Consider the following 72,089-nt stretch of genomic DNA (forward strand, 5'->3'; position numbering starts at 1 on the left):
GTGGGTACTAGAATTAAACGGCAGGTGTGTGTTTACCACTGATGACATGTATCTGGCCCAGGGGTGATGAAATACTGCCTACCGGCTCAACAGGTGCACTGTTGGTGTTATAAATAATGTTCAGGTCCGGCGAGACAATCGAGTCTATCTATCCCGGACCTTTCAAAACATGTTAGCATTAATTAATTAGCGTCAGCGAGTACACATGGGTTTACTACTGATGGCCATGTTTACTACTGATGGTCTATATTTGTTCAGTGTCATATAAGCTCATAACTATATTCATCATAGTTATAACAAAATAGCAAAATACAGCAAATGTACGCACACTCCCTAGAGGTCAGGGAAAAATCTCTGCCCTGCATTTTCACATGGGCCTTTATAGCGCCACGAGGAGGCCTGTTTTTTGCGATTTTTGACACAATAAGGAACAGTGTATATTTGTATTTGTATATAAACCGTTATACTGAACCATACTTTTCCCCCTCCTCACGCCTCGTGACATCACTCCTCGTGACACTGCACGCCACCATATGGCCGTCTCCATATATGAAGATCACGACACTGACCTCATCAAAACCTGGATAGCCATACATGGAGAAGACTGGATCATCACCTAGATCTGCATATATAGAGCTGGCCAGCAACTCTACATCTGACCTCAAACCTCAAACCCTTAGATCTCCATATGGAGCTGACCTGTTCTGACATTCCATATGTTGATCCTACCCCACTCATCCTTCCTCTTCGATGTCTCCCTTTTGACTGATACCTGTCCATTTAAAATCTACAGACGGGCCTGCGGCCTGCCCCAAAGTTATTAGTGCATGCAGCCACGCCCGGCAGCCGGCGAAAACTAGAGTTCAAAACAGGCCCGAGAATTAAGGCCTGGCCCTACCTGAGCCCTCATCAAACCCTGTACACTCAAGACAATGCCTCCGATGCCACCCTTGGATCTCCATATATGGAGCTGACCTGTTTTGACATTCCATATGTTGATCTGACCTCATCAAACCCTGTACACTCAAGAAACGCTCCATATGGCCAGTACAGAATTAATTCCATACATATGTTGACCAAATAGCACTCTACTCCCATGTTCAAACAGGAGTTAGCATTTATAACCATCAGAATTTAAACTCTTACAACTGTGCTCACAGGAAAACTCAAAGATTAAAGAAAAACAAATCTAATGTCTTCTGAAAATGTATTGTATTAATTCTGTTTTCTACGTCATTTGATCAATTAAAGGTCAAATATAGTCTACCTGATACGGAAACGGAATGGTGGAAAAGTATACAGTTAAGACATTGTATTAAAACAGTGGTTTAAACAGAACCAGAATATCTGACAGGGATTCACAAATTATTTCACAAGGTGTGGAAATCTAATGTTGGGGCTACAATGTTTTATGACTACATGAGGGATAGGCTCAACGGTTTGAGGGTCTTAGGCCCTCATTTATCAACCGTGCGTACGCCAAAATATGGGTGTACGCCGAAATTACCGCAATTGTCGGCATTTACGATTTGCGCCAACGTCTGATTTTGAACTTGAGCCAAGACAAAAACCACGTCTGGTCGGGAGCTGTCGTACGCTTTGTCCTCACCTGTTTTTCTGTCGTAGAACAGCGGAGCAGCATTGTTTGACCAGCTGAGAGGCTGTCACAGGCATCGAAACATATGTATTCACTCCTAAAATGTTTATATAAAACTGTATGTATATGGGCTAAATGTAAAAAAGAAAAAAAAAGTAAAGGAATACATCAACATGTGTCTTTGTGTCATATGAAATTAGTAGGAGATTTCCAACTTTACAAGCAAGCAATTAAAATCGCGCATTTAAAAACAATGTTGCAAGTTAGATGCGTAAGCCATTTAAACAGTGTTTTGCATGATGAGCGCATACATGCGAGGATTTTGGCTGTCTGTGCTGAAATATTTCCATGACGGGACGTTGGAGAGTATAGTAGCCTACAGTGCTGCAGCGCGGAGAGTCCCAACATGGGTAGCCTACTGTAGCCTAATCTACAGCAGGCCGATGTCTTTCTGGAGTTACAGTATGTGCAATCTCCTCCTCGTTTAATAAACCCGGCGCGTCGCTCGAATGCCAAATGTGCCGTGCCAGCGCAAGTGGGAACGCATCGGAGATAGTATAGGCTAAGCCAGCCTGCAGCCCACCACCACCACCACCACCACACTGTCCAGTGCCACATGAGGCTACGGGTTTGGCTGTAATATTCATATATATGACAGTTGACAGCGAGGCAATTTACATACTGTCGAACGGTCAATTGGTCACGGTGTCACGGACGGACCACAGTGATAGAGAGAGACAGACAGGACAGGAGATGCACCTTGCAAAACAGCAGCGTGTGTGTGCGCCTATTTGTTATATAATTCATGGTTCACAGGTTCAGGTTTTCGTTCACTAATATATCTTGTTGTATATTAAATGAATAAAGACTTATTTAATATACAACTAACAACACAGTGACAGTTGCTTGCAAATTGCGATATGTGCGTGCGTGCGTGCGGGGGGTGAGGCGGGCATGCAGCAAGGGAAGCGAAGCGAGAGGAGAAACAGACAGGGTAGTCCTACAGCTTTATTTAATTCATGCAGGTTTATTTATTTAAGATACAACAAGTTGCGTGTGCGTGCGTGCGTCTGTGTGTGTGTGTGTGTGTGTGTGTGTGTATGGGAGGGGGCAGCAGAAACTTTTTTTCCCCTGTAACCATGGTTTCCAGGTCGTATTGCAGTTGTTCATGTCGCAAAACCGAGGGCGCGGCTAGATTTTATAGGGCGTGCCAGATTGATTTCAGCCGTCACATTTATCACTGCTAGGAATGAAATTAGGAAGGAACAGCTGTCTGCGATCACTTTGTAAATGCCGACCCGACGTGGGTGTACTACGAATCCTACACTCGAATTTGGGGCAGAATTTCCACTCGATTGATAAATGAGGGCCTTAATTACTACGCTGGGAGCAGGATTTAGGGGTACATATTACAGATAACATATGGCAAGACAATATTGCATCATGGCATACTTCCTCACAAGAAGCACAGTTATTTAGCTATAAGCTAATAAATATATGTTATTGTGCTACATGTAAGATGGCTAAACATAAGTTGAAGAACACTGACCTCTGCTGGCGTTGCGAGAAGCAACCTGGTACATTTAGCCATATACTATTGAGTGTGAGGTCCCTTCTTGGATGAAATTATCCTCTTTGAGTGGTGATATAGCCACTCCTATTCGCAGCTATGTATGTATGTATGTATGTATGTATGTATATGTATTGTCATGAACTGGCTCACATCATGACAAAAAGGGAGACAACACACAAGATTAAACTTATTATTTTATTTATAACTAAAAAAAAAGGCATGAACGGTGCAAAAGGTATGAGGTGTGAATGGTCAGTGACATCAGTAGTGTAAAGTGTGTATGGCTGTGTGAACATGGACTGTATGTGCGAGTGCAGAAAGCAACTGAACTGAAACTACTTCAAACAACCAAAACCAAACAGGCAGTGTAACTGTGCAGGAGAGAGAGAGAGAATGGCCTCGACCAGCCTGCTTTTATACCCAAGGGGATAATTGGGACCAGGTGTGTCAATCCCCAAGACACACCTCAGCAGGCTGGCCCTATCCTCCTACACAGGGACAGAGAACAACAATTAGTATCAAACCAAACCAACCCCACACACACCCATGGGACCCATTAAGCCTACTACGGTATGTGTTGAAATTCATCATTCTTCTGTTTCTCTTCTACACATTCAGGCTAAATTCAGCTGATTGGAATACCTACATATTTGAAGTGTTTTACAGGAGCTCAATCTGCTTATCTCCATTCTGTTGTTTATTGCTACCAACACAATTTACATTTTGCCCAATTAGGCCTGTGACCTACATTGAGTTTGACACCCTGCTATGATGTCAGTGCAGCACAGGCAGCACGTGTTAGTTTAAAACCGGCCACGCATGTCGGGAGCGACAGTGTTATCAACTAATGCCTGTCGGACTGTTAGTATGTCTAACTGTGACTGTAGAGCACTTCTACATTGCAGTATTGATACTTTTACTTAATGTGAGTACGTTTTCCACGTGGTTGGGGGACACATGTCTCCAGGTGGGGCACATATGTTGGTCCGACGTAACAGTCCGACAGGAATTAGTCCGACACATGCGTGGCTGGTTGAGACTCAACCGTGGCTCCCGACATGCGTTGCTGGTTAAGACACAGGTGTGGCCGGTTAAGACTAATTTGTGGCTCCGAGTCCCGACATGCGTTGCCGGTTAAAACTCACCCTTGGCTTCCCTGTGAGGTTAGGGTTTTGGGTAGGGTGTCGGACTAAGGCCTGTCGGACTCTTAGTACATCGGACCAAACACATGCACCCCTCCTGGGTGACGTAAACCTAAGAGGTGAAGAAGTCTTTGGAGATAGCCTCCACAAAGTTGGGCGCCGACATGAGGATTCCGATGGTGCAGAGGATGGTGAACAGAGAGAAAGCCATCAGACAGAGCCGGTCGATGACGGATGCAGCGAACTTCCACTCGTTGCACACACTCTCTGTCTCGTCCTGGTCACGGAAGCGCTTGGCGATGTAGCGCACCTCCTCCAGGATCTTGGCCACTTCTGTCTCCAAACTCCCCACGGCGGAACACTGACCCACGGGGAGCAGTACCTCCTCCTCAGCTGCAGTGGTGGAAAGTAACTAAATCATTTATGTACGTGCTCAAGTCCTGCACGTTTCTTACCTTAACCGGACGTTATTGTATCCAATAACGAGTGGTACTGTTGAAAAATGACACACAACATCCAAAGCGCAGCAACAGCTCCGACCGTGCAAGCTGGGTCGTAGGCTAAATCGCTTATTTTGAACACTCGGAAATTATATATTTTTTCTACTATCTGTCTTCCATAATGACCAAAGACGTGCAGATGTGTTTTGTTCCAAAGGGGCTTCTGTAACAAGGCAAACAAGCCTAAAACCCAGCACACATGGCGGGATGCAGATTTGGATTATTATCACAAAACAAAAACATTAACCATATATACATTTCGACCATTTGAAAATAGCAGATCTATAAGTTCACAATGCGTCACGATGCAACGAATTGTGAGCTCATAGATCTGCTATTTTCAAAAGATTTGTATGCATTTGAAAACTTGAAACGGGACATTCTGCATAATGACTACTTTTACTTGTGGTATACATTTAAGTGAAATGTTATTTACTAGATAGTAGATTATGAATTCCGTACTTTTACTTCTAACAGTAAGTCTACATTGCAGTATTGATACTTTCACTTAAGTACTTTTTCCACCTCTGCTCACCTCCCCGGCCGAGCAGCCGCCCCGCTGCGCTGAGGACTCCTGAGTCCGGGGAGGTGGAGGCGGTTGAGCAGGGCACGCTCTCCAGACTGCGGTAGTCGATGTACAGCATGTTGGTGCCGTTGGTGGAGTGGGGTGACACAGCAGGCGTGCTGCTAGCTGCAACGTTGAGCTCAGGGTTATTATAGTTAAAGGATCTAGTCTACACACCATGCATTTTAACCCATTTAGGACTGAGGCCGATTCTAAAAAAAATGTCATCTAAATCCTAAACGTTTTCTGAAAAACCTATGTTTCTATCTCAGTGATGCTCCACCTTTTTCATGTCAAGGACCCCTGAAATTATATATATGTGTTTGGCCGCCGACCCCAATCTGAAAATGTGTTGTTCCAGGGACCAAAGTCACAGCACGCAATCTTTAAACTAAACTATCCTAAAATCCAAAAGTATCCTAACCTTGGTTGAGGTCCATGCTGCTCAGACTGCTGTGTGGGCCGTCGCAGGCTGAGCGGACCCGGGCCTCTCCAGGGCGTTTCATCCGTAGGAACCAGGCGCACCAGTTGAGAAGAATGACCCGGGTCTATTGAGATTAAAAACACAACAGTAACATAACATTTCCTTTGACTAAAATTATGATGATAAAAACTTTCGTTGACTACCTTTTTTTTTTACCTTTTTTCACTGACGAAAAATAAATGAACTTAACACTTAGGCCGCTATCATTTATTGAAAAATTAGGATCTAATTCACGCCAGCATTTTTTTAATTTTAGCTCTTATTTTGAAAAGCCGCCATTTCCGGTCCATGAGCAGTATGTCTTAACCTAGGAAACTACATGGAGCGGACAGGCCTTGTTTACCATCTGAAGCCAGACCGGAGCTCTGCAGAGCTCCAGATCATCATATCTGTGCCGTCAAAGAAACGCTGTTTTGACCAAAATGCCATCTGGGACAAGGAATAGGAGATACAGGCGATTGAAAGAAATGGATAGAATGGATTATTATGGCGACGACGATTTAAGATGGGCGATCCAGTGCTGCGCTAACAACACAGCTAGCTAACCGGCTAACGTGAGTAGCATTATGGCTTGAGCAATCGAACGCGCCATAAAAGCGCAATTGCCGTAGGCCGTCGCCAATGGCGATAAGCGTCAGTATCAAAATTAGGCTTCAATTGACTTTAATCGTCGGCAATGGCGCGGAAACGGTTAAGTGATGATGACCAAAACTAAGACTAAATATATTGACAATTTTGTCAACAAATTAAAATTAGACTAAAGGGAGGGACTAGTGAAGAACTAAGTCATTTTATGTTTAGTTGCGATCGGGGTGTTGCGCTCTGAAAATAGCAGATCTACAAGCTCACAACGTGTAACGCTGTGGCGCGTTGTGACCTTGTAGATCTGCTATTTTCAGCATGTAAGCTTAGTCAGCTATTACGATGGCATCAAGTCGACTAAAATCATACAATATTTAGTCAACTAAAAGACTAAAACAAACATTTCAGATGACAAAAACATGACTAAAAGTACATACATTTTTACTCCAAAACTATATGATTAAAACTAAATTTGCAAAGTATTTTTTAATACATTGGTTCAATAGGTCTTATAACCAACACACAGACATAAAGGGTGTTCAATAGCATTAATTTATGTGAAGAAAAAACGAATACAAAACTGGACAGTGGCACAAAAAAACAATCTTTGTAAGTATAATTTGATTGATATACTGTAGGCTACTACTAGAAATTGATTTCTCAAAGGCAACATGCCAATGGTGTATTAAATTTGAATGCACTTACTCCAGTTCTTGGCCATTAAACTATAGAAATTGTGCATGGGGTTTGCTAATCTGAGATAATGGTTTACGATGGAATGACACTCACCCACTTTGGCATCTTGCTGCCATCAGGGTCATGGTGATGGAATTGCAGGACCAGGACAGTTGCTATCACTGAAAGACCAACGATGACCATCGTGGTGGCAAAGTATTCCGCTGAAAGAGAACATAATAAAACACAGGGAAGATGCAGTGAAAACAACATGTGTTACCATTATGAGCTATTTAAGTGATGCGTTTTCCCGTGTATATAATATATATACAGTGCAGGTATAGCCTATACACAACAGGCCCTCTAGTCTAGAGTGAGTATGTGGAAATGCAGTGACCCTATATCACTCTCTCCACCACCCCTTGTCTAGCCCATGAAATAAATGGTATAATATAGTTCAGAACTTCAGATCACAGCGATAGTCGAGATTTGAATGAGTAACACCCGGTCCAGAGGTACTTCTCATCACTGACCAAGCACTTGGACTCCTCTTGCAGGGCTAGGCAACCGTATACACGGGTGCCAACATTGGCACAGGGAAGGGTAATCACTGGCACACTGGTAAGTGTGAGGTTTTAAATTAAGTGAAGTCCCCACGCATCTATATATAAATTACATCCTGCACATAATTCTACATTCATTCAAACTCCTGGGGAAGGAGTCTGGGAGATAGGTGGGTTAAATAAAAAAAATACTTTTCAGGATTCCAATTTAAAAATAGCATAAAATATGAAAAAATAAAAAATATGAATTGCAATAAAAAAATAAAAAAAAAACTATCAGACCTATAAGCCCAAAATGGCAATGCAATGTGGCCCCTTGGAGTGAGTGTGGAAATATAGAGGCCCTCTGGAGTGAGTGTGGAAATATATTGGCCCTCTGGAGTGAGTGTGGAAATATATTGGCCCTCTATCATCGGCGGTGGCGGGCATGATCTTACCTATTAGAGGAACAGAGTCTGAGGTGGCGGGCATAATCTCTGCAACCAGCAGCATGAAGACAGTCAAAGACAGTAGGACAGTTATACCTAGGGGAGAAAACACATAATACTGAAATACCTATAGGCCAGTGTTTCTCAAACATCTTTGTCGGCACACCTGAATTACATTGTTACTTTATAGCAGCTTTTGTCATATTAACGGTACGTAAATATGTAAATCTTTCCTCCAAAGATACAAATATGTGTCACATGGAAAACTCGAGAGAATATCAGATTCCATTAGGACAGATTGAAAATACATTTTATACTTGGTGTTTAACTCTTTGAGAGTTTCATGGATTTCTATATAGTTTTTAGACTTCTCTATGGCAGAATGGCGTTTTTGAATGATTTATTGAAAATTCTCTGTTGTGAATGTGTGACAACGAAAGACCTTCAGAGAAAGCTTGGCTTGTCTGCTTCCAGGAAAAAAATGAACTGAGTTGATAAAATGTTTAGTTTTTGTGTTTGAAGCCATTTAAAAGAGCCTGCATTTACACTGGGTAGTGTTTCTAGGACAACAAAAAAAGTTATGCCCGGTTGAAGTTTTATTTTCTAAATAACTTTTTTTCTGCTGGGCGTACATAGCCATGCAATATCTCATTTTAAAGGGTGAGTTGTCTAGTTCAATTAAAATAAAATAAAAAGTTTCTCACATGTACCACTGTAGATATTTTGCCATCTATAAATAGCATGGTCAGTCATGATCAATCTGACCTATCCAGCTAAAAGTCCCCCTAGCTCTGAAATGGAACATCATATAAACTCAATTCTTTTTTGGGGTAAAATTAGACATTCTAACGCACATTTTGATATATACCATGTTTACATAGTCTTACCAGTACCTTGTCTATTCATGCATGTATCTCAAAAACCTGTTGTGAAGAAACAGTTTTGATAAAAAAACACATCCAAGGACATTGTTTTGATATGACTTTGTGCCCATGATATGTATCAAAATATAGACTTGAATGTATACTGTATTATAACAAAAAATTGGGTTCTTACCATCTACCGTTACAGAGTAAATCACAGTTGAAACTCGCTTAGTCAAACCATAAACCTCAGAATAGTGAACAAAATAGCCATGACAGGTCTAACTCATTGTAAAAGCGTCTTTTATTTTGTATGACTACTAACATAATACAATTATAATAAATATTACAGAAAATAAATAGGCCTACATACAAAACAGTTGTCCCCAAACTCCCCAGTGTCCCCAAACCACTGCATTCCAGTTGTTCTTGACGGTGTGTGTGTGTGTAGGCTAAATTTAAAAAAAACAACAACTGAAATGAATGAATGCATCCGGTTCAGTGTCGAAGAACTCCATCGCAGTCTTGACTCTTCGTCTTCATCATCATCATCATCATCCTCCTCCTCCTCCTCATCTGATGCCAGTTCTAAATATATAAAAATAAACATTTAGCTGTAGTCAGCCCGGCCAATAGCCAGTTGGGGGGGGGGGACGTAGGCTATCTGACATCATCGTCATCATCATCATCACACGGAGACACACTAAACAATGTACAATCATGATAGTATACAATATTCAATGAATGCGATTATCATGCAAGCTCAGACGTCAATGAAACGTCATACAGATCTTATATAATACGCTACTGTTAGCTTCACTCCCCGTCCCCCCTCCGATCCTTGTAGCAAGGTCATCAACAACCACGCGTTGCTTCAGTAAACGATGCATGTTTGTTCTCCGTCTTTGTAGACAGTAAATAAAAGGAGCGAACATTACTCTAAAGATCAGATCGCCTATAAGGCACGCTACAATATAAAATACTTGTACTGCCATGCGTGCATGCCTGCTACGATACATTTGTACTGCACCGACCAACCGATCGACACCATTAGCCAGCACCTTTGGTGCTGGCTAATGGCTGGGGGCCATCGTGGTGAGTCATTCTGGCGTCATGATCTGACTAGTAGTAGTAATTATCCAAGCATCTATTTGTAGCGATCATCTTATGATTTCTGATCACTATAGAAGGATCTACAATAAGATTACCTCAAAACATTCCGGGTTGATCGTCTTCTTCAATGGTTTCCCGGTATAGCTCATCGGACGACGATGGGGAGACAATGAAAAAAGGAGGGAGGGAGCAGCGAGTCTCGCTGTAAGCACTGGACCAGGGCTACTCCGCCTGGAGAAGGCGACTGGGACGCGTATGGATCAATACTACTACCACAAAACTCGCTCAAATAAATAGTACTGCTTTCAACTTTTTCTGCTAGAAAATCGCTCGGGCGAGACGGGTAAACAGGCAAAACAATGAAAACTATGAAGACTCCCTCTGCCCCCACTGTTTACAGGGGGTGGGACCAGCTTCCAATGGCAACACGTACACGTGTGTCACGTGACACGGGTTTTCTGGGTAATGTAGTTGGAATATAAGCTCAGGAATTTAAACAGCGCTTCGGAGCATATTAATATGTTTAGATTAATCAAAAACGGCGAAGACGCCAATTGGCGTCATTGATCATTTACGGAATTCTGATGAAGACGCTGTCGTTTCCGATCTGGATCAGCTATGCATTCAAGAGAACAAAAGGATGGACGCTCGATGGATCTGTAGTTTCAAAAGGTCAACTTCCGTCTTTATTTTCGCCAAGTACAAAGTCGAAACAGCCGTTATAAACTGCACAAGAAAAGTCTTATGCTGGTTTCGATAGCACATCAGTGAGCTGGATGCAATCCTACCTGGAGGGGAGAGAACAGATGGTGGAAGTGAACGGAACACTGTCCCCCCCCCTCCCAGTGAGCTGTGGCGTTCCACAAGGAAGCATACTAGGGCCTCTACTGTTCCTAATATATGTAAACGACATGACTTCAGCCTGTGACTGCAACTTGTTCCTGTTCGCAGATGACTCAGCACTGCTGGTCTCGGACAGGGACAAACTGCAGGTTGAAAATGCCCTCAGCTCTGAACTCGGTAGAATCTGCACCTGGCTCGCTGATAACAAACTATCTTTACACCTGGGAAAAACTGAATCCATTCTCTTTGGCTCTATTAGTAATCTCAGCAAGGCAAATGGCTTCTTGGTTAGAGTGGGTGACAATGTTATCACACGTAAAGATGAAATTACCTACCTAGGTTCCATCCTGGAGGCTAATCTTTCCGGTGATAAAATGGCCACCAACGTAATCAAAAAAGTCAACCATAGAACAAGATTCCTCTACAGGATCTCCTCACTGGTCAACAAAAACACCTTGAAGACCTTAACAGGAGCCCTTGTACAGGGTTTCTTTGACTATGCATGCACCTCCTGGTACCACAGCACCTCAAAGGCCCTTAAAACCAGGCTCCAGACTTCCCAAAACAAACTGGTCAGGCTCCTACTTGATCTAGCCCCCCGAACCCACCTCACCCCTGCCCACTTCGACAGGCTGGAATGGCTTAGGGTCGACGACAGAGTACAGCAACTTGCAATGGGTCTGGTCCACAAGATTCGATACACCACCAAGATACCCATGTACCTGTCTAGATACTTCCTTAATGTTAACGAAGTCCACACCCACAACACCAGAGGGAGTGCAACGAACCATGTACAACCCAGATTCGGCACAAACCAGGGACTAAATTCTTTTCGCTCCTATGCCACCAAAATGTGGAACGCCCTACCAACTGTCATTAAGACATGCGAATCCCTTGACTCCTTCAAAACCGCTCTCAAAGGGCACCTACGGATGGCTGCAATTCGAAACTGGCCCCCGTAAAATCTGAATCCCCCCCCCCCGCCCCCCCCTTTTTTCCCCTCACTGTATATATTTCTTTTCCCTTTTTACCTCCTTTTTGATGAATTCTTTTTTGATGAATTCCTGTTCTGTCTATAGAAGTGTCTATTTGTACGTCTCTAAATGTTTTGATGATTTGAACATGGTGGACCCTGTTGGAAACAAGTGTAATGCTTAATTGGGTCGTCCACTCACAGTTAACAGCCTTTGTATTGAGTTTGTGCTTGAAATGTACTGTAATTCTGCAAACTGTTAATAAATTCTTCAATCAATCAATCAATCAATGCCTGAGTCTTGAGAATTTCAACACACAGCGTTTCCGTGGTTCCAATTTCAACGCCGGTTCTGAGACTACCGATTGTGAGAAGCGTCCAGGCTTAAGACTCACAACCAACGCATGGTCCCGCCTACTCTGTCAGCGGCCTCGTCCAATAGGAAAGCCGCTAAACAGAGTACCCGGTTCCTGCGAAGGCGGGACCTATGCCAAACTACAACCTATTTTTACAACTTGAGATGACAACTGGCTAGTAATGAATTTAAGAATATGAAATTATAAACATAACAGAACTATATAAAACCTGACAGAACAGTATGAAACTAAACAAAATTACATTATACTGAACTGACTCTATTTAAGAAATGAATGAGCTGTTTTAACTTGGTACATAAAATTATATTCCTAAAATACCATGTGTTTAAAAGTACACTTTAGATTAGTACTGAGTGCTTCTAATAGTCTAGTAACCAGTATTAATTCCTAGCGTTTTATCTGCAATCTATAATGACAAATAGATATTAGGACCTATTTTATTTAAGAACAGTTCAACATTATGATATTTAAGTTAACCAGAGTATAAACTAAGCCATACTTCAAACAAATGCCATTTGGTCACAGCTGTAAAAACAGGATCTTAAGCTATTGATAACCCTTTACTATCCCAGCAGGTCCCTGCCTTTAGATAGTAAAATCCCTCCCGCTTCAAAAGACCCTTTAGACAAAAGATCTTTGCCTGAGGTGCCGGTCAGAACGGAATGTCTATTACCCCTCTAAAAACAACCGCCCTTTTGGTGAGAACATTTTAGATTGATTCAAACCAGCTGTTAACTCCGTCCGTACTGACCCTAGTTGAAAATAGACTTTAATTTTGGTTCATTCATTAGAAAATACACGACAACGCCAATTGGCGTCTTTCATCTTCTAAGGGTTAACTACTTGAACCTCTGTGGAGATTGGGAAACATTCACCAAAAATACCATACAAGCCCTTCTACAAGCAAACAATAGAAGTTCCATTAATGGACTGGCATGGTTTCACTAATGAATTGGCATAGCGAAAGGTTTCACTAATGAATTGGCATAGAGAAAGGTTTCACTAATGAACTGGCATAGCTAAAGGTTTCACTAATGAATTGGCATAGCGAAAGGTTTCACTAATGCAGGTTTCACTAATGCATAGCTAAAGGTTTCACTAATGAACTGGCATAGCTAAAGGTTTCACTAATGAACTGGCATAGCTAAAGGTTTCACTAATGAACTGGCATAGCTAAAGCCGCAGCGGCTCTTATGGAGATATTGGTAAAGATTAAAGAGGAGGCTTTGCGCATCTTCTCTTCTTACATCTTTCTTTCTGTTGTTATGGCAACTGCTACTGCTGCCTTTTACTATGCTTTCAAAGACACATAGGCTACCTTAACATTTAAAAAATGTTTTGATTGAGTGAAAGGTGGCATATCTCAAAAGTAAAAGTAAAAATAAAAAAAATCCAATCACAAGTTCAAGAGTTAATCACATCTGGACTCTTCTCCAGCACACCCACCCACACCCCCACACACACCCACACACACACACACACACACACACACACACACACACACACACTCCGATGGCAGAGGGAACCAACCATGCAAGGCACCTGTAGCCAGTCAGGAAATGTCCCTCCTGGGCTACTGTGGATACACAGGCCAGAGCTCCTCCCACTTCCTGCTTTCTGATTTTTTTTGGCCCACTATAAAAGCCACTACTGGTGCAGGCTTTTCCCCCTCTTCAATCTTTGTTGAATGCGACAGATTGCCCCTGACTAGGTGCATGCTGTGCAATGCCCCGGTTATGTGAATTTATCAATGTATCTATATAGAGATGATGGAGGAAAGTGGATATGAGGTTTTCAAGGCTAGTGGTAGGCTTAGCAAGGACACTGTGTTCCACGGCAGAAGAAGCGTAGGAATGACGTGACAGAGCGTGGAGGTGATATTTATCACCTTGGGGGGTGGATCAAAGACCACGCAACGTCACGTAAAAAAGGCACGACAAATCAAATTTGATCGTGAGGTTATGGATGTACTTCTGTGTTCACGCCACTAGATGGCGCTCCCCATCGCTCCATTCGATTAATAAACTGGGGTTACTAAAGTAACCCAGAGTTATTTGCCCTGCTTGAAACCTTTGTTTGTCACACTCATACTGACCCTGCCTTGAGTTGAGCCTCCCTGTTGTGTGTATGATAGTCATGCAGACAGAGGTAAATGTTGTTATTAATGTTGCAAATGTTGTTATTTTACATAATGGATGGTTGTATATAGTATTGATGTGTAATATTTGTTTGCTTTGTAGACCTGACAGCCACTGCTGTTTTGTTACGTTGAGTTTTGTTGATTTACATTTATTTGAGTTTGTTTTGTTTAGTTTAATTATTTGGTGGCCATTGTATTAGTCTCTACATTTTTGTACTTTTGTACTTCTCCCCCAAGAAAGTTCCTAATACTTAAACTGTGTAAGAGTCAATTGTGAACAAACTTTAATCTCCTTTCTCTTCTGCTGCAGGAGAGGTGCAGTGACCTGGGTGGATCAGTGGCGCTCCCCTCCTCCCCCTTACACTTTGGTATTGTGCACTCCATCCTCCTTGCATGCTCCCCCTTTCGCTCACTGTAGGTTGAGTATTTGATTACACTTTTAACTCCTCTGTTTTTATGACTTAAGTATTTCATACAATGAAGTGTTGCTTTTATTATTGATTTGTTTAATAAACCTTATTGCAATCTTGGGGGAAAATCCTTGTCGCTGTCCCATTCTTCACTACCACTTTGTATTTAAAACCTGTTGTGTTATGTTTATGTAAAGCTTTAATTGGTCTAATAATATACTACTACTATATACTTTAAGATACTATAACTCAAACTCCGGGCCACGGCCCGACCACACACCAACCTGCACATCGGGAGCAATTAGAGTCTTAAGGACACTTCGACACTAATTAGAGGGTGTTTACACTGAGACGATCTGCAGTCAAACCGCATAACTTTTGCATCGTTTTGCCCTTTCATCTACACACTGCCGACCAAAACGGTGAATGAATCCGTTCATTTTTGAAACCGGGTCCCAGAGTGGATAAATATGAAACCGCAACTTTTGCGCCACTGTGTGGACGTCCGAATCCGCATATTTCCTGAACCGATGGCAAGAGCCCACATGTGTTTTAAGACGCATGCGCCACCCCCGAACAATAATAAACAAAGATGGCAGCACCCAGCGTTGTATACATTGCATTTGTCCTGCAGAAAATAGTTAATAGTTAGGGCTTTTACAGCTAATGTACTGCTCCTACACACCACCACCATCGGCAACAAGTGGACATGGAGAATAGCTTTCTCCTGTCTGTTTTTGTTTACGTCGGAGCGTCTGCAGTGTTGCCAGATTGTGTGAGAGAAATGAGCAACCAGGTCTATGAAAACAACCCCAAAAGCGACCAGGTTATTTGAGAATAGCAGATCTACAAGTTTGCGTCGTGATGTGACACGTTGTGAGCTTGTAGATCTGATATTTAAAAATCATGGAAAACAAAGTGACAAATGTGGAATATTTTTGAAACGGAACAACACACATTCTGATTGACCAGATGACAAATGTTTTTTCTCTTACTGTAGATTAAGTGTTATATTTTTTAATTAGAATACTTATACTTTATTTTATGCTTTTTTTAAATATAGTCCAATCATGTATTTAGGAAAATCTATACAATCATGTCCTAAACCTAAATGTTTTATTGTAGTCTATCTTGTAGCCTCTACACGTAGCCCATTGGGCTACTTGCCTCAACCGGCACTTTCCCTTTTCTGTATTTTTGTATGTTTCATTATTTAGTTTGTATAATGTGCTAAATCAAATGAAATCATATCATAGGAAACAAGACCAAATAATAAACTATACACTTAACTTAACAAGCCAAAAAAGAAGCCCAAAGTCGCTTATAATAAACAGACATGGCAACACTGGCATCATGTCTTCTTCTCTCTTTTTGAGGCTTTGTGCCAGCTAGTGCTACAGCACCACCTACAGACTGGCCATATATACTACAGGCGCATTCAGGGCCGGTTGCCGTTTTGGTTGTTTTAGTGTAGACACATAGATTAATTGATTCGATTAAGTGTATACGGTCAACTTTTTGACACCGACTCCGTGATATCTTTTAAAACGTCTCTATGTGTCTAAATGGGGTCTAACTCTGGGGGAGCCCGGGATCCAACTGGGAACCTTCCGGTCCCCGCTTTAACTCCTGAGCCACTGCCGCCCCCAACGTATCAAAGTATAGATCTTTCAGACACTTTCAGTATAGCCATAACACAGGCTACAAAGTTAGAGACGTTATTGAACACAAGGTATGACACAAGTCCAAATGAAGCAGCATGGTAAAATAAAACATTTTGTCCCATGAATATGTAACATTCTATAATTGCAAGAACACTGTGCGTGCGTGCGTGCATATGTTCCAGCTCACCCAGTGAGATCTTCTCTCCAGAGTCGGCAGGCAGCAGGAACACCAGCAGAGCCAGGGTGGAGATGAGCACACAGGGCAGCAGAAGGTTCAGGCCGTAGTACAGAGTCCTCCTACACATCAGGGACGTGCAGACAATGTTATAGTTGACGAGAAGTAAAGACATAAGGAAAGCTAAAATTTGAAGAACAAAAAACAACCTACAAAACTAACTCGTTACCAACAGTATCTGAATATATATATATATATATATATATATTTTTACACAATAGGCCTACTTACTCTGACCTGCACCCAAAGTATGAAAAATAAAATAAACACTAAAACTAAAACTACTAAAAACTAAACTAAGCATTGTCACAAAACATTTAACTAATTAAAACTAGCAAACCTGCTCTAAAACTGAATTAGAAAAAAAGGCTAAACTAACTAAACTGAAAAATCCAAAACTATTATAACCTTGCTGTAGATGTGGCATACAACATGGATTTCTACACAGAGGATTATTCTTTCAACGCAAGATGCTGTTAAAGTTCAGGAGAGTTTGGAAAAAAGGCAGTTCTCCTGAATGCTGGTCTGGAGCATTGTTTCCCAAATAGTGGGTCGGAACCCATTTGTGGGTCACAGACCAATTTGTATGAGTCAAGACTCGAGTAAAAATCCCATTTTATTTTCCAACATTTAAACATATGTTTATTTGTATTTATTTATGTATTTTTTATTTTATACAAACAGATAAACAGACAAATCTAAGCCCCCTTTGATGTCTAGAGTGCACATGAAGCCCCCTATGACTGCACGTGAAGCCCCCTTTGATGTCTAGAGTGCACATGAAGCCCCCTACACGTGAAGCCCCCTTTGATGTCTAGAGTGCACATGAAGCCCCCTATGAGTGCACGTGAAGCCCCCTTTGATGTCTATGAGTGCACGTGCCTGCGCATAACGATGGTGAAGGTCACGTCAGGGTAGGGCTCCTTGCAGCAATCGTAGAAACTCTCATTCCTCCGCCCAGGAACCCCTGTTGTGTCACACAAAACCAAAATACGAGTGTTGATATGGACGGCAAAATTTCATCTGAAATGTTTTAGTTTTAGTCTGAACAGGTGGGTTTTTAGTGCGGTTTTGAAGGTGGGGAGTGAGGGCGCATCCGGATCTGTTTGGGGAGGGCGTTCCAGAGGGTAGGGGCGGCCACAGAGAAGGCCCTGTCACCCCAGGTTTTGATCCTGATCTTCTTGGGGATTACAAGGAGGCCGGCATCGCTGGACCTGAGGGAGCGGGATGGTGCGTGTGGTTCGAGGAGGGCGGAGAGGTAGGGGGGAGCCAGGTTGTGCAGAGACTTGTAGGTGGTGAGAAGTACTTTGAAATCAATTCTGTGTTTGATGGGGAGCCAATGGAGGTCACAGAGGACCTCCATTGGCAATAATCCTTGACATGCTGAGATCTTTTGGCTGATTGATCAGCTATTTCTGATGGAGGGTAAACTGGGTAACACTAAACTGGGAGAAATGGAGGTGCATATTTTGAAAAATATACCAGTGAAAGATTATAATTAAAAAAAAATGTTTAATTGGAAAACAGTTAGACTGTATATGACTTTAAGAGTGAATAAAATTGAAAAGATTTGAAGAAATTCCTATGCTCAAGCAACAAACTACTAAAACATTATTCAGTTATTATACTTGTGAACAGCACTTCAGCAATTTCTTAACTTAACCCATTTCAAGCTCATCATCATTTCCTCTTACCCACAAGGTCCCACTCTCCGTTGGCGATGTAGCCAGTGATATCTGCCTCTATCATCTGCAGGTTCAGGGACCAGCCCCCATACGTCCAGGAACCAAACTTCAGGTCACACCTTTGAACGTCGAAGGGGAACCAGCGCACGTCGATGTAGCAGCTGCTCTTGAAGATCCCTGTAGGTCGGAGGAGGAGGAGGAGGAACATGAAAAGGCTGAAAGTCTGATCAACAAGGGAACTGCTATGACACATCGACCATGAACAGTGGTTCCAAATAGTAGCCCCGGGCGTAATACGCAAAATCACTTTGGACCCCGGGCGTTTAAAAGGAACCGGGTGGCTATTTGCAGCAGGCTTTTATATATTGTTGCATTATTATAAGAATACTATAATAATAATAATTGTCCTACTACAAGGAAAACATATATCACTATATATGATACTCTTTTTCTACTCTTGTTTGCTCTTTTTTGCACTCTATATTCTATTTTGTTTGCTGTGTTTTTACTGTTTTGATGTCGTAATATATGTTTGCTGCTGCATTGTCTGAAGGAAGCCAAACAAAAATAAGTTTTACTCTTATGTACCTGTACACAAGATGTAACAATAAAGCACAACCTTGAACCTTGAACCTTGAACCTTGAATTGGCATGGCCAAATTAGCCATTGGGCCATGCACGGCTGGTGGGGCCATGCATGGCCCAGGGGCCCTTTGCCCTCAGGGACCCTTCATGGAAACTGGACTGTGCAGTACTGGGTTTGAGGCCCTGAAAATGGCTCCTGGGGACCTTCATTGGCTGTTGATTGTGTTAAATGTAGGTAAAAAAGATGATAAAAAAACTGAAAAACCTGAAAAGTTTGCATGCATGCGCACTATGGGGATCGGGACCCCCAAAAAAGAATAACCCCCTTGTGAGGGCTAATCCGTCCCTGCCTAGGGGCTATTATTTGGACGGGAGTCTAATGAGCAAAATGTCAGACCCCTGGCGTAAGGAACCCGGCGGCTATATTTGAGGCAAGGCGACGCGTTGTGAGCTTGAATATTTCCAGAGCGCAACACCCAAGCGCAACCAAACATAAAATAACTTGTCTTTACTGGATCTCTTCTCCACTAGTCCCTTGCTAACATTTGAGTCTAAATTTTATTTGTTTAGCCTATTTGTCTATTGTCTATATATTAAATCTTAGTTTTAGTCATCATGGCTTAGTTTTTATTTAGTTTTCTTTAGTGAAAAAAGGTAGTTGGTAATTTTTCGTCTGCGATTTTCATTGGTGAGAGAAAGACCAGGCAGGCCGTCATTCACTGCAATGGAGATAAGATCAGACAGATGGCAAAAAATTCAATTTGACTGCACGTGTCGTAATTAATTTAATACAACCTGAGTTGCTTTCAGTCAAGCTGCATGTCATTATACAGTACAGTATAGGTCACTAAGGTCAGTGACCCACTTATTCTTTACAGTATGTCAATGGCTTGGCATTCATGGGAATTAATTTTGTTGGAAGGTTAAGAAGCAATTGGTTGGCGATGCTGCGATCAATCCAGAGGATATCCACTTATACAGGCAGTGATTAAGCTATTAATGTGTATTGATCGAGTGCGGGATGTGTTTCTGCATGGTAAGGAGAAATGGAGCAACAGGAAGCATCTGAGTTCATTGTGAATGTGTGTGCATGTATGTGCATCCGTGTGCAGATATATTGCTACTGTCTGCTCTGTGTGTGTGTGTGTGTGTGTGTGTGTGTGTGTGCGTGCGTGCGTCCGTGCGTGCGTGTGTTAAAGAGTCATAGATCTTTAAATTTAAATCTTTAAATGTCCTGGCTATAGGAGGAGTGGCGGGTCACTAGGGCCTTGGGAAGGCGTTGCTACAGCACATCATTTTCAGGGTTGCATGGGTGATGTTGTCTGATATGCTACCCTTTAGTAACGTCACTGTAATGCTGCTGGCTATCATCCCGCTCATCAGGGAGAGAACATTTCTCTCGTCCACCATGTTTTAGATTTTTTGTTTTCATTTGTTTATCATTGATTTCTAATTGAATCTCTTAGTTGCATTGGTGTAACCAGCCAGCCGATCTTCACGTTATCAATCATCCTATTTTTATCATCGTTGTCATCCCATATCTATGGTTCAGTAGGTCCCTACTGGCCTACCAGGAGGCTCTGGTAGGCTGTTATTCATTTTCAATAAGAGGCGTGCATTTGTTTTTGCACGTGTGGAGAAGTTGAGGGGGCGACAACGCAAGCGTATTTATTTGGGCGCGGTCCCGTGAAATTGTCGCGCGCGTGCTTGTTTCATGCACACGCCCGCGAGTCGCGACTGACTAGACCTGGAATGGATTAAGGGCCTCCTCCAGGTCTGCTCCAGAGGGGCGCAACAACGCAAGCGAAAAAAAAAAGCTAAACAGTATCCAGGTCTGGTGAGTTGCGGGCGTGTGCACGAAACGAGCACGCATGCAACAAATTCACGGGACCGCGTTCACGTAAATATGCTTGCGTTGTCGCACCGCGACTGCTCCCAAGTGCTCTGCGCAAAAACGCAGGTCTCATTGAAAACTATAGGCGCGTAACGCGCGTTATATCGCTTCACGTTTGAAAGGCCCTTTAAGGTTTTAAAACTTTTGCGGCAGAATTAATTCAATTTTCTTCAGAAACAGGTGTCAAGTATGAATGAATATCATCAACGATGCAGAGCCACCACCCTGACAGAAAAGCCTGGATGATGAGGAGACAAAACCCCACATACCAGGGTAATAGCACCCTGTTGAAGCAGTGACGTCTTTGCTGTTTATTTTACTTATCCTTTAAGAGCACATGATTTTTTTCTTCCACTTCCACTGTTCCACATTGTTCTTAACCCACCACAGCACTTTTCTTTCTTTTAATGGAGTTGGAACAACAGATGTTCAGGAGGTGGAGGAACACACCTTGACCACACCTTCACGCCACTCTCCGCCCTCCACGCCAATCTACCTGCGCCTACTTATATACCCGCCCAATACAACCCAGCATCCTCCATGCTTTTCGTATCCCGCCTCCATCCCCATCACCACCACAGGCCCAGCAGCATCTCCACCGCTCCACCTCCTCCTCCCTCTCTCCTCACCTCCTCCCTTCCTCGCAGTTCCCGGGGGGGATCAAGTCCTCGCGTGTGCCGCGGGCTGACCGACACACGACCCCCTCTCCAAAGACTCCAGGGTCGGCGACCCACCCGGAACCCACACCCCACTCCCCCCACTCTCCTCCTCATCATTCTTTCATTCATTCAATAAAATCTTTAAACCTTTCACAATGGTGTGCTCATTCCAACTAGTGAACTGCTCTTTATTGCCATGAAGAGTAGAAGGCATTAGAAGAATTTGATGACACAGTATTATGTGATGCTTTCAGGACAAAACAGTTATAATTGATTACAGCATTATCTAAGCAGCATACTGAAAATGTGCCCAAACCATTAGCATTATAAGACAAAGGCAAAACTACTTGGACAACTCTCAGGACTGCAGACTCGCTCCCCATTTTCTACCGCAGTCTGAAAAGGTGCCTCATCATTATTCACAATCTAACTCACGGGAGCACTTCTTGTTCTTTGTATTACTTATTTTTGCCTGCCTATATAATTTTGATAGATGCTAGTGATTCTATTCACATTCTATTTAGACATTTACTGCGATATGCCGAGCAATCTTCGTTCCTACTCTCACCTGCAGAAAGGTCAGGAAGTGTGGGTCACTCATGACTCGAAAGAATAAAGTTTTGGATACAAGCGGCTGTAATGAGTTTTCTCAGACAGGTGGTCTGAGTAGAACCGCTGCTCCTTTACTTGGAAAAGAACGAGTTTAGGTTTTTCAGGCATCTAGTACAGATGCCTCCCGAGGTCCTCGCTGCACGTCCCACAGGGAGGAGACCTTGTGGCAGACCAAGGACCAATGACCAAAAGGGGGGATGATATCGGGATTCTCCAGGATGAAGTTGTTAATTGATTCCGGATAAGTGGCTGAAGATGGATCGTCCACAAATTAGTTAGTTATAGGCAGCATGTTGTTTTGACAGTCAGAAGTTTGATGATCACCTGGTATCCTAGTTACTTTGCACTGCATCACTATTTTCTTCTACCCCTGTGGATCGTTGGACCGCTCACATCATATCCTGTGGATTGTTGACTAGGGTCCCCTCTCCCACTTCAAAACTGGTTCTGGCACAACTGTTCTGAATTAAATTCATACTCTGAATTCTGTAGGCTTACCTGGAGGTAAGTAGGAGCAATATCCAGAGGAGTTGACCAAAATGTTGGTGTGGAAAGTAGGATCAAACCTCTCATCTGCACTGTGGACAACATGAATTACATAATTAACAACTGGTATATACATATGAAGGAGTTATGATTGATTGGTTGATTGATAATCTTTGAGGGGCGCCAGCCCCTCCTATGCCAAGCTTTGTGTGTCTGTGTGTACCCCATAGCGATGACATGATTGGCTGAGGGCTAAAAAAGTGAAGATAAAAAGTGAGGATGCCAATAGTGATTGGCCGGAATGTGATGATGTATGAAGATAAAGCGCCTATCACTTCACACGAGTGTGTTTATTTATTGACAAAAATGCATACATTGCACATACCGTATCTGTCAAAATAAAACAAAAATAGAGCTTATTTCCATTGTGGTGCTTTGAATGTAAATGTGTTTTAAATAATAATCGATCATCCTGTATTCCTGTATACTGTATTTGAACAACCTATCACAACTCCCACATTAATTCAGACTGGCCACAAAACACAAGTGAAATACATTGGCTGTTATATGAAAATGATATACCTGTTTTTCCTCTGTCTCATTATATTTGCTAGGTTATGCACAATGGCACAGATTCTAGAGACACATTAGGCGCGCCGAAAGATCCCAAGAGAACTTGCCTTATATTCAGAAGAAGCTATACATTTTGTTACTGCTTCGCACTCTAATAATGAAACCCCAAGAGGTTGAAATGTAGCTGAAAGAACAGTACCACACATTGGTGCTGTGTCAAGTCTAAAGAGTTGTTATTAAACCAGGAAAACACAGCGGTATTGTCTCTTCCATTGATGCTCTACTATTGCTATACTCTTCAAGAGTAGCAAGCCATGCATGCAATTTCTAGATTACAATTTACATTTAGCAGACGTTATTAATCCAGAGTATTTTACAGTAAGCGAGGACAACACAAGGTAATAGATCAAATGCATAGAAATAGTCATCTAGGATCATAAGTGAACAAAGAAACTAACATCCGTCTAACAGTAGAATATCCGTACATTGAAACTATGAACACTATAGGATGCTAGATCAATAATGATCTGTAATCTGTAATATGCTATCTCATTCAAGACACACATCACAGTGGCCACTCAATCCTATAGGTTTACATGTAACATTCAAAGGATTTAGACCCTTCCTCACCCAGGAGTATCAGCCCAGCTCCTTATCCAGACATCAGTCATAAATCAAAACTTGACTAGTGTGTAAATCTTTCTTTACTGGCCTTCCTGCATGTGCACTTAAGTCTCTCCAATTGAACCAGAATACAGCAGAATACTTCATGGTCTTCAACCAGCCAGAATTCTCACATCCCTCCATTGGCTCCCGGTTACTGCCCGCACTGAATACAAAACACTGATGTTGGCCTACAAAGCAACCAAAGGTATAGCATCTTCAAAGTCTGATCCAACCCTAAATGAATTTAATTCTTTCAAATAAATTGATTTGAAATTATGCAATTTAAAATTTCAAGCCTGAAAAGGTTGAGAACCACTGCTGTATATGCTCGCACTGTAGGCTACCTATACCTCATATTAGGAAACCGGTAACAAGTTGTTACATTTTATGAGTTTATTTCATACAGCGCAACACATGGTGAATTATTGTACTGCAGGTGATTGCAATTGCAACAACCACCAGTACAGTGAAAGATGGCACCGCCAATTATTTAAAACTTTCCACGATTATGCCAATAATAATCATATTCTTTGAGACACACATCAGAGTTTCTGCAACTCTGGTCAAACAAGGAATCACGTGACGTTGATCCCCTTCCCATATTTGCTCATGCTAGGACATGACGTATGGTGTCTGTAGTAGGCAGAGGAATGTCACTTCGGTAGACTCGTACTGTACCTATACCTGTCGTACTGTACCTGTTATAGAGCAGGATGTCTGGCTTCCAGATGAGATGATCAGGGAACCTCACTTTGGAAACACCGGGGTAGTCGGATGCGTTCCACTGGAGGTAATAATCATTCCAGTACTGAAGGGGTAGAGAGACAAACTGTAACGTAATATGCCTATCATATCAACCTTAAAGCTAAACGATTCTGATTTGTTTTACTATTTCTGATGCTGGATGATTCTAATCCATTTAGACCTGTGGCCAATTCTAAAAAAATGCCTTCCTGAAAACAGATTTCAGAAAAACGTATGTTGCTATATTAGCATATTTTACTTACTAATTACTTTCGATAGATATTGATTATGATTACAAATCATGCTATATTAGCATATTACTATTTACTACTCCCACTCCCTACTCCCACTTGCTGTCCACTAGGTATCTCCCACATAGCGTTGCTAGAGCACCGCAGTCTGACAAAATGTACACCCCCCCCCCCCCCTCCATATGATGTAGAAATGTCTTACCAACTGTAGCCATATGTTAGTTGTCAAAACCTGGTTCTTCTCATCCTGTTTGAGAAAAAGCGCATTAAACAAATATAGTCGTTATCTTACTTCATGACATTGTATTCTCCAGATAACTGATCCTATTGCCTGTAAGACATATTCATGGCAGCCATTTAAACAGAACAGTTTAAATGCCAAGATTAATGTCTACTCATGGACCGACTCCACCGATTCAAATGGAAAGCCCAGTTGTGCTGAACAAGAACAATACAATGGTTCAGATAAACATTCTGTGTTTGTGTAGGTAAAATAATCCATGTTTAAGTTACATTATGTATTCTTTCCAACTCTATCCAGTGGTGAACAAAGTACTCCAATTTTAAGTAAAAGTACCAATACTGCAATGTAGAAATACTCCTTTAGGCGGTCCACAAATCACAATTTACTTGAGTAAACTACAAAAGTACTCATTATGCATAAATGTCACATTTAAACTTTAAACTTTTCAAAATGCATAACAATCTTTTGAAAATAGCAGATATACAAGCCCATAATGTGTCGCATTCTGAAGTATACAGTATAGGGCTGAAGTGGCTAATGTATGATTTGTAATCATAATCAATATCTATTGAAAGTAACTAAGTAAAGTTTTCAAATAATTGATAATTGTAGTGGAGCAAAAGTACAATATTTGCCTCTGAGATGTAGTGGAGTAGAAGTTTGGAAATACTCCAGTAAAGTAAAAAAATAAAATCAAAATCAAAATTGTACTTAAAACTCATTCTGGACGGGAACCCCCTTTTTTAAACTAAGCATTATGTTATACTTTAGCTATTGAAAAATAGCAGATCTACAAGCTCATAGCGCGCCACCGAGTGTCGCTACGAGCTTGTAGATCTGCTATTTTGAAAAATCGTAAAAATGCGGCACAAATCTTTGAATATATATTCTTTCAGAGTGAACGTTTTTCTTATTTCGACGTCAGGCCTAAATGGGCTAAGTGCAGTACTTGAGTAAATGTACTTAGTTACTTTCCACCACTGGTGTTAATTTGACCCACCACGTCCATGATCTGCATGAGGCTGAGGCTGAAGTGGACGGTGAGAGTGTGGGTGTCGTTAAAGATGGGTCTCTCCAGAGGGTTGTAGTCAGCCATGAGGTCCTTGTACAGTCTGTGCTGATGTTCCCCTTGATGGGAAACTACAGCCAAAAGAGACAAGCAGCAACACAAAGGATAGCAAGGCCTGTGATTTGGACAGCTAAAGATAACAAATGGGCAAAAACATTAAACTTCAGAGAGGACTATAGGAAAAAAAGTGCTCCTCGGAGCACAGGTCTCCGCCAGGTCAGGTAGGTTATTGTGGGCCAGATATTATGTTCGGAATTAGTCAATCAAATTGGACAGATCCGAGATCTTGACTATAGAGATAATATGTACCAATTTGTGTGATGCTTGCAGTGTTGGAAAGCAACTAAAGCAACTGTATGTATTTATTGGTTTGTATTGGTGTCATTTTGTTGTATTAGTTGAGTTCACTTCCTGTTTGGTTACACCCTATTTTCATTTGAGTTATGTATGTTCTGTTGACCTCAAGGGCCTTGTTTTGTTGAATATTTTGTTAATTATTTGTTACTTTTCGACATTAAAACAAACTGAGTTTGAAAACCTGTGTTATCCTTATGCTTTGACTGCTCAGTCCCTCACAATACAGTACATCCGAGGTGCTACAAACCTTTTCATGTCAAGGACCCTCAAATGTATTTGGCCGCCGACCCCCATCTCAAGATATTTAGTTCCAGGGACACCCAGAAGCAAAGATTTGACTTAGCGAAGTTTTCACTCGAAAATAATATATTATTCGATAAGATTTGCCCACGTTCACGATTTTTTCTAAAATAGTAGATCTACAAGCTTGTTGCGTGACACAAAATGATGTGCTATGAGCTTGTAAATGATCTGTTATTGTTCAATAGCCAAATAATGCTTTTTAGCTCAAATACAAAATGACAGATTCTTTCCCAGTCTTAAGACCCTTTCAATTGAATGTGTTCCAGTCACAAAGTCTGCTTGCTTTGTCTGCTGGTACAGACAAATGATGATTCACAGATAATTATTCAACAGAATTACATTAACGTCACTGAAGAAGACTTCTTCCCCCTGTACTTTAGTACCCTGTCACCACTCCTGATTAATGTGGTGTTTTGGCAGCTTATACTAACTTCACTAATGGTCAATCTACAGTTTGGGGAAGCATTGATTTGGCAGAGAGCATGGAGGTACAGAGGATTGTAATGTTTGTGACCTGAGATGAAAAGTATCCTCTGTTTGCTCCGTCTATCATCGGATCCTGTGTTCTTTCACAAAAAGGGCTCTTTGGGACAGAGCCATAAAAGCTTGTTCTCATCTACGGCTGAGTCAGCATTGAAGCCGACCCCAAATCCCCATGATCACATTTCACTGTGAGCACCTGCCATCCAGTGTTGATTTTGTCGACTAAAACTATGACGAAAAATGTTCGTCGACTACCTTTTTTCACAGACGAAAACTATTTAAAACTAAAGCTACTATGACACTGACTAAATTTACTGCCAATTTTGTCAACAAAATAAACTAAAATGTTACTAGGGAGGGAGAAGAGATCCAGTAGTACTAAAAGACAAGTTATTTTATTTGGTTGCACTCTGAAAATAGCAGTGACACATTTGTGAGCTTGTAGATCGACAATTTTCAGCATGCAACCAAATGTAAAATCAGGCATTATGACACCATCGACTACAATCTTATGATATTTTGTAGACTAAAACTAGACAAACACCTTGAGAACTTACTCTATACTGCACCAAGCTCGGTTTAAAGTCTGGTAAATGATTCCTTCCCATGTCCTGCACATCGTGGTCGATAAATTATGAAAAAGAAATGCTGATAAGCAGCTTATATACTAGGTGGTCCCAGAAAACATGTAGACTTAAATAGAGACCAAATTCTTTCACTTTGTAGTTTAGTGTCCCAAGAAGAACAATATGCTATTCAATTATAAGTTGTTCAGCAGATAAACTATCATAACAAATATATTCACAAAACACATCCATCCTTTGCTCAATAAACTTATAGCCCATCATGCAACAGTCATAACTGCCGACCTCCTTGTGCATGAACATACCGTCTAACATGCTCACAATGACTGCAATGGAGAGCAGAGCATTCCTTAAGTCCATCTTTGATCTGAAGAGGCAAATGTAGCTTTAAGTCCTTTGTTCCTCAATTCATTGAATAGCACCTCGATCGGCTCGACAAATTTAATCCATAACCATTTATTAAGAAGTGGTAAAAAAAGGCTGAATTGATAGTTGATGGTGGGGTTTTAAAACCTACCCCGTCAAAGAACCCTGCTTTATTTCGCCTGTTCTCTCCTCCCCTCTGTCGGTATTTCTAAAGCATGCAGGACCGCTGCTGTCTCCGGGACCACCGGGGGCGGGGTGATTTGTTCTCTGGGACCAGTGGTGTAAAGAAACTAAGTACATTTACTCAAATTATGTATTTGTACATTATTTGAGTATTTTCTATTTCCAATACCTTTACTTCTACTCCACTACTCAGTACAAATATTGTACTTTTACTCAACATTGATTTGAAACCTTTAGTTACTAGTTACTTTGTAGATGTTGATTATTATTATTACAAAACATACATTAACCGATTCAGCCCTATATATACCTGTATAGATTTCGGCCAATTGAAAATAGCAGATTGCATCGCAACGCATTGTGAGCTTGTAGATCTGCTATTTTCAATAGATTTGTATACAGTTCATATTTTGAAATGGGACATTCTGCATAATGAGTACTTTTACTTTTAATACTTTTGTACTCTTACTCAAGTACATTTAGTTCCGGACTTTTTCTTGTAACAGAGTATATTACATTGCAGTATTGATACTTTTACTTAAGTAAAGAAATTGAGTACTTTTCCCACCACTGTCCGGGACGGCGGGACCACGCTATAACTCACCCACCAGCGGAGGGATGGTTTGCTACATGGAGACAACTTGGTGGGAATAAATAGGCTACTCAAATTTTGTAATGAAGTAAAAGTATCAATACTGCAAATTAGAAACACTACACAACAGCATCACAACGCATTGGGAACTTGTAGATGCTATTTTCAAATGGCCCCATAGCTGAAGTGGTCATGTGTGTTTTGTAACATTAATCAAAAAAGGGTCCTTGAAATGTATATGTTTCGGAATCACTGCTAGAGCCGTAAAAATCCTCCCCTATCCGGGTCACTGGCAAATGTTCATTTGGGGGTCCTTGACACGAAAAAGTTTGGGAACCACTGAGTTATAGGGTGGTCCTGGACAATACTGCAATGTAATATACTCTGTTACAAGTAAAAGTCTGGAATTCTAAATTAAGAGATGAAAGATAACAAGAATGGTGTGGAGTTCAGTTACCATACTGTACATTATACAGTATGGCCTGGCCTCTAATTGACATAGAGCGCCCCCAGCATGCTGGGCAACCGCCCCCAATGCCCCAATTAAAGGGAAAAATGTGTTTGAGGATAAGAGGGAATTTATACTGAGGTGATTTTTTCTAGTGGACCAGTGTCTGATTGAGTCTAAGTTGTTGTAGTAAGTAATGAATGGTTGCCAGCCCAGTATTGAAAATTGTGTTAGTTAAGCCCCTGATTAGTGGCAGCGGTGGCCGAACGGATTGCGGAGCGGTCTTGATACCGGAAGGTCGCCAGTTCGAATCAGCGGTCCGACACGTTAAAATTACCACCGCTGAAGTGCCCTTGAACAAGGCATTGAACCACTACGATGAAATGTTCTATGAGCAGGGCCTTGCTGGAAACAAGTTCTTGAGCTTAGCCCAGATACCCTGGGTAAATATAGTAATCATTTAATTTCATTTCATTAATTCAGGAATAGCATGACATAATTATTGTAGCCAAGATGAGGTTGGTTGTGGTTTGCTACCTTTCCAGTGAGTGAGTAACGAATAAGTGTTCCCAAAAAAGTGAGAGCTTCAGCATGTCCACAACATCAGAATCAGAATCAGAATTCTGGCGAGCCGGGCCCGATTTAGTAAGCTACTTTTTACTGGATTAAAGTGAGTAGGCCTATATAGCACAAGAAGACAAGGAGTTGATGGCTTTGAGTGCCTTTGCCCAATATTGGTCTGAGATTGGGTGATTCACAGTTCTGATTCACAGTCAGATTTGATTTGATTGACTGGGCATTGTTTTAGTTTTTTTCCAAAAATTATGTTTTAGCAAATTCAACATAAACAAGGCGGAACCAGGGCGAACAAGACAGAATGAGCCTGCTGCTGTTGCTTAACAAACATCACCCCTGTGTGGTAAAGTTAGGTTACTACAAGCTCATGTAACGCACTTGAGTTAACATTTATTTCCTCTCATGAAGAATTGATGGGAATTAATCTTCAGATCCATCATCCTCCTCGCTCCATCATCCTCCTCGCCTCATTACAGGCATACTTTTTCGTAGAAACGTGATTTAAACTTTAGCATGCTCACAAGACTTTGGCCTTTTTCGTGATTCAAACGGTATTTGAATGCATTGCACGTAGTTCAAAGTTTGGCTGTTTGGCCCACAATATGAGAACTTACCTTAATTGCCTCAAAATATTCACCTTAAACGCAGGTTCTTTGTGTTTTTTCACACAATGTGACTACACTCGAGCACAGAGACATACAGAATGTGAACTACATAGTGTGACAGCCGACAGGAGTTCCCTCCTTCTCCTCCATCCAGACCCATTTGGCAAAATATGTTTACAAACACCATTCTTAACTAACTCTTATAACCTTTTTGCTCGTACCAACACCAAAATGACACACTTTGAGCCTCAATGTCTCGGGCCACTCACAGTAAAACATATAGCAATTTGTTCTTTCTGACATAGCCGTGGCCCGCGTCACCGCGTGTTAGGCTCCGTTTAAATTCCTCTCACCTCACGGCCTGTAGAAAAAGTTACAACATAATGTTTTAATTAGTGATGAAATTTGAGTTACAAACTACAAACTACAAACTCAAACAACTCTGTGAGCTTGTCTACTAGGCTACTAACTTCTAACACATCAGGTGGTTAGTTTTAGCCTGGTGAAACCACTCCCCCTGCTAGAACTTGTGAACTCAATACTGCCACAATCTGGCGGAGTCAGGTTAGGTTAGTTTAGGAAGAAGCAAAAAGAACAAGAGGAGAAATGGCTTAAAGATGAGTCTAAATCTTATAGGCTATAGTTATGCAGAAAAAAAGTCCAGGATTACAGGATTTTTGCAGGATTACAGTTACCATAACTGTAACTGAGTTATAGTATGTATCGTATGAATGTAATTGAATATAGGTGTAACACAACATGTTTGTATGTTGCTATAGTGTGTGTGTGTGTGTGTGTGTGTGTGTGTGTGTGTGTGTGTGTGTGTGTGTGTGTGTGTGTGTGTGTGTGTGTGTGTGTGTGTGTGTGTGTGTGTGTGTGTGTGTGTGTGTATCCTCAGTGATGTATATCCCAAGGTCATCTGGGTTTCGGTCTCGCAACATCATACCCCTCACTCAGACGACCAAGTGCCGACTTACGTCCCAGTAGTTACCCACGATCAGTCCCATTAGGGAAAGACAGGGCCTCACAGTCCGCAGCTCCTGCTACTCTGCCGGGACTGGGAGGTCTGGTGCGTGGAAGGACTAGGCTAGGCTCTGTGGGTTGACTCCTGTCAGGTGCAGCCAGGACCTGTGCGTTGCACCAGACTCCCAGCACCACACACTTCATTCAGGAGTGGCGGATTCTTGAGCCGCAAGGTTCTGCAAGCTCCACCGGGGACAAGGGTGGTACTGCAAGCTCCGCTTGCGGCTTGAATGGCCCTCCTAAAGGCCTTACCGTGGGCTGTTGGGCTTCCTCCTCACGGAAGACAGTCTGGGCCGGGCGCCAACCCATACTGCTCCCGGGTGCCGTTTAAAAAACAAGTACTCCACTACTCCTCATATTAATTTGACAGAGTAACTTTCACTACTGTATTATTATTTGACCGGCAGTAATTCTATTTTTACTGAACTACTGGGGTTGATTGAGTATTTTACTTGTAATAAATCTTCTAGTGTATGATCTGCTGAATGCTGAACACGACACGTCTGACTCACTTTACTCCCATCATCTTTAATAAGACCAAATACATGTCAGCAGACACCATCACTGTCACATAGAAAATATATGATTCAAACCTGATCCATATAACAAACACTACAATATAAAACATGTTATCAGTAATAATCATATGAATCACCTGTAATACCAAAGTCATTTGAAACTGAATGATACATTAATTAAATAATCACTGCAACCGATTTAAAATAATAATTAATCACCTGCCATGAAATAATAGCCCTTAATCAATACCAGATCAATATATTCGGTAGTTTTTTTCATTTCTTTTTTTACGCTAGACATTCTAACTGTGGCTTTCTAGAGTAATACAGATCTTCCCTGGTAACATTTTCAGAGACTGATCATAGTTATAAATGAATGGAAACAGTCTCTCAGTGAAGGTGTGTGTGAAGGTGTGTAGGTGTGTGTTAGAATCAGGATCAGAGAAGGACAGCTGTCCTCTGTCCCAGTCCAGCTGGACTCTGATCCTCTGGGGTTTCTGATTCACGGAGAGAACAGTCTTATAAGGCCCTGATTTGGCCCTGACTGCTGCGTATTCACCCATACTGAACACTATATACCAGTACCCACTCTTCATATATCCCTTCCTCTGGAAATTCTCCACACACACACCTACTTCCCAGATTGTACTGTCTCCAAGTCCAACCTCAACGTCCCAGCTGTGAGACCCTGAGTTAAAGCCCTCAGAGCCCAGCACACGGTCATAGCAGTCGAACCTCTCTGGGTTGTCGGGAAGCGGCCGCTCCTCTCCACATCTCACGCTGGTCAGATCATCAGACAGAATGAGTCGAGGATGAGCGGTGTTTGGGTCCAGGATGACAGGAGTGTAAGAGACAATGTCCTTCATCTTGTCCCAGACTCTGAAGGTCAGGTTCTTCAGGTGTTTGGCCTCGTCTATCAGCACTCCTGAGACAGGCGGTGGGTCCTGCAGGGTGAGCTGGACTCCCTCCATCGTGGTCTTGTATTTCTGCAGGAATGAGACGTGGTCGTCGGATCTCAGCTGTTCCTCGGCAGCTTGGATTGCGTTGGAGAGAGTTTCAATTTCTCTGCTCAGACCCTCAATCCTCTCCTTCATCTCCTGACTCTTCTGAGCCTCTTCCTCCCGCAGAGCGGCGATCCTGGCCTCCTCTTCTTCCTGTAGGAACCGATGAAGATTCTGAAACTGTTCTTTAATCTGTGTTTCTGTGTTCCTGGCCCGAACTTTGATGTGAGTTTCTGTTATGTCATAATTCCTTTTAACTTTATTAAAGACCTTCAGTTTCCTCTTTAACATTTCCAGCGATTCCTGGACCTTCTGTTCCATTGTCCCTTGTAACATGTTCAGAGACATACCATCATCAGCATTATAATCACCATTATAAATGCATGGAAAGAGTATGTTAGTGAAAGTGGGTGTGAAGGTGTGTAGGTGTGTGTTAGAATCAGCATCAGAGAAGGACAACTGTCCTCTGTCCCAGTCCAGCTGGACTCTGATCCTCTCGAGTTTCTGATTAACTGAAAGAACAGTCCAATCTTCCAAACACTTCGATTCTGATATCCCCTCATCAGATTCTGATGTCTCCTCATCCTCATCAGAGTCCGATGTCTCCTCATCCTCGTCAAATCCAAGCCCTGATGAGGACACAGCTCTGTATGCATCCTCATAGAACTCTATAAACCAGGACTCACTCCTGGTGTTTCGCTTCCCCCAGTGAGGCTCCAAACACACGCCTACTGACCAGCGTTGATTGTGTCCAACATAAACATCCCAGCTGAGATACCCAGACTTAAAGTTAAACAAGTTGAACAAGCCCGGAATATTCAGGACATGCCAACCGATGGAATGGGGGGACAGAGGAAACATGTCGCTGGTCAGCTCCTCTTCCCGAACAGTCAAACTTGAAGCCATTGTGTCTTCCAGTCTGCACTCTGCAAACACCTGATCTGGAATGTTCTCTGAGGCTGTTACACCAGATGAATACTAGGAGACAAAACAACAATAACATTATGAGATAGTATAGTTATTAATCCAAGGCCTATAATAAATCAACCACTTTCAACATAAACATAAAGAAATAATATCATGGATAAAATAATTAGAGATAAATGCAGATCCCTTCATAAGACCCTTAATTGAATATGATCCCCGTAGGATCAGAGAGAGAGAGAGAGAGAGAGAGAGAGAGAGAGAGAACACACTAGGATAAAGAGATGGTAGCTGTTTGGCACTAGTTTTATCCAGGAGATGGCGTCACGGTTAAGCTATTTAACTACAAAGAAATAAGTATTTAACTACACAACTACGGGTATATGGCCTTTCTACAAAAAGCCAAGATTGGTTGGTGACCTGACCTGAGTTGTAGAAAGTCAATATGTCCTTCCAGGAATCTCCTCTGTGTAGATGGCTGCTATCCAGTCGTCAGATGCTCGCCGACAAAGCAATAGTACTTCCCTCTAGATGTTGGTATCAGACAAACAGGAAAATGTATAGCCTCAGTAACGGGCTGCTTCACCTCTACAAATAGTTCAGCAAACGTCAGGCTGTATTTACCCAGACCTACGCAGGTAGGCGTGCAGGGTCAGCGGGTCTAGTCTAGAAAAGGTTGAGCTCCCTCAAGCGTGGTGAGAAAAGGTAATGGAATGAGCCAGGGATTATTTGAGTATATATAATGTGGGTCTCAGCTGGATTGGCCCTGCCGCTTTTGGGGTCCCTCCTTATGCAAATGTAATTCCTGAGTTAATCAATGATCATCATTGTAGTTTCATTCTTGATTATGTTACCTGTGAATGACTCATGTCAGCTCCATTGTCCTGCAGGGAACAAGGTTTGTGTGTGTGTGTGTGTGTGCATATTATTTCTTATACCAACTCCATGATTTGGCTGGGGACATGCACCTGGAATCCCCTCAAGGACCACTGGCTTCATATTCCACTGTCTGGTCAGACTGAATGAAGTGAAATGACACCACATTCTTTGGTATTTGGCAGCATTCACTGAAATCAATGCAGGTCATATCTATAGATTATCTTGTTGGATGCATGTACTGTCATCTTTTCGTAAAGATACACATCTGGCAAAATAAAACGCAGGGCTACTTTGAAAATATAAAATGCTTTACTTCTCCGGTGACTGGTTGAACATATCTGCCACAATGGAACACACAAAATGACCGAAAGCAAAAGTGCATGATTGTAATTTGTAACGTAAGGTTATCACACAGTGGACTAGAAGCAGACTGCATCATAACATTCATGTCAAGCAAAGGGATCCTCTTCAAAGCAATTCCAATTCCATAATATTCTCAACTTTAGGAAAAGTAACAGTGAAAATAAACCATTCATTAGTGTTTTACTTATTTCTCTTACAAACCAAAATAACTTCTCAGGTTGAGACCTAAACTAGGGTTTTTTTTTCATTACCGTATTTTTTTATTCAGGGAATTTCTTAGATTTGTTTGCTTGATTAAAAATATATATTTTTACTGGAGCCGTAATCTATAGAATTTGGTCCGTGACCCACAAATGGGGAAACGGTGCTCTAACCAGTACTCAAACGTAAACCTGATTGAACCTGATTGTCTTGGTAGGCAGGTTTCTGAACTTTCCACAGCACACCAATGAGTAAGTAGACAGAAATGGTGCCATCTTTTAATGAGCATTAGTAAGGACCAATTTAGATATGAAGATGAGGTTGAAAAATGGGTGTCATGATGGGCAAACATGATGTAATGCGTCCCTCATTTGTCCCCCATCAAGATAGGTAAGACTAAAGGTCCCCTGCAATGAAGTAAAAAACAAAACAAAATCCCCCCACAGAACGTGTCATTGTGAATATAACGCAATGATAAAACAATTTTGTTTCGTAACAAGATTGATTTTTAATCATCATGCTCCATGTGTGTAAAGACCTTACTGCCGTCATACGATGGTGAAAATAGAAGATCTACAAGCTCATCAGCGTCACAGGATCTGCTATCTGCAGCTAGCAACACTGTCACACCACAAAGTGGTACAAGCCATGCTTAAAGGGGTATTTCACTTTAAAACATTTCTAGGGTCATTTTAACTTTAACATTTGTCTGCACCCCAGATCCGTTTTAAGCGGCTTGATTCAATAGTTGGATATCTCTGCTGTCAGGGAGAAACCACCTAAGTCCAAAATGTTCAGGAAATGATTTTTTTCCCAGGAAATGAAGAAAACAGACGGACTGAGAATAACAATCAAAAACCTCAAAAATGGAGTTGGTGTTTTCCTCCCGACTCAAAAATACATCATGTTATAACTCTTTAAACATCATTGTAACCATTAAGAAAGAAATAAATAAAAATAATGCACTTCTCTGCTTCTGCCTCCAGTTTTTCTATAACTTGTAAAATGTATGAATGTGCTCCATGCACACATAACTCTTATACTTCTGGGCCCCTTCCTTCTTCCTTAATTATTCTAATTAAGGCTGTTCATTTAGTGTACAGTGGTTCTCAAACTTTTTATTTCAAGGACTCCGAGTGTGTACAAATGGAACCATTTCTACACTCTCGGTACAGACCCGGCATACGGGGTCAGACGCTTTGAGACCCACTGGCGTAGCAGTGTTTAGTGAGCCAACATGCACAATTAAGCACCCTGACTCTGACCAGAATGGAACATAGCCTTCATATATCATCGGCAACACCTATGAAGGAAGAAGTTCTTTCCAAAATTGCATGTATGCATAGAGCCCATTAATTGATTAATAATATTATTATCATTGTTGTATATGTTCATTATGTGGGAACGGGAATACAATACCCTTAAACCAGATTGTTTTGTTGTGTCCTTTATTTCAGTGTCCTATTTTGAGCCATTTGACCACCTATTGGAGGCCATAACCTAATGGGGTCCGTTTCCCTTTCTTTAACATTTGACAATATATTAACATTGAATCAAGCAACTTAAAAACTGTGTGGCGAGCACACAAAAGCCCAGGTATACTAATACATGAAAATGACCCCCAGAAGTATCCGGGAAACAAGTTAATTGCTATACATATACAATAAACACCCCTCATCTCACATCATGTTGCCATCCTTACCAATCCAGGCTAGACAGTTCTGGGTACAGTGGTAGGTTCCAGGCTGATTTTAACGCTGGGAGGATCCAATCATTTCAGCATCTCCTGGTTTTAAAGTTGCAGTTTCCAATGTATAACTCTGGGACACTAAACTACAAAGTCAAATCCTCAGTGTAAATTGAGAGTGTACAAACAGACCCAAAAAGAACCTTACGGGCCTGGAACTATAGCAGTGTACGGATGGAACCAAAAGGAACCCTAAGGGTTCATTTGGTTCCATTCATACACCTTTGGGCTTGGTTTCCAAGGTCATGTGGCCCATAGGGCCAGGGACATATCTCCTGTTTCTGAAGCATGAGGTACATCCCCCAGCCATGATGTACTAGTATGTCACACAAGGATTTACCAGTCCCAATTTAAAGCAGGGAAGCATTGGGTCTCATTTGTATAGTCTTTGGTATGACCCGGCCAGGAAATCAAACCCTGACTTCTCAATCTCAGGGCAGACATTCTAACCAGTGAGCTGGTCCATTCATGCACATTCAGATACAATTCACACATATTACAGTTCAGATTAGGATTTCTGGAGTTTTGAACGGAGAGCGGAGGAGTTGATAATCTGTAGCTCCACAGAGCAGGTAAGAAGTTCAGACCGAAAGAGAGGAGAGATCTGTAAGCCAACAAGTCTGTGATGAGGCCGCTATCGCCACCCGATTCCTGGCCCTAGTACTTCACTCCAGGAACAAACTCTCTGGCATCCGGGTTCAAGTTGCTCTTCCGCTGCAAAGGGAGAAATTAAAGTTATTTTATACTTTGGCTATTCAAACAGCAAATAAACAAGCAGATATACAAGCTCATTGTGCGTCACATTGTGCATCACCTTGTGCCACACTATGCATGTAGATCTGCTATTGTATTTTAATTTTTTTATGCATGCAAATCTTTGAATATATTTTTTAAATCAAATCTTTGCTTCTGGGGGTCCCTGGAACACAATATTTTGAGATGGGGGTCGGTGGCCGAATACTGTACATAAAATGTTGGGGTCCTTGACATGAAACATTTTGAGAACTACTGATATAGACGTTTTAAAAAAACTGTTAGTATTTAGAATACAGGTAATATTTCACAATTTGGCCAATGTTTGACAATTTTGTTCTGTATAATACTAGAATTTCGCGGGCCTTCGGCCCGCTCATCCCAGAGTTGCGTTGCCCCGCGTTGCGATACAGAAGTCGACAGATACAGAAGTCCACAGTGACACGCGTTTTATGCAGCTGTTTTGTGTTGCAGCGCGTGCGCGCGCGTGTAGTGTTGTTGTTCTTATCCATATATGCGCCTCGGTTCGTCCCGTTTGTTCCACGCCAGGTGTCGACGCAGTCGTTCGTGCGATTTGCGTGTTTGCATTATTTTAACTGTGTAGGCTACCATATTCTGAATTACCAAAAAGAGGACACATGCGCGCGTGCATGTGGATGTGGATGTGCACATGCGCGTGCACGTCGTACACGTCGTGCATGTGCCGTGCGTGGGCGGTTCTGTTAAATTGAGATGTGAAAAGAATCTATAGCCTAACAATAAATGGATCAAATATGCTCTATATTAGTTATGTATTTATTTAAAGCAGTGGCTCTGAAAGGTGTGATCCAGGGACCCTCATGGTTCCTTGAGGGGGTTCCAAATGGACCCATTATAGGTCTGTAACTCTGAGAGTGTAACACATGGACCCAAATGGACCCTTACAGGTCTGTAACTCTGAGAGTGTACAAATGTAACCAAATGGAGTCTTTTATAACTTTTAACTCTGATACTGTAGAAATGGAATCAAATGGGAGTCTTATGGGTCCATTTGGTTTGACTGTCAGAGTTATGGGGGTCCTTGAAATTAAAAAGTTTGAGAACCTGTATGCAATGGCTTATCTGTTGTAAAAAGAGAGACCAGCCTATTCTCCAAACCATCATATCTTATGCTTTGCTAGGTTGTACAAAATAATATTGGGTCATTATAATTTGCAGGACTCACCGCGCGCACAGCTGCCTTGTCTGTGTTGACATGACATGGGCTTGCAGGACAGAACTTGTATTTGTGACAGACACATAGTTCCTTTGCAGACAATACAATGTGCTTCTCATTGGTCAGTCACAAAGCTAAGAAAACAGCAGCCTACTTTTTCTGCATGTCAATGATGAGATAGTTCTCCGCTGTCTGTCTATCTGCAGACAGCGGAGCAGCCAGCGAGCCTTTCTCTGATCTGCGGTCGGGACCAGTGGTAGTGGTGTCAGCGTGCAGCGCATGCAGAGTTATGAAGAATACACATTCCGGGGTTCGGGCTGAAAGTCCACCTCTCACAGTGTTTGTCCACTACGAACCATTGAACGTGCATTGTAATACACATTGGTGTGAATGGTCTGTGAGCGTAGCGATACACTACAGGCGATACGTGTAAAAGGCCGGACATTTGAAGGAATTTATAAAACCACCCGGACTGGCCGGACAGGCCCCCAAAAGAGGACGTATGGTAAACTGTGTATGTAATCGCGGCGCTGTCCATCCAAGTTAGAATGAGTGTGTGTGTGTGTGTGTGTGTGTGTGGCTGGCTGCCCTGTGTTTTGCTGCGTGGGGATCGCCATGTGAGGGGGCTAGCCAATAAGGGCCCTGTGTTGCATGTGGAGAATTGTGTAGGTTAGTGTGTGTGGTGTAGCCGAACGGGGTGGTGAGAACATGAGGGGGATGTAGCACAGCAATCGGTGACCCCTACATTAAGCTGTGTTGCTCCCAGCATGCAGTGCAAATGCGTGTTGTAGCAACCGTAGCCAATGGGAAAACAGGATGCAGTGTTGCCAGGTCCGCGAATTGTAAGCGAGTTGTAAGTAGCGCGTTGAATGGCATTTTTTCTGGGCTTGTTTTCATAGACCTGGCAACAAATTAGGCGGGGGTGTCGGTGCTTGTGGCGTGTTTGTGTGTGTGTTTATTTACTCATTGTTTGTGAGTCTGGACGGGAGGCGGCTTTAGTGGCAGTGCAATGAGAATTTTTACGCGGGTGATGTTGAGTGTGGCCGTGCTGCGCGACATGAGGAGATAGGCGTGGATCGACGCGGAGGGTAAGTCTGTGACGTGTTAGTGTGTTTAGTGGGTTGTTGCAGTGTGTGTTGCAGTGTGTCAGTGACGTAGTAGCTGGTGCCTTTTGTTCCTGTGCGTGCGCACAGCGTTTGCGCACAGCGTTTTGGGCACACCTTTTCAATTGTATAATAGATAGTCTGTCGAATACTTGTGTAATCGACAACTAAGTAAGTATTGTTTTTTACAATAAAAAGCTCTTAATAAAAGTCCTATATTGTCACTTTAGAAATATGCAGATACTGTATGTTGGTTTGTTTACTGTTTAGTGAGAAAGAATGTTCATATAAGCTAATCATCTGGGGTCCCAACAAACATGTTGAGAAGCACTCCTTTTAGGTAGTCCAAAGCCAGCTCACCGCTATGTCTTCTGGGCTGCCGTCAGCGAGCGACAGGCCATTGAAATGGTTCTGTATTTGACCCGCCGCCCCCGGACTGTAGTCACGTGACGGGATGAACCAATCGCGTTCCTCCTCCTCCTCCAGCATCTCCTGGAAGCAGCGTTCCAAAAAGTCCTGCTCCAGCAGTTCCTCTTCCACCTGCGAGCAGAGACACATCACATTGCTTTAACCTGTTAGGACCTGAGGCCCATTCTACAAATGCCTTCTGAATCCATCAACAGTTTTCTGAAATACATATGTAAAAAAGGGTACAAAATAGGGGCACAAAAAATAACTACTGATTTAGAAGGCTTGGTAGAATTAATGGTGTTGTGCTGCCCCCTAGTGTCATTTGTCTTTATCTGTCAAATTTGTGATATCATTGGTGTAGCCCACTGAGTTGCCCGTTTTGGGACCCTCGGTTACCTTATCTGAATTTTGGACGGCGGTAACCTACGGGGTCCCTTCCTGGTTATTCCACTCTCCATAGGAATGATAGGACGCAGCTTTACCACTGTCTGTTCACGGAGCCCCGCGTGGTCGCTTGAGTGAAGATGAGATGTTTCAAAGATGCATAGAGTAGAAGTAGGAGACCGCGAAAACGTGTGTGAAGGTGTCGTTAAATCGGCGTTGCCGTTAAGTATTTTTATTTTTGAAGTTTTGGCTTCTCTGAAATTCTCTCTTCCTCACTTCCCATGTCCCGCCTCCCACACCGAGACTGGCTAGCTGCACGACCGTCCTACTTAAGTTACTGCCCTCTGATTGGCCGACCGTGTACAGGCTGGATGTTTTTAATGCTGTTATGCCGTGGGTCTATTTAATAACAACGTGCAGCTATCCAATTGCGGTGCGGGAGGCGGGACATTGGGAAGTCAACAAGGAAGTCAAGGAAGAGAGACGACAAAGAACCTCAGCGGAGCAAAATTTAAAAAAAAGATTAAAAATACTTAACGGCAACACCGATTAACGCCGTTTCATACACGTTTCCGTGGTCTCCTACTGCAACTTTATGCATCTTTGAAACATCTCATCAACACTCAAGTGACCGCGCAGGTGTCAGACAGTGGTAAAGCTGCGTCCTATCATTCCTATGGAGAGTGGAATAACCTGGAAGGGACCCTAGGTTACCGCCGTCCAAAATTCAGAAAAGGTAACCGAGGGTGTTTTTGTCTATTTCTCTTTCATTTATGTTCAGTTTTGTAGTATGTTATATTATATGTTTTTATTATTGAAAAATTAGGAAACCTTGCAATAAAATAAATAATATAAAATTGACAGCCCTGCCCACCTGTCTGTTGTACTCCTCCTCATTCTCCATCCACATATAGTCAGCGAAGGGGTCGGCCTCCCCTCCTCCTCCTCCACCGGCCTTATGTCCGTTCACCTCCCCCGACTCTCCCCCTCCACCCGACGAGCCCACGGCCATGCTGCTGCCGCCCCCCTCCGTGCTGCCGGGGGTCTTCCGGGGGTCCTCCGGACTGCGGCTCATCTCCGCTGGTTCTGGAATGGCACACACAAACTTCTGCTGGCATTAAAGGTGGTCGAAGGGGTCAGTGGTTCGTTTTCATGTCAAGGACGCCCCAAATGTATTTATTTATGTGTGTGTGTGTGTGTGTGTGTGTGTGTGTGTGTGTGTGTGTGTGTGTGTGTGTGTGTGTATAGATAGATAGATACGTAGATAGATACGTAGATAGATAGATAGAGAGTTGCAGAGTGGACTCACATATGAAAATGCTTTCTGTCAGATACTCCCAGAAGATGACTTGTGTTCAAAACTTATTCCAATTTCATTCAGTTCTCTTTTCTTTTCTTTTTTAATACCTGGAGCCAGTTGCACCACCTCACACCTAAGTTCAAACTTAGCCTAGTTGTAGATTAAATGGCGTATGCATTACTGTATGTATGTATGCATATACAATGTATAACAAAAAGTAAACTAAACCAAACCAAACTCATCCATTAATAAAACTGGGATTGGTTGCCATGATGTACCGGTAATCCCAAAAGGTGGACAAGAAAAATCAGCTTGATCTGCTATTTTTACAATATTTTCCTCTTCCTGAATCCTAATGGGAAAAGTAAGATTTTCTTTATTCCTATTAGTTTACCCATTATATTATATATAGTTTGTTCTGTTGGTTACTTACTGCATGTTTCCTAATTTTAGTCTGTATGTATTGTCACTTAAGAAATGTGCACACACTGCACAGTGCAGTTAGGCCTACCCTGTATACACTTATACTGCATGTTGTTTTGTTTACTGTCGAGTTTGATTGATTGATTGAAAATTGTATTAACAGTTTGCAGAATTACAGTACATTTCAAGCACTAACTCAATACAAAGGCTGTTAACTGTGAGTGGACTGTGAGAAACCAATGTTGAATACAACAAAGGAAATAAGGCATCAGGGCTTTTTGTAATCCTTTTAGCACCATTTGTATCATTTTAATCATACCACATTACCACTGCACCTTTTTTCCAAACTGTTAATAAAGTAGGCTATTCAATCAATCAGCAAATTAAAGGTTCAGGACACCCCCCACCGACCCCCTTTTTTTATAATCATCTGGGGACCCCCCCAACGGCATTTGGGGACCCACTGGGGGGTCCCGACCCAGTTAGAGAACCACTGCAATAAGGGACACGTCTTTTACTTTTATATTTTCCAAATAAGGGACTGTCACTCACTGTTGGCAAACCTAGATTGTAAGGAAACATAGCATGATGCTAAAGTTGCTAACAGCTGTTACACCAAAACAATGCACACGGCCGTCAACACAGCATGTCAGCTAAAGTGAAACGTTATACGAGTAACGTAAAGTGTGCGTAATGCATTGTAGCGTGTGCACTGTAGCTACCTGGCATGTTGACAGTCAGCAGAATGGAAGCAGAGGATTGTTTGTAATGAACAACAACTTGTAAACAAACAGCGGACTGACAGAGCCCAACACACTGACGCACAGCTTGTTAGCTTGTATGCTAAAGCTAACGTCACTCACCGTGACTCTTCCTCTTCCACAGTACTACTTCTTCTTCTGCTGATTCAGATTTATTTCCGGCAGGATAAGCTTTGTTTCCCCCTTGGTTTAAGGAGACATTTCATCTTTGATAGTGAGTGTTAAAACGTGTTAAATATAGCTCTAGAATAGATTGATAGTAATCATTGCAGTGTTCAATGTTCAGTAACAACAGTGTCTAAATATTGTGATAGTAAGAATTGCTATAGCCTAGTATAGTATAGCCTAGTATAACATACCGGCGCCAGTACAGTTTCACTAAGGTCTACTAGGAAATGGCCCATTTCATCTTTACCTCGAAGATCTTCAAAATTTGTCAAAATCTTCCAAAAATAGCCAAGCTAGATCACAAGATGTCTCGATAAAATAGGTCTTTTGATGCATGTGTTGTGATAATAATGATCTAAATCTACAAAATGACTTGTTAAATAGGCCTACATGGAAAGTAAAAAGTTCCTTAAAATTGTACTGAAGTGCAGCAGTACTTGAGTAAATGTACTTAGTTACTTTCACAACCACTGCAGAATAGGAAGGAAGCCATGCCCAGCCCCAAGTGCAATCAATGAGCTCTGATTGAAACACAAGCAACACCACGTTGAATCAAGACACACTCTTAATTCCTCTTTCTTGAGCTCTTCACGTGTCCAAAATGACAGTCTCGAACCCCATGGAATTTGTTTTGAAGTGTATTGTAAGATGCAGTTTGTTCCGATGTATTAAAGAACCGACCGTTTTCACCTCAAATAAGTCAATGACCACGCACACGTGCCTCAACAGAAAGGTGAGTACAGTGAGTGCACTTTCATGTAGGCCTACGTATAACGTATCACTGGGGTTCTCAACCTTTTTAGTGGCCTCTGCAAAATAATCACTTGAACTGGGGACCCACAACCTGATAAAACCACTTGGAATTGTAGAAGTTGAGGCATTATTTTTGTTTGATTCTGTTCCACAGATACATTTTGTGAAAATGGCAGATCAAGCTCACAGTGCCTCGCAATGTGAGGCGTTGTGAGCCAAACTGTAAAAACAGACAAAGACACAAAGTAGAACAAAGCAGGGGCTCACAACACATTGTATTCAGCGACATGGCAAGCAAAATGTACACAATATAATAATGTTAGATATTGTTGCTGACGATCCAAAAGCAACTGTCCAATAGAGGGCGCGCATCAAATCATCATCACCCGGAAGTTATGCGGGAACGCCTACTGAGTGACTGAAACGACTTTCTGGCCTTGACAGCCAAACGGAAAAGTCCTATCTGATTGCATTAAACAACGTTAAATGATGTTAAACTCACTTTGCCACTCACTTTATGCATGTGCATACCCTCTATAGATTAAAAATCTTGAAATCATCATGACGTAACATGTCTATTTGCTCAGACACATGACGTACGTAAATTCTCCATTCATTGTCAATGGGAATTTAATTTTTGTGTAGGACAAAAATACAGATTTGCTCAGACACATGACGTACGTAAATTCTCCATTCATTGTCTCTCTCTAGGTCGTCCTAAGACGAGCCCTCCATCGTCGCTTCCAGTCATCCCTGTTCTCCATACATCTGGCCAGTTCGTTGGTACTTTGCGCTCCTGCATTGTTCTTGGAACTGAAGCCAGGGTTGGCTTCAGGTCCAGCATTCACTGCTGTATAGGAGAACAGACTCCACCGTTGCGCGTATAGAAGCTGAGTTTGATTTGACGGGGAGATGGAGATTGGAGTTCCATACACTGGTCATGCCATTCAGGGCCCTCCATGCAAGTGCCTTCCTCACTTTCAGGTCTTGCTCAATGCTCGGTTGAGTTGACCCATGAGTCTAGGTACTTGTTGTTGTGAGAGGTGGCTGTTCCGGTGAGATGTTATAGGTGATAACCTCAGTTTTCTTAATTTAATGTTTGTGTAAGAGGAAAATCTACACTAAAAGCTGGCGCCCCTACTCTAATAGCTAACGAAACATATGTTGACCAACGTTCACCAGGGTGTGTGTGTGTGGGTGTTTGTGTGTGTGTGTGTGTGTGTGTGTGTGTGTGTGTGTGTGGGGGGTATTCAGTAGGGGTATCTTTGTCACCACCCACCGGTGTTATTTGGCCTCCCAGGATGTAATCAGTTTAGCTACAAGTCTGAACAGCAAGCAAACAAATATATCAATAAAATGAAATCAATATTACAAATAAGGAATCCCATTCCTTATTTGTTCAGACGTCAATCTGGATAGGAAATTAGATTTGAGCAGTGCCATAGGAAAGAAATTGTGCCTCTTACTTCCACATGGGTGTTACCAATAATGAAGGCTCTAATCCATGATATATCTAACTTGTATGTATTTTTTTAATTTACTTTACATTTTCAGATGGAGGCAGGTTTCAGAATATCACGGAAAATGTTGAGTTTCCAAGCAAGATTCTCTGCCTCTTTGGAATGAAGAGAATGGAGGCTTTCATCTGTCGCTCAATCCCAGTTATGTGAGCAGTGGAAAGTTGGTGTGACATGTTTATTTCTGATTTTCAATGCCATGTGGTTTGCTAGATGTCTCTTTATCAGCTGTGGGCTCAGAGCAAAGCCGTTTGTTTATTGTAAAAGACAAGGCATAACCGCATAAATAATGAAATTGGAACCTACAGGGTTTGTCTGTAGACTAGAGTATTGATTGATTGATTGATTTATTAACAGTTTGCAGAATTACAGTAGAACTGTACAACTCAATACAAAAACTGTTAACAGTGAGTGGACGACACCATAAAGCATTACACTGACTTGTTTACAATAGGGCCCACCATTTTCAATTCATCAAAACATTTAGAGACGTACGAATATACACAACTATATAGTCAAAAAGAAATCATCATAGGAGGTAAAAAGGGAAAATAAATATATACAGTGAGGGGAAACAGGGGTGGGTGGGGGATTCAGATTTTACGGGGGCCAGTTTCGAATTGCAGCCGCCCGTAGGTGCCCTTTGAGAGCAGTTTTGAAGGAGTCCAGGGATTCGCATGTCTTAATGACTGTTGGTAGGGCGTTCCACATTTTGGTGGCATAGGAGCGAAATTAATTTAATCCCTTGTTTGTACCGAATCTGGGTTGCACATGGTTTGTTGAACTCCCTCTGGTGTTGTGGGAGTGGACTTCGTTGACATTAAGGAAGTATTTAGACAGGTACATGGGTATCTAATCTTGGTGGTGTAGCGAATCTTGTGGACCAGACCCATTGCAAGGTGCTGTACTCTGTCGTCAACCCTAAGCCATTCCAGCCTGTCGAAGTGGGCAGGGGTGAGGTGGGTTCGGGGAGTGAGGCCAAGTAGTAGCCTGACCAGTTTGTTTTGGGAAGTATAGGCTACAAGTGATCGTTTTCAATTATACTTTTTATTCTGTTCTTTTGTGCTCTGACAGAAGGGGGAAAGCTTGAAATCCTTGAGCCGTGAGACAACTCCACAGCTTCCACACCATGGCCTCAGTGTAACAGCGGAGCAGTCATCTTCTGCAGGGTATCAGGAGAAAAGGTGGCGCTGTCCGAGACACACATTGAAGTTATGGACCAGGTACGAACCAAGGTTCGCTGAACTTGAAGCTCACTTCAGGGTTCTCATTCAGCCTGCTGTTCCTATTAATGGCCCAGCAGATGTCGCTATTTCACCTTCTACCGTTTGCAATAGAATTATAATAGAAGTCAATGAGGTTTTGGTTGAACTTTACACTTGATTTAATTACCTTAGTAAACCTTAAACACTTAGTTTTCTTTCACTATAGTCTTTTTTGTGTGTATAGTCTTCTGTTTAGTAAATTATGGTGCAGGATGCTAAAAAAGTAGTAGTGGTGCCGGTCCACAGTAGAACAATCTAAATGTGAAGTCTTGAAAAGACGAAGGTGGCCGCACACACTCGTAGCCAAAGTGCCGATACTTTATTGGAATAGGACGCAGAGAATAAAAACCCTTTCGGCAGATGCAACTGCCTTCTTCAGGGTATGTATTTACATTGTAGTAAATTATGGTCCCATTACATTTTATTAATGAAGTAATGCTTCTACTGGTTCTACGGAGTGAAGACCTGCCCTCACTGCGTTTGCAGGCAATCATTGATAGTGTTCAGTAACGGCTCTCCCTGTCTCCAGCTATAGTGGGTTACTAACCTAAGGCAGAGACGGTATATCGGCTGAAGTGTCGGGCCGAAACATCCGTCAGATGTATTTCCCCAGGATACAATATTATTTCGACCAATCACAACACTTTCAATCACGGAGATGTGAACAATGTATTATTGATAAATTGCAAAAATGTGTGCAAATATTTGAATATTTTTTTTCTAAAGCAAACATTTTGAATTAAAATCTTTGCTTCTGGGGGTCCCTGGAAGACCGGCGGCCAGTGCCCGGCAGCCAGTGAAAACTAGAGTTCTCAACAGGCCCGAGAATTAAGGCCCGGCCCTCATCAAACCCTGTACACTCAAGACTCTCCATATGTTGATCTGACCTCATCAAACCCTGTGCACTCAAGACATGCTCCTTATATGGCATTCATTGCATGGTGAGCCAGGGCTCAAAATAACACTTCTAGCACAAACATTGGGCCTATATGCTTGTAGATATGCTATTTCACTCAAGTCAGATTATGAACAAGTCTTGTAACTTGTAACAGAGTACTTTTAAATTGTGGTATAAATTGTGGTAAAAAGAATCACATTCTCTGTGTTTCTGTCTCTGTCTCCAGGTTGTACAAGAGGTTAGGGAGGACTAAGGAGAACTTCACAGCGTCATGGAGATCATCGTCCTGGTGTTCTCTGCCTGCCGGTGGACGCTGTCATTGTAACTGAAGGTGTGGACTGTGGAGGTACCGAGTGTTTTGTACCGCCATGTTTGATCACCTTAGCGACTGGCGAGATTAAAAACAAACGGGGGAGACCAAAACAAAGCAACGCAGATTTAGGAGGTGGAAAGTCTGGTGACGTGATGTTACTTACTAATACGTGTGATGTTCTAATTCTGTGCGGGCTAGAGGTGGGTGCCTGGGTGGTGACATTTCAGAGAGGAGGGGTTGGGGGGGGGGGGGGGGGGGGGAGTGAGTGACTGACTGGAGTGGCCTTCACATGACCTTCACTGACACAGGCTTGAACACATGGACTCTGTTGCTACACTGAAACCACCATCTCCTTCTGGGCACATCAACATGTCACTCCATAACGCATAATGTAGCGGGTGCCCAGGAGCAGTGGATGAAGGACAGGAGCCAATTCCTCCGTGACAAGACAAGGGCAGCTCCTTTAACCGTCTTTGAAACTCTCTGATGTGCTGCCCAGTCTTTCCTTTCCATGTGACTGTGGAGTGGGGTACTTCAGAGTCCATACCATATGCCAATACCGGGACTCCCGGGAGGCATCTCTGCATTGTAGTGGGGTTGTTTAACAAGGTTAACGATATGACGCGGATAAAAGCACCACATTTTGCATGAGGCTGCTTTAGGACCTACTGATGTATTCTAGCCCTGGGATCCAAACTTTATTTTGAAAATCATGCACAATAATCCACAATTATCAATATCCATACAAAACAGTTTGATTACATACAAAACAGTTTGATTCACTTTTTTGGTGAACTTGAGGTTTTCCATGTCTTGATCCAGGACCACTGGCAGTCGAGACACAGCTCTTCTTGCAGTGTCAGGCACTTACAAAGGGTGTTTTTGGTGCGTGTTTAGTCCAGTGGGGCAGGCTTGACAGGGACAAAGTCACATTGATCATCAAAGTGAAAGTGTGGCTCCAACTCGACATGTTTCTTCTTGTTGAGCTCAGCTCCATGTTTAATACTTCCATGGAACCCTCCGCTTCTCATCAGGCCATTTGATCAAAACACTTTTTTCCCCTGGACTCTTTGGGTTATGATGCAACTTTCAAACTTTTTTTAAGATAAAATAATATAATAAAACATCTTGAAATCGGAAATGGGAAGGACTTATGGATATATGGGAAGTTGCATCATAGTCCAGGGGGAAACAATTATCATGACCAGTGAGCTCTTAAGAATTTGGCAGCAGTAGTTCCCACTGCCCGTGGCTCAAGTTCAGACAGTGACTCTGATTGAAGGAGCATGTTGGTGTACTGTTTAGTCCATCCATCCATCTTCATACGCTTATCTGTAGTCGGGGGCATATATATATATATATATATATATAATACATTTTTTTGTATCAGCTACCATCTCCCATGGTTCAGTGTGCTGTAGGACCGAGGGGTCCGGACCTCCCTGGCCAGCAAGATCACGGGGGGCCTCATCTCTGAAGGAAACCAGTTATTCTGTTATTATGATGGTGTCACACTCTGTACTGAGTGAGGGTAGAATGTGCCACAGGCACTTGAATTAGTCCTCAAAAATAGATAGGTGCTCAAAAATACTCACAAAAGTACTCAATACTCAAAAAGATACTCCAAAAATACTCAAATACTCAAACAATACTCAAATACTCAAAGAATACTCAAATACTCCAAAAAGATACTCCAAAAATACTCAAATACTCAAAAAAGATACTCCAAAAATACTCCAAATATTGATGCAATCAATTGTTTTTATTCACCTTTTTTGTGTCCAGAGCAAAAAACAAAGAGGTGGTTTTCAAATAATAACTAACAAATAAACTGGCCAGGTTGGCTACACAGGTCCTCTCTCCTCCAGGTTCAGAACCTCAGGTTTTGGTAGTTCTTCTGGAATTTTAGTCTTGCTCCTGGTTCCTATTTTCTTTCCCACTAGGAGGGTCTTCTTCCGTACGGTGGCCATCTATCTGCCACCACCACTGCCACCAAATGTCACACTCTGTACTGAGTGAGGGTAGAATGTGCCACAGGCACTTGAATTAGTCATCAAAAATTTACTCAAATAGGTAGGTGCTCAAAAATATTCACAAGTACTCAAAGATACTCAAATACTCTAATACTCCAAAAAGATACTCCAAAAAGATACTCCAAAAAGATACTCCAAAAATACTCAAAATATTGATGCAATCAATTGTTTTTATTCACATTTTTTGTGTCCAGAGCAAAAAACAAGGAGGTGGTTTTCAAATAATAACTAACAAATAAACTGGCCAGGTTGGCTACACAGGTCCTCTCTCCTCCAGGTTCAGAACCTCAGGTTTTGGTAGTTCTTCTGGAATTTTAGTCTTGCTCCTGGTTCCTATTTTCTTTCCCACTAGGGGGGTCTTCTTCCGTACGGTGGCCATCTATCTGCCACCACCACTGCCACCAAATGTCACACTCTGTACTGAGTGAGGGTAGAATGTGCCACAGGCACTTGAATTAGTCCTAAAAAATGTACTCAAAAATAGGTAGGTGCTCAAAAATACTCACAAAAGTACTCAAATACTCCAAAAAGATACTCCAAAAATACTCAAAATATTGATGCAATCAATTGTTTTTATTCACCTTTTTGTGTCCAGAGCAAAAAACAAGGAGGTGGTTTTCAAATAATAACTAACAAATAAACTGGCCAGGTTGGCTACACAGGTCCTCTCTCCTCCAGGTTCAGAACCTCAGGTTTTGGTAGTTCTTCTGGAATTTTAGTCTTGCTCCTGGTTCCTATTTTCTTTCCCACTAGGGGGGTCTTCTTCCGTACGGTGGCCATCTATCTGCCACCACCACTGCCACCAAATGTCACACTCTGTACTGAGTGAGGGTAGAATGTGCCACAGGCACTTGAATTAGTCCTAAAAAATGTACTCAAAAATAGGTAGGTGCTCAAAAATACTCACAAAAGTACTCAAAGATACTCAAATACTCCAATACTCCAAAAAGATACTCCAAAAATACTCAAAATATTGATGCAATCAATTGTTTTTATTCACATTTTGTGTCCAGAGCAAAAAACAAGGAGGTGGTTTTCAAATAATAACTGACACATAAACTGGCCAGGTTGGCTACACAGGTCCTCTCTCCTCCAGGTTCAGAACCTCAGGTTTTGGTAGTTCTTCTGGAATTTTAGTCTTGCTCCTGCATCCTATTTTCTTTCCCACTAGGGGGGTCTTCTTCCGTACGGTGGCCATCTATCTGCCACCACCACTGCCACCAAATGTCACACTCTGTACTGAGTGAGGGTAGAATGTGCCACAGGCACTTGAATTAGTCCTCAAAAATGTACTCAAAAATAGGTAGGTGCTCAAAAATACTCACAAAAGTACTCACAAAAGTACTCAAATACTCAAATACTCAAATACTCCAATAAGATACTCCAAAAATACTCAAAATATTGATGCAATCAATTGTTTTTATTCACCTTTTTTGTGTCCAGAGCAAAAAACAAGGAGGTGGTTTTCAAATAATAACTAACAAATAAACTGGCCAGGTTGGCTACACAGGTCCTCTCTCCTCCAGGTTCAGAACCTCAGGTTTTGGTAGTTCTTCTGGAATTTTAGTCTTGCTCCTGGTTCCTATTTTCTTTCCCACTAGGGGGGTCTTCTTCCGTACGGTGGCCATCTATCTGCCACCACCACTGCCACCAAATGTCACACTCTGTACTGAGTGAGGGTAGAATGTGCCACAGGCACTTGAATTAGTCCTCAAAAATGTACTCAAAAATAGGTAGGTGCTCAAAAATACTCACAAGTACTCAAAATACTCAGATACTCAAAAAATACTCAACAAATACTGGTTTGTTATAAACGTCAGACGTCCGCATACTTATATGCTTTTATACGACGTTCATATAAAAAAATAAATTAAGCAGATAGTGTCCTGAATCATAGCCACGTTGACAACGTTTGTAATAAACCAACCCGTTTGTAAATCCATCAAGATTTGAGCGAGTTATGACTGTTTCTGTTTGAGCTGCCATTGAACATACTGTACTGTAGCCCCGAAGTAAGATGGCTGCCGGGTGAACGACGTCAGAAACTCCGCCTTGAGCCATCTAGTGTTTATATATATCTATGTTCAGCCCTACATTGACTCCTGGGCAGTGGCAGGTTTCCTGCTTATATAGGCCAGGCCCCTCCCACTAGACCAAACCAACTCTGCTTACAAACTTAATCCAGTTTAGCCCATATGTCCAAAGACAATATACAATATAGAATGATCCCTTAATGGTATAAATACCTTGCATTCCCTTAACCATTTGACTCAAGCGAGTGGTCACATAATACTCTTAATAATACACAAAACCCACAGATGATATGGTCCAATCACGATCCCCACTTAGTGTCAGGCCCCGTATAAGGCCGCCTGAGCCACTCCTCTGGTCCTTTGCCACTGCCCAGAAGTGGAATACTGTGGTAACACAAGAAACAAAAGTCATCCCTTGATACATACAACAGTAAATAATAAAGAAAAACAACAATACATTTATGAAAACGGCACAGGAACAATGTTAATAAAGTTTAGTGTGTGCACCCACCAAACAAATGAACAAAACTACCTGGCTATTGTGTCATGGTGTATTGTAGTGGAGTGTATGTGCTGTTAGTGGCAGGGTGAACTGCCACAGATGGGACCCTCTCCCCCCCATGGGTCTCCTGGGTGATGTTTATCGCCACGTGAACTGGGCCTTTATTATCAGAAGTTGTGATAGTCGTCATCACAGTGTGACAGTTGTCACAGTGGTCTCCACTTCATTGTCCTGAGGTCTCTCCAGAATCTCTGCAGATGTGTTGGCCACTCTCGCCCGCCTCAAGGGTGCCATGGCATACAGATGGTGCTATTGATGACCTCAAACTCTGACTGTTGTTTTATGGATATTGATAATTGTGGACTTTTGTGCATAATCTTCAAAATAAATGTTGGATCCCAAGGCTAGAATCCATTAGTAGGTCCTAGAGTAGCCACACAGCAACTTGGTTTGGTGGTCTGTCGAGTTTTACGCCTGGGTGGAGACTCAGATTCACACAACTTCTTACCGTATAGTTTAATTGCCTGTCAGAAGTTCTGTTTTCAGGTGCTGGACAGTACACATTAGTAGTTACTACTAAATTATTATATTTGTAGTTGACACAAATATTGTCACAGTGAGTCAAAGGGTAGGACCCAAAGGAACTGAAACAACAGGGGAGTATACAGGGATAACAGGACACAACAGGTGAACATAACTTGTAATCAACACTGGGATATGCTGGGGAACTAACAGGACAAGGTGGAAACACTATAGGCTAATCACATTACTGGTGAGTCAACACGGGTAACAAAAGCAACAGAGGAAACCAGGGGACAGAACATGCTACAAAATAAAAGTACACACATGTAGAGCAAAACTGGAACAAAGACACAAGGAAAACAGTAAAGTAAAACATTAACCAAGTAAAAACCCAAGGAACACATGAATAACATGTGACAAGGCATTAAATGCATGCATTAATAATTTGCCAAGGTTTTTCAGTTGTCTTATTCAAGGGGGGAAAAAAGAAAATACCCCAGGTCCATGAACCGAAAGTTAAAACCACCTACAGTATGTTAAATCTATCGCGTTATTATTTAATAAAATGAAGTCACTCGAAACATAAATGTTGTAACCACGATCAGCGATGGGGCCGTGATCGGCTGCAAACAAGCTTGTTTTGATTAGAATCTGAATCTGGGATTACAATCCGAGATGAAAACATGTCAAAACCGAAACAAAGCCGGTGGATGTGTCTTCAGCAACTTCAACGAGTCTCTGGTTGATAATGTCTTCAGTGTTTGTATTAAAGTCATCGTTCATCCAGTCCCTCATTTCCAAGACTTTTCAGGCATCCCACAAATTGAGACCCTATCCCACATTGTGACTGGCAGGCATCAGTGTCCAAATGGTCTAATAGTTAACCCCCTAATAGTTGGCTTTCTGCTCTCATTGTCGTATTTTTATGTGACTGGTGTCAAAATCAGGTTTCTCTTTTTGTTTTTATTATTTGTTTTTGCATTAATACCCTGTATTATATATCCGTTCAGTGACTTATTCTTATTATATATATATATATATGTAAATACTTAACGCTGTCGATTGGATGTATGATCCTGGATGTGTGCAGTGAGTTCTGTTTCTGCTGGACTTTAAGGGTGATGTCACCATCATTAACTGACACCTTTCAGGTGTGTGACTGTGAGAGGCGGAGCTTCTCTTTTGTGAACAGACTTTTGCCCCAGTATAAAGAGACACTTGGAGGAGAAGGTTGTGTGTGTGCTGCTCTGTTGAGTGTGTCAAGGGTGACAGGAGGACAGAGAGAGAGCTGAAATATTGGTTGGCACACCAAGTTACGAGCCAAGAGAGGAGAAAGACTTGTGTGTGACCAAACTGTTGATGACGGAGAGAATCGAGTGAACTGACCTACCTGTTGATGACGGAGGGAATCGAGTGAGCTGATCTACCTGTACGAGCCAGTGACCAGGAGTGGTGTTACAGAGTGCGGATACCCAGCAACTTCAGCGGGCAGTGTGAACTGCCTGTGGTGTGTGAGTACTGTTTCATCCCGCACTACTGTCGATTCCATCACCCTGTGGAGGCTGTGAGCTGTGCTTGTTTGTGGAACGGAGAAACTGGCCTTTGCCTTATGTAATTTCAGATCCATGATGTATTGAAGTGGACGTATTATTCTGATGTCAACGTATATGATGCTGGACTGACTGGAGTCTCTCTCTACTAGTGAACGGAACTGTCTAACCTAACGCATTTTTGCACACTTTTGTAGTTGAACGTTTTTAAGGATTTCGTTATTTTGTTTATTTTGTTTAAATAGTTAGTTTTGCTACTGGATTTTAGGATTAATAAATATTGTATTTTAATGGCATTGTAGAGACCATGTATAGGAGAATAAACACCAGTTATATTTTTGGATTCACGATTCAGTGTCAGTCTCTCTCCACCTGTTTTGGTGGTTGCTCTCTTACCTGGTAAAACGTGAACCTGTGTGTCCTTGAACAAACTGAAGTTAAGAGTAATAATGACAAGAGTTTCCGTTTCTCTTCAATTAAATAACGGTGGCGTAGTCCCAGGTCGTATTGACTTAATAGGGTTGTACAACTTTGATATCTCTAGCACCTTAAACGGTGCAACTCTAATAATTAAAGGTTGTATGTCTTATAAAGTAATAACGATAAAGAATATTCTATTGCCAAAATACTGTGTGGCTGATTCGGCCTCGGTCACATTTAAGCCTGTTAAAATAACATGAGAAATATCCCCTAGGCTATACAGTACCAAGTCAGCCATACCACCCATGACCAAAATGAGCAAAATGTGAGATGCCAGAGGGGTTCAATGACACAATGATATAGGCAACATTAGGCCTATATGGTCGACTATGACATCAAGGCATTTAATAGCAACATAGCCCAATCTATGCCGTACCCGCAATTTCTCCGGTTTAAGGCTTGTACCCTTGTGTGCCAAAACGAGAAATCTCGTGTTTATTTAATGTCAATTAATCCAGAATTTATAGTATTTTATTTACCGTTCGTTAGCTGCTTTTAATCATTTAACTTATACCTACATTTCTAGGAAGTGAACTAGTACATTGTGAATTAACCACTTATGTCCTACAAATAAGCCTACCTACTGTATATAGTGAAAATAGATGATCTACAAGCTCATAACATGTGACTAAAGTGTTTTTGCATAGCAATAGAGTGCCAAAGTCCTGACGTCACTCGCTCATCCACTCGATTCCCGTGGTTCACGGAAGTAATTTCTCTATGGAGAATAACTTAAAATCGTCTCATAAGCATTGTGGTCCAAAAATGAACAAGCTGTCTCTGCGTTATTCTCAGGGAGGTGTCTCTGTATCGTTTACGATCGTCAGTCACTCATATATGATAGTCTGTTTCTAGCGAAAATGTAACTCATTCAGTAGCAGTAACATTAGCGTTTTCTCTGTCAGTTGATTCTTCATATCCATATGAGTGAAGCGGCCGCGATGACATGTTTTTTTTTAAAACACCGTAGTTATGTGGCGATCTAAAATCCCCCTATGGGGATTACAAAAAGTACATGAACGTGTGGATTTGCGCCCTCTACCGATATTGACGTCAGACTTCGGTGCTCTATGTAGTGATAAAGAAAATGTCTTTTGTAATTTGCACTTTTGAATAATTCAGTATTTTTAAAAGCATTGAATATTTTTTTTTAAATTTGTATTAGTCTGACATTTAACTCCTGTGTTTAATGCTTACTGCTGTTGCTGTGACAACCACCTCCTATAAAAATGTCCTCTACCAACAGCGGTGATAGCCTGGCTAATAAGCCAGACTCAAATCACACTGTCGTGTGGTATTCTGGAGATGCTGTGTATGGATCTTGTTTCCTGGGGGGCGGGTTCAAACATTTTCTCTTTGACGCAATTGGTCAGAGCTACTGTCAGTCAAAGGTCTCAAGCATTGAACGTCACTGTACCAAAGCCCGCCCATATTGCATACCGTGTCCCAATTGGCCACACCAGTTCTCTGGTGTAGGAAATGGGCGTACAATTGAGCCTCTCCAGACCGTTTTTTTTGCCAACGGCTGATTCGGTCTGGCTTATTAGCCAGGCTAGGGCGGTGAACCTAAGCAACAGCCATAAAACTGTGAGGAGTTGATGAATGGAACAGTGCCACACGGTGGACATGTGGGGCGTTTGCTTTATGGAGGCAAATAAAAAAGTGCTATGTGGAAAGCAATCTGGAAACCCATTCAGTATTTTATTTTATCCCCCCCTTTCTTGTGTAATACAGTAACTCAACTTTTGAGCTCCTCCCCTTTTCGTAGTCCACTTCCTCCCGCCGGTGCTTCTCTGTTTATTCCTACAACATTACATGTTTAATGCAGTATAGTGCCGACAGAGTCCCCTTAAGTGGTTGACATGTCTGAAAATCATGTGAGCGCACGTGTGAGGCGTCTCGGTTTTGTCAGCTGCAGGAAAGGGGGCGACTCCAAGGGGGGGGGAAAGTTTGGGAGCTTGCTACTTTCATTTATACTCCATTGGACCCTCATACAGCTTTAATTTGTTGAATTTTGTAGTTGAACTTTGTGTGACAAGTACAAGATTTCTCGCCTTTTACTTCCAAGAAGTGCGAAAGCAGATATTTAGTTAGTTAGTATTAACCACTAGAGGGCGCCACCATCTGAAAGATCCTCGGTTTCTTAAATCTGAGTCCTGACGTCACTCGCTCATCCCCTGGTTCACGTCACGGAAGTAATTTCTCTATGGAGAATAACATGGGGTCATCTTAAAATCATCTCAGCATTGTGGTCCAAAAATAAACAAAGTGTCTCTGCGAAATTGTCGGGGAGGTGTGTCTGTATCGTTTACGACCATCAGTCACTAATACAGTATTTGATACTGTCTGTTTCTAGTGAAAATGTAACTAATTCAGCAGCAGTAACATTAGCGTTTTCTCTCAGTCAGTTGATTCTTCATATCCATATGAGTGAAACGGCCAGGATGACATGTTTATTTTTCAAACACAGTTCTTATGAGGCGATCTAAAATCCTCCTGCGGGGATTACAATGCAAATAAAGTACATGAACCCGTGGACTTGCGCTCTCTACCGATATTGATGTCAGACTTCGGTGCTCGATTGTGTATTGAACCAATAAAGTATTATGTTCCAGGGAGTCGGGGAATCCCAGAAGGAAAGATTTGAGTAAGAAATGTTCGCTTTAAAAAAATATATAATACTGTGTGTGTGTGTGTGTGTGTGTGTGTGTGTGTGTGTGTGTGTGTGTGTGTGTGTGTGTGTGTGTGTGTGTGTGTGTGTGTGTGTGTGTGTGTGTGTGTGTGTGTGTGTGTGTGTGTGTGTGTGTGTGTGTGTGTGTGTGTGTGTGTGTGTGTGTGTGTGTGAGAGAGATATATATATTTATAATTATTATTTTTTTTCTTCCAGAAATAGCAGATATACAAGCTCATACACTGCACAAAGTTGTATATCTGCTATTTTTGAATACCCAAAGTATAAAATGGATACGACACTGATGCTTTCCCGGTTTTAATGGGTTTAAGTGGTATATACCATTGCGGTGAATACTGTGTCTGATATTTCATTTTGCAGCAGGCACGCAGTGTGTGCCCTCATAGCCCTGGCAGAGAGCTGCATGCCAATCTGGCAGCCGCTTGGGTACCAGGGGGGGCTGTGTGGGTGGGTGGGGTGTGTGTGTGTGCGTGCGTGCGTGTGTGGGGGGGGGGGATGTCTCTGGTGAGACATGTGTGATCCAGTTCACCACAGACTAACTCCAACTAGATAAGATGACGTGTCTCTGTAGGGTGGAGGTGGATAACCTTGTCTAAACTGTTACTTTTCAGTATTCAAATTCAGAAATAGCAAAAAAGAAAAGCTTGTAGAACTGCATTTTGGAATCTGCTATTAGGGGTGCTTTTCTGTGACGCTGTAGTATTTTTGTAAACGTTAAAATATGGAGGGAAGAGCTTTCTGCCTGATGCCAGGATAATTTTAATAAAAAATATGTTTGGTGTAGAGGTGAAACGAGGGCAGACCAAGTACAGAGCCAACGGCCAGTTTTACTACGTAAGCACACAGCATGTTTTTTATTAATTGAGAGAGAGAGCGAGAGAGAGAGAGAGCACGGACAGCTGCAATACCGCTGGATGGGATGGCACTGTTGAGCAGTGACACCTAACCCCGTAAGCCATTTTTAATTATGTGACCCCATAAATCTCTCTCTCTCTCTCACACACACACACACACACACACTGTTATATTTTTGGTCGTCCATGATGTTTGAAATAAGTGTTTTCACCAAGCCCACAGAAAGGCTGGCCAACGTTGAAGCGCTCTGTCCTACTGGTCAGAGCTGGTACTGCAGGTGGGCCCGTGCATTTAGCACGAGAAACCCTGTGCAGCAAAAACCCGAAAAGTTCTTCCAGGTGCTTCAAAACGCCAGTGAGTAACTTCCATCGAAATAAATAGCAGGTGGGGGGGGGGGGGCAGTCTGCCCTCTATCCTTTATAACTATATGTGACCAGATTTGACTGAGAGACTGCCATCGCGCAAATTCCAGCTTTTCACCAGAGGAGAAAAACGTTTTTTTTTTTGTTTTTTTTTGTTAATAGCACAGGCAGACTCTTCACATACTAGAGCATGTCTGAAATAAGTGTCAGAGCATGTAAACATGAAATAAATGCTTAAACATGTAGCTAGGTGTAATGTTAGAGTCCACAGAAGTGAACCTTTCAAGCCTGTTTTCTCAACTCGCTGTTTCTCTGCAAGACATTACTCTATAAGTCATATCTCCAAAACTGGTGGGTCAAACTGAACAACCAATATGTCAATTTGAAGCTGTGATTCCCTGCTTTCATATGACGTGAAAAAAACGAAAATTCAAAAAAAATCCAATGGCAGTCCCTCAGTCAAATTTAGTCACATATGGTTGTCACACATGGACTTCTACCTATGTTGAGAGGCTGTTAGACCCCGCCTCCCTGCTTAAAGCTACAGCGCGCTATATTGTCCAATGATAAAAAATATACAAAATATTAATCACGATTAATCGCATGATTTGTGTAGTTAATTGCGTGATTGTAGCGATGCTACAAAAGTGTATACTGTGTCATTGGAAATCTCCCCCGACTAAACAATGGTGGGCAGATCTTCTATCTCCCTAGGGGGAAAATCATGTATAAAGTGAAAGGATCATATTTTTGGGGTCGGGCAATGGATTCCAAATATGGGACATGAAAGGGAGAGGAGTAATTGAAAATTAGCATCTACACACACAGATATAGAATGTATGCTGGAGTATTGTGGATTGTTGTTAACATTGTTATCATTGCTTACTTGTCATTCTTGTTTATATTTTTTGGTTTGTTGTGCAAATGATAATACATCATTAGACCTTTGTATAGTTTGTACTAGGACAGGTCAGGGTTTTGTCATGAAATTAATTATACTTTTGTGTGCCAAATTGTATAACTGTAGCCTATGTATGAATTGTAAATAAAATATAAGTAGCAGCAGATCTGCCAAGCTATCTGCTATGGTTTTATTTGAACCCGAAAAGTATAGTTTTGGACATGTTTCCACCCGACAGACGATATACTCAGTCATGCCAGTTTATTAGTGTTGCAACTTTGAGAAAAAAAAGCACCTTGGTGTTTATGATGGATGTCTTAGCTCATTTCTCATCACACTCCCTCAAGGCATTCCTCTCGTGTTTGCGTTCAAAAGGTTGGCTTTGTGATGATAGAGCACAGCCATGTCCAGAGGCATTGTGTTGAGGTAATCTACTTTATGGAAGTACTGCGGTGGTATTACCGTAAGAAGTACATTTACTCAATTACACATCTCCAATATCCTCACTGTCTTCATCATTGCTGTCACTATGGTAGCAAGTCGTAACTTTCCTTGTGCTTTAAATAGCATGTGACATGTCAAACTAGGGGATTTTTATGATTTTGAATCCAGATTAGTTTTGCACAGAAAACACTCCTTGGGCCAAATTACGGCCATAGCCGTCATCACAAATGTGATGTCAGCACATTTTGGGCACATTTGGGCAAGCTTAGTGGCTATGGATGTTCTATTATGGCATGTAAATGTGTAAATCTTTCACAGTAGGCCATGTCATAACTTGTACTCCGTAATTTGTGGAGGGGGCAATTTGGAGAGAAAAAAATAGCAGTTCTACAAGCTCAGAGCATCTTGTGAGCCTGCCTGCCTGTCTGCCTGCCTGCCTGCCTGCCTGCCTGCCTTTGCAATTTCACTATGAGTATCTCGGCTCATAATCTTCACCACTACCCATACCTACAGTACATGTACATGTGTGGGAAGTGAACATGATATTATTTATTTATGTTGTTGGTGTCTTATAATCCCGTAAGGGATGGGTCTTAACGACAAGACACGGAAATAAAGATTCATTCATTCATTCATTCATTCATTCATTCATTCATTCATTCCTTCATTCATTCATTCATTCATTCATGCACATGCTTGATTGATTGATGATTGATTCTTTTATTTTCATATCCTGCACACAAAGTGCCCAACTCCCAAGACACCATTTTATGCTTACCGTATGTTTATGCACTCAATTACAGCTTAGAGTGATTATATTAGGCCTATACACATTGTTGACTGGAGTCTCCCAGAGGACTAGGCCCTCTCCTGTTTTCCATCTCTCAGATTCAGATACCTTTATTTGCCATTGTGTATATACACACATAGGTATTTGTCTACTCTGTTACAAGTACAAGTCTGGAATTCAAAATGTACGTGAGTGAAAGTACAAACGTATTGGCATTAAATTGTAATTAAAGTACCAAAAGTAAAGATTGTGCAGAATGTCCCGTTTCAAGTTTTCAAATGTATACAAATCTTTTGAAAATAGCAGATTGTAGATTGGCTATTTTCAAATGGTTGAAGTGGTTAATGTTTTGTAATAATAATAATTACAAAGTAACTAGTAACTAAAGTTTTCAAATAAATGTAGTAATGTAGTAAAAGTACCAGATTTGGTACAAATACCTCACAATTGTAAATGTAATTAGTTACTTTACACCACTGGTTGTGAGCTGGCTATCTTCCCCTGAATGATGGCCCCAGAATAGTATTTGTTGTGAATTGTCCATGTACAAATGTGAAAGTATACTTATTCATCTTACAGACCTAGTGTGTAATAGTCCTACTGTATGCTGGTTCTCAAGTTGGGGTCCTGGAATCCCGCAGGGGTCCTTGAGGGAGTTCCAGGGGGTTCCCAGCTAAAGGCCAGTCCACACCAATCTAAATCCTTGCAACCATTATCCCCAATGGCAGTTGCATTGGTGTAGACTAGAGGGTAGCACGGGTCCATAAAATTGGACCCGGTACGAAACGGAACCGAGCATATTTGGACTGAACCCAACGGACTCGGATCTATAAAATTGGACACAGCCCAAAACAGAGCCGAGAAGGATTGGATCCGGTCCAAAACAGAGCCGAGAAGGATTGGATCCGGTCCAAAACAGAGCCGAGAAGGATTGGATCCGGTCCAAAACAGAGCCGAGAAGGATGGGATCCGGTCCAAAACAGAGCCGAGAAGGATTGGATCCGGTCCAAAACAGAGCCGAGAAGGATTGGATATATGATCCTAAATCCGGCTGGGTCTTTGGACCCCCCAGGGTGTCCGATATTCTATTCTATTCTTCTATATTATGCTTATTTTCACCATGACATGAGACTGATCGTCTATAGGAGCGTCACCCCCGCCTTTCCGACGCAGCGGAGGGTTGCATAATGCAGAGAAAAACAGCTACATGTTTATTGACTAGTTCAACAATCACCACAACAACAAACACAAACAATGTCCTGTCAATGCAGAATCAGCAGATCGATCACAGTCCAATTTCTTATAACAAAAAACATCACATGGATTCTGCTTTGGCAATGTAAACGTATGTTTTCTCATGCCAATAAAGCCCATTGAATTGAATTGGATGCACCTGGGACGTATCCTCAGTGATGTATCCCAAGGTCATCAGGGTTTCGGGTCTCTCGAACATCATACCCCCGGCAACCCAGCCGAGGTGATAAAGTCCCGACTTACATCCCAGTAGCTACCCTCGATCAGTCCCATTAGGGAAAGACCAAGGCCACATAATCCGTTGGAACTACTCCAGAACTACTCTGCCAGGGCTGGGAGGTACGCTTCTGGCGCATGGAAGGACTACTAGGCTCTGTGGGTTGACTCCTGTCTGGGCCCCTCCTACGTCTCACCAGGTCCACTCCTGCTCTCACCAGGCCCAGGACCTGTGCGTTGCACCGCAGACTCCACCCGAGCAAGAAGGTGGTGCTGCGGGCTCCCCTTGCGGCTTGAATGGCCCTCCTAAAGGCAGAGGCTTCTCCCGGTAGCCATTCTTTAAAGCTGCGGTTGGCCGAAATCATTTTCTTTGGTTAAAATAAGTGTTAAAAAGCTCTATATTGTGATAGTACTCATAGAGTGTTTGTTCAGTAGGGAGTGGCCTCTAGGGAGTGTGCATGCAACGTTTCACGCAGATCGGTGCAGTTTTAGGTAAAACATGTGAAAAGCTGCCTCATGGTGGCGCTATAACAGGCCGTTCTGGAAAATGTGGGGCAGAGGTTCATCGTTGGCATCCAGGGAGTGTGTGTGCAAAGTTTGGCAGACCGGGTTAACGGTGCCGGAGATTAGCTGGTAACAGACGGACGGAAGGACGGACACACACACACAAGGACGGACACACACACACACGGACGGAGTGCAAAACATACTCTCTCCCCATGCCTTCGGCCTGGTGGAGACAATTATATATACTGTATATATAGCTCGGATCCTCACGGGTCCTTTCGGGTAAATGCATTTAAGATGCCCTAACCGAGACCCGCAGCAATTTGGAATGGAACCGACCTTGCCCAAGGGACAAGTCAATATTTTGAGCCCGGTTCTCGGTTCGGCTTTCGGGTATTCGGTCCCGGGCATTCTTTAAAGCTGCGGTTGGCCGAAATCATTTTCTTTGGTTAAAATAAGTGTTAAAAAGCTCTATATTGTGATAGTACTCATAGAGTGTTTGTTCAGTAACAGGAGTCTCCATGTCTCTCCAGCTTTTTATTAAACAGAATATGCTATTTCAGGTCAGGATACCAATTTTATCCAATCAGGACAGAGAACGCAGCCAGGCTACAGATTAAACAAGTGGAATTGGAAGTGATGACACAAAGAAATGAGCAGACAAAATAGGAAGTGGAACACTATAAAAATAAGCTGAATATATTATGGGTACTTTCTCCTGATTGGCTGAAATTTGGTCACCTACTATTTTCAGTTCATTAGATAGGTGGATCGACTGAACAAACACTCTAGCAATGCTTACTATCAGAATATAGTGATTTAACGTTTTAACAAAAATCTTTGTTTTAACCAAAAACCAAAATGTACTCTACCTTCAACATAGCCTACATTAACTATTCTAAATAAAACCTCCACACACTCATCCAAGCTATTTGCTTGCTGCACTCAATCATGTACTCTTAATGTTAAACATGACTCATTCAATATGCGAGGACAGATATTGATTATAGCCTGTGTGTGTGTGTGTGTGTGTGTGTGTGTGTGTGTGTGTGTGTGTGTGTGTGTGTGTGTGTGTGTGTGTGTGTGTGTGTGTGTGTGTGTGTGTGTGTGTGTGTGTGTGTGTGTGTGTGTGTGTGTGTGTGTGTGTGTGTGTGTGTGTGTGTCGGAGTCGGACACACCCATCTTGAGATTGGAATGCATTCCATTCCAAATCGCCGTGGCGTAAACAGACATTATGGATTTTAGAATGTTTTGCTATGTGTTTTTTAGAATTACAACACGCGCCTATCTATTTTTTAAAGGGTTTAAAAAGAAAGAAAGAAGAAAATAATAATAACTAGAAAAAGTGCCCTTCTGGGCACAGGTCTCCACCAGGAGGATAGGACTGTGTGAGATGTTTGACAAAATGTTTAGGAGTAATATAAACATGTTTTTTTGTTTGTTAGTTTTTTGCAACAATTTTCTTCATTTTGTTGAGGAAATGCAGAGTGCCTGGTGGCACTATAATAGGCCAATGTGAAAAGGGTGCCATTTCTTCATACGCCTTTAATGGCAATTGGATGATTTGAGGCATTTTGTTCCAAAAATGTGTTTTACAAAAATCAACCTGTTGGTGGCGCTATAACAAGCCAATGTGAAAAGGGTTCCTCAGCCTAGTAAGAAAATGTGAAAGATTTCACGTAAATTGCATGCTGCGTTCATGATCTTGCAAACTGTGAAAGCCAATTATAGCCAATTAGGATGGAATATGAAATATCGGACAGATCCGACTTGAGCACATGACCATAGAGATACTGTGTAACGATTTGTGAGATTTTTGGACAGAATCTGGAGGAGTAATATCAAAAAATGTGTTTTACAAAAGTGGCGCTATAAAAGGCAGATGCGGAAAATGCAGGTCAAAGATTTGTCCTTGGCCTCTAGGGAGTGTGCATGCAACGTTTCACGCAGATCGGTGCAGTTTTAGGTAAAACATGTGAAAAGCTGCCTCATGGTGGCGCTATAACAGGCCGTTCTGGAAAATGTGGGGCAGAGGTTCATCGTTGGCATCCAGGGAGTGTGTGTGCAAAGTTTGGCATCGACCGGGTTAACGGTGCCAGAGATTAGCTGGTAACAGACGGACGGAAGGACGGACACACACACACAAGGACGGACACACACACACACGGACGGAGTGCAAAACATACTCTCTCCCCATGCCTTCGGCCTGGTGGAGACAATTATATATACTGTATATATAGCTCGGATCCTCACGGGTCCTTTCGGGTAAATGCATTTAAGATGCCCTAACCGAGACCCGCAGCAATTTGGAATGGAACCGACCTTGCCCAAGGGACAAGTCAATATTTTGAGCCCGGTTCTCGGTTCGGCTTTCGGGTATTCGGTCCCGGGCGGACCCGTGCTACCCTCTAGTGTGGACCGGCCTTAAAACTGTTTTGTTGTAAGGAGTTGCGACTTGTCTAGTTGCATTGGTGTCATCTGGCCTTTAATGATTGATATTAGATATTGAACCAAATGAACCTGTATGGTATGGGTCTGTAACTCTGAGTGTACAAACCAATTGGACCGACCCTATATATAGAGGTCTATAACTCTGAGAGTGCACAAAGGTAAACAAATTAATCTTATGGGTCAATTTTCTGGATTCCCTTTGTGGGCCTAACCACTTGAACCCCAGCATCCATATTACAGTATGTGTAGAACAAACATAGCAGATTGTGACACATTGTGAGCTCGTATATCAATGTTTGGTGAAAACATTTGGGTGGAGATGAAAAGAATATCCAAATATGGAGCCAACTTTATTGCGACCGAAGGTCGCAGTTAATATGGAATCGTGCATTTCCCGTCAGTGTGTTGGTCGGGCACCATCATATATATCTCCATATATAGAGATCCCTCATGTCATCAATATTTGCCAGCAACTCTACATCTGACCTCAAACCCTTAGATCTCCTAAGCCCCAAAGTCATTAGTGTGTTTAAGTGGTTTATGCATAAATAGGTGGTTGAGATTGAATACTTTCTTTGTCAGAAATGCAAACAGCACAAGGATACAGTCAGACGTGTGTGCGTGCGTGCGTGCATGTGTGTTATTGCTTACTCTAAATTGCTCTGGATTAAGAGTGTTTTATAAATGCACACATTTTAAATTGTGTGTGTGTTATGTGTATGTGAATGTGTGTGATTGTGTATGTAATGTATGTCACAAAAAAGCCATCCCAGACACACAAAGTGTGTTGAAATTAGGTATAGGTCTTAATGTCGAGATGTAGTCGTATCAGATTGTTTTGGGAGGTCTGAAGCTTTTTATTGACATTGAGATGTCAAGAGGAAATTCTGCTTGTTCTTTGACTTTCTTGATCAGTTTTGATGCAATTTTAGAGCCTATACTGGCTCCATTAAATGGGCTTGATAAGTAACCTACTGGTTGATATGGGTTGATAACACTCAATTCTGTTACTTTCTGTCAAGAATCCAGTCCAAATACCTTAAGTAACCGAATATTTGCTTGAGATGACTATATAATCAACTCTGACCGTGAAATCATTAGCATTTATATAATATATTATTATATAATAAAGGGGATGTCTGGACCCCCCCCCCAAAAAAAATTGATTCTGTTTTACCAAGGTGTAATGAGTTTATCGGAAAGCCAAGTAGGCCTACAGATTTTGCTGAGTTCGGACCTGAGGGCTTCCTCAACTTGCATTCCACCCACGCCTGAGACCAGGAGTGCTGAGTGAGTTGCCAGCGAATTAACACATTTGCGGTTACAGGCTGCTTTCATGTCATTAATGTGTAGGGAACAGTAAGGAGTAAGGACCCTAGCATGCTCCTTGGGGAACCCCACAGCTCACTGGGAGGGATGAGGACATGGTTCCATTGACATTAACCACTTGTTCTCTTCCCTCAAGGTAGCCTATAGGTCGGAACCGTCGGATTCGATCCAGTTTACATGTGTTATCAAAACCAATCGCCTATAGCTCAGTAGAATTGAATTAGGCGTGTATAGGATGCAGTGGTGTAAAGTATAGTACATTTACTCAAGTACTGTACTTATGTAAAAAATGTATACTGTACAAGACTATTTTAATTTTGCTGGAGTATTTCCAATTGTCGGTAGCCTATCCAAATACTGTACAGGCCTACTCTACAAAAGATATTTGAAAAATATACCGGTAGTTACATTTTAGCCATTTGAAAAAAGCCGATCTACAAGCTAACAAATTGTAGATCTGCTATTTTCAAAGATTTGTATACATTTGAAAATTGAAATGGAACATTCTGTAGGCCTACAGCCTACTTTTACCTTTGTTATACTGTACCTATACATTTTGATTTTGAAGACATTGTCCATTACAGATTTTTACTCGAGTGCATTTTTAATTCTGGACTTTTACTTGATTGTTTCTACATTGCAGTAATTGCTATACTTTCAGTCTTTCTCTTTCACACAAGTACAACATGTGAGTAGTTTGGTAGGAGGATGGTACCTAGTCCTCAGCTCACACGCTCCGGATGGTATACTGGGCTGGCTGCGTGTCCAATTATACACACTTTGACACGAGAACGAGAAGACAGCGAGAACGTTACCCTTTACAATGAATCAATAGCCCCCTCCCTCCCCCCTCCCTCTCGGTCCCCCTCTCTCTCTCATTCTAATTCCCTCTCGCTCCCTCTCTGTCCCTCGGTCTCGCACAGAATTATGCTGCGCTGTACTGTAGGCAGGCAGACTGAGACCAACTTGGTATTGGATCAAAGGAGGAGAGAACACGCACGCACCCACACAAACAAGGGCTTGAGAGGCGAGCGTGGTGATCGGATACACACACGTCCAGGCAAGCAGAGCGGAGACGTGTGAGGAAAGCAACGAATTCCCCCGTTATGCGGTGCAAGTGCTGACTGCTGAGCTGTCTGTCCAAGCGGAGGTAGGTGAGCATGATCGAACTCTCTCTCTCTCTCTCTCTCTCTCTGCGGTAACAATGTGTGTGTGTGTCTGTGTGTGTCTGTGTGTGTGTGTGTGTGTGTGTCTGTGTCTGTGTGTGTGTGTGTGTGTGTGTGTGTGTGTGTGTAGGGGGGGTAGGTGCGCGTGCTCGCGCTCGCGCGACACGTTACCTCAGAGGCTCAGACTCCTCCAGGACAATGTCGTATATTCCTAGAATCATGATGACTATGGCTGTGTGTGTGTGTGTGTGTGTGTGTGTGTGTGTGTGTGTGTGTGTGTGTGTGTGTGTGTGTGTGTGTGTGTGTGTGTGTGTGTGTGTGTGTGTGTGTGTCTGTCGCGCGCGCGTGGATGTTGCATGACAGCGCACCACGCAGCGCCAGCACGTGTATGATTGATTGCATGAGGTGGTTAATGCCGCGATTATTTTGAGTTGCTGCAGTGTAACCGGGCTATCCAGAGTAGACCAGGACCGTGCGTGTGTGTGTGTTTGTGTGTGTGTGTGTGTGTGTGTGTTTTCACTGTTTTGTGTGCTGCTGTGTCATCATCACAGTGTTAACAAATTGTAGTCTAATGCTGCAGTGTGAGTCGCTGCCTCAGTCCTCTACATCTATCTCCCTATTGCTCTCTCTCTGCCTCATTTTACCTTTCTCTGACTCTCTCACCCCCCTCTGTTTGTCTGTTTGTCTGTCTGTATGTCTGTATGTCTGTATGAGTATGTCTGTCTGTCTGTCTGTCTTTCTCTCACTCTCTCACTCTGTCTGTCTGTCTGTCTGTCTGTCTGTCTGTCTGTCTGTCTGTCTGTCTGTCTGTCTGTCTGTCTGTCTGTCTCTCCCTCTCTCTCGTGTGTGCGTGCGTGCGTGCGAGTGTGTACGTGTGTGAGAGAGATATTGTGTCTGTCTCTTTGTCTCTGTCTGTCTGTCTGTCCCCCCTCTGTCTGTCTGCCCCCCCCCCCCCTCCTCTCCCTCTTTCTCTCTCTCTCTCTCTCTCTCTCTCTCTCTCTCTCTAATAAAGCACCCGGCCCACCTGATTCAGTGCCTGCCAGGAGCAGAGCAGCCCACACAGTCAAAGTCAGGATGGTGCTTTAACCCTGAGCTACCCACCGTATAACACAGCAACGCCGGCTCCATTTTCACACTGAGGATTTTGCAGTGTAGGTTAACAGGACCAGCGGGGGTCCTCTCGCTCTCTCTCTCTCTCTCTCTCTCTCACACACACACACACACACACACGCACACGCGCATACGCACACGCACACGCACACACACACACACACACACACACACACACACACACACACACACACACACACACACACACACAGTTTAGAGTGGGCTTTAGTTAGAAATGCTTTAATCTCAGCGCTTCTCAGACAGTTGTTAATGAGCCGAGATTGGATGGATGTTGTCACAGGCTTATGAGCACAGTGGGATCCCCCTGTGTTCATTTAACTCTGAGAGTGTTACGAATGGAACAGGACTGTAACTCTACAGGACTGTAACTCGCTCAGAGCTATGGAACAGTGTACACATTTTGTAAGCATCTTGCAGTGTAGACCCGTGGTTCTCAAGGGTGATGACATGGTGACAGTGATAGGTGAGGTGACAGTGAGTGACAATTTAAGGATTTTTTTTAAGGACCCTTTTTAATACCAACAAACAAGTTAAAAAGAAAATAAATAAGACCATTAGCAGGACTGTAAATCAGCAAACGATTGTCAAACTTTGGCCAAATAGCAAAAATAAATAAATACATAATAATAGCCGATCTAGAGGTGCTGTGAGCTTGTAGATAATGCTATTTTCACAATATCTATCTGTGGAACTGAGTCAAACTAAATGTAATGCCTCGACTCCTCCAATTCCGAGTGCTTGTCAGAGTGCGGGGGTCTCAGCCTGACAAGGTTGAGACTAATGCTGTAGATAGCCTGTGTTGAAATATTATCGGTAGTGGAATAATTGTTCAGACTTTTGACGTGTTCAGTTTCCCATGTTGTCTTGTTGTGTTGTTGTGGGCATGTTTTCTGGCGAGTAGTTTGTTTGACTTGTTGGCTCACTGACAAAACCGCAGTGGTGGGGAAAAAAAGTACTCACATGTTGACGTTGTACTTAAGTAAAAGTATCAGTACTGCAATTTAGAAGTACTCTGTTACAAGTAAATGTCCGGAATTCAAAATGTACTTGAGTAAAAGTACAAAAGTATTGGCATCAAAATGTACTTTAAGTACAAAAAGTAAAGGTGTTGTGCAGAATGTCCCGTTTCAAGTTCTCAAATGTATACAAATCTTTTGAAAACAGCAGATCTACAAGCTCACAATGTATCGCGATGCATTGTGAGCTTGTAGAGCAGCTATTTTCAAATGGCCGAAATGTGGCTGAAGTGGTTAATACAAATCTACAAAGTAACTGGTAACTAAAGTCCTCAAATAGTGGAGTAAAAGTACAATATTTGGATCCGAGATGTAGTGGAGTAGAAGTGAAATAATTGGAAATTGGAAATCAAGTAAAGTACCTCTAAAATTTACTTAAGTACAGTACTTAACTAAATGTACTTAGTTACTTTCCACCACTGCAAAACCGCAAACAAAATGGCTGCCAAGCGGCGTCAATCACAACGCTTCTTTGCTATTGGTTGATACCCTATCAGTGTTGAATTCCAGGCTTCACGCGCTTCAGCGGTATCTGCGTGCCGCAACACGGGATGCTCCGCCCCTTTGCTCCCATTCTAGAATGGAAGTGAACAAGGAAACTGACGGTTTATGACGCATATATGTGAACCGAGCCCCCAGGACCGTGGAAAATTGTTGAGGCTGCCGTGTCCTGGTGGTCAAATCTGGCATTGCAAGACATCCGCATGTAAGACGCTATTCCGTCCGCAAATGCTTTGTCTGACACGTTAGTGCGCCTTCTCTATTAGCTCCAATGTTGGTGTCAATTCAAGTAGAGTGGCTTCATTCACTGGATTTGCAACTTCATTGAAATTAATAGGAAGATTTTTTGGTCAGGTGAAACCTGACATATGAATTAGTAAAATGTAATGACAACCTAGTCCACTAGTCACCACCTAGTCCTGATTGGCTGCCTCGTCTCTAAGCAACGGCATACTACCATGGCCCGTACTGGCAACCTATAGGCATGAACAGTGCCCAGCGCTCACCGATCCACGTTCCGATACAGTTGGGAAAAAGCATTTGTTTACTACAGTGGCTGATTTCCGCACCACTGCTGATCCAGCTGTCACTCTACGACCGCAACTCGAAGCGAGTCGACAACAGCTGCTAATGTTATGAGCCTAACTGGACGGACAGCAGGAAAGCCAGAACAAAACACAGTCATTGAACCACAAACAGAACATCGCAAACGAATGCAAACAACGGCCGCGAGGTTGTGACACAAATATACACATTACTAAA

The 72,089-nt window shown here is 42.3% G+C and overlaps 3 protein-coding genes across 7 annotated transcripts; all 3 read right to left on the bottom strand.

Moving 5' to 3' along the window:
- Positions 1-4,424: 4,424 nt before the first annotated feature.
- Positions 4,425-28,237, bottom strand: LOC306921204 (neuronal acetylcholine receptor subunit alpha-7-like; the record flags this gene model as incomplete). The annotated part of the gene is made up of 13 exons (XM_079498315.1): positions 4,425-4,705; positions 5,348-5,503; positions 5,802-5,925; positions 7,233-7,342; positions 8,119-8,205; positions 16,680-16,789; positions 17,610-17,694; positions 18,422-18,589; positions 22,661-22,740; positions 24,586-24,695; positions 25,085-25,129; positions 26,127-26,266; positions 28,228-28,237. 13 exons carry the CDS (start codon positions 28,235-28,237, stop codon positions 4,425-4,427), a joined length of 1,506 nt encoding a protein of 501 aa, XP_079354441.1.
- A 4,298-nt stretch (positions 28,238-32,535) lies between these two features.
- On the bottom strand, positions 32,536-33,561 carry LOC306921205 (E3 ubiquitin-protein ligase TRIM35-like; the record flags this gene model as incomplete). The annotated part of the gene is made up of 1 exon (XM_079498316.1): positions 32,536-33,561. The coding sequence occupies exon 1, from the start codon at positions 33,553-33,555 to the stop codon at positions 32,536-32,538; it is 1,020 nt and encodes a 339-aa protein (XP_079354442.1). The 5' UTR covers positions 33,556-33,561.
- A 2,304-nt stretch (positions 33,562-35,865) lies between these two features.
- Positions 35,866-43,845, bottom strand: LOC306921041 (polyadenylate-binding protein-interacting protein 2-like). Of its 5 annotated transcripts, none has more exons than XM_079498113.1 (4): positions 43,781-43,845; positions 42,069-42,302; positions 40,760-40,939; positions 35,866-38,062 (listed from the first exon to the last, which is right to left on the bottom strand). In XM_079498113.1, exons 2-4 carry the CDS (start codon positions 42,267-42,269, stop codon positions 38,006-38,008), a joined length of 438 nt encoding a protein of 145 aa, XP_079354239.1. In that variant the 5' UTR covers positions 42,270-42,302; positions 43,781-43,845; the 3' UTR covers positions 35,866-38,005. The 5 variants fall into 5 exon arrangements, with proteins under 5 accessions (XP_079354239.1, XP_079354240.1, XP_079354236.1 ...); XM_079498114.1 differs by having other exon boundaries at positions 42,069-42,299; positions 43,781-43,844; XM_079498110.1 differs by lacking the exon at positions 43,781-43,845 and adding an exon at positions 43,640-43,766 and having other exon boundaries at positions 42,069-42,280.
- Between the last annotated feature and the right edge of the window lie 28,244 nt (positions 43,846-72,089).

Source organism: Electrona antarctica (genome assembly GCF_951216825.1).
Source record: "Electrona antarctica genome assembly, chromosome: 4".
NCBI classification, from domain to species: domain Eukaryota; kingdom Metazoa; phylum Chordata; class Actinopteri; order Myctophiformes; family Myctophidae; genus Electrona; species Electrona antarctica.

Excerpts from the sequence above, each read along its gene's own strand:
- LOC306921041 (XM_079498110.1), bottom strand. Across the intron at positions 40,940-42,068 it reads AGGAGGAGTACAACAGACAG|GTGGAAGAGGAACTGCTGGA; the intron begins GTGGGCAGGGCT and ends CTCTGCTCGCAG. Across the intron at positions 38,063-40,759 it reads GCAGCCCAGAAGACATAGCG|CGGAAGAGCAACTTGAACCC; the intron begins GTGAGCTGGCTT and ends CTCCCTTTGCAG.